The sequence below is a fragment of the Ascaphus truei genome, chromosome 6 (genome assembly GCF_040206685.1).
Source record: "Ascaphus truei isolate aAscTru1 chromosome 6, aAscTru1.hap1, whole genome shotgun sequence".
Taxonomy (NCBI): Eukaryota; Metazoa; Chordata; class Amphibia; order Anura; family Ascaphidae; genus Ascaphus; species Ascaphus truei.
Window position 1 is genome coordinate 133,832,206 of NC_134488.1, and position 72,089 is coordinate 133,904,294.

General features: G+C 45.1%; 1 protein-coding gene across 1 annotated transcript; it reads left to right on the plus strand.

Moving 5' to 3' along the window:
- Positions 1-7,803: 7,803 nt before the first annotated feature.
- On the plus strand, positions 7,804-44,923 carry LOC142496605 (phospholipase A2 inhibitor gamma subunit B-like). The gene is made up of 6 exons (XM_075603269.1): positions 7,804-7,958; positions 13,515-13,703; positions 15,517-15,634; positions 23,616-23,762; positions 35,580-35,729; positions 44,655-44,923. The coding sequence occupies exons 3-6, from the start codon at positions 15,520-15,522 to the stop codon at positions 44,771-44,773; spliced, it is 531 nt and encodes a 176-aa protein (XP_075459384.1). The 5' UTR covers positions 7,804-7,958; positions 13,515-13,703; positions 15,517-15,519; the 3' UTR covers positions 44,774-44,923.
- The last annotated feature ends 27,166 nt before the right edge of the window (positions 44,924-72,089 follow it).

A 72,089-nucleotide genomic window follows, 5' to 3' on the forward strand; every position in this document is an offset into this window, starting at 1 on the left:
CAAATTCAGGCAGTCATCCAACTTAAGGGGTGGATGTTCCCTGTGTATACAGCAGCCACCAGCCCCCAACCTCCAAGGAGAAAAAAAGAAGAAAAGAGACCATATAGTGCAGATGGTATTTAGTATTAAAAGGGATTAAAAAAATGCAGGCTTACACTTCATATGATCGAGGTAGGCAGTATTATATTATAGGTAGTAGGTGCTCATCTGGTCGCTATCCTTTTGAGTTCCTCACTATCCTCTGCTCCACCGCATTACTCTCGCATCCACGCCAGGCACTCCCATTGCGTCACTTCCGGTTATTAAGCGAACCTCCAGGTCTGATGACAGGAGTGGACCTCAGTTGTTCTTCCTCTTCAGTATGGGCTGAAACACTCTACATGTTTCGCCGTTGTTATGGCTTCATCAGGAGTGTCTGTTGGCTGCTAAACTGGGTATTAAATACTCTAAGGCCCTCCCTCTCTGTAACATTCTATTGGCCGAACAATTATGACTCACAGGCAAACAGAGATAGTGGGCGTTGATTAGGTGCATACACCTCCAATCATTAAAAAGGGGCATTATTTACATACATTTTGCCTAAATCGGCACATATAATAAAAACAACCTCTATTTATGATTCCAAAAGGAGGTACAATTTATACAAATAATAGCCTAATGTCGCATATAAAAACAGCAAAATAAATTATATAAAATTTATAAAAAATGTTAAAATGATAAAAACTCTACCTTTTAATGATCACTCTAGATCAATTGTTTTCAATATAGTGTAAATCTATATTTTTAAATCGATTACCTGTGTTTCTACTATTTGTGTTATTGAACTTACATCTTCTGTTTAGATTTTATACTTATGAAATTGAATGTCCAGATATCAACGTTTTTGTGATATATTAAAACTCAATTTAGCAATTGTTAATATAGTGTGATAACTGCTATGTTTAGTGTTTAGGTCCTCCATTTTATGAATTATTATTAAACAACCATTATATATTTTTTTAGTTTTGCCTAGCAAAGAGATTATGCACAGCGCCGTACAGGCGTGAAACGCGTAAGAGCTACCCTCCATTCCTGTCTGCACCATGGTGTTCCAATAAAGAAGTTTTTTTATGCTGAAAAAAAGAAAAACTCAAACCTAAATCTAACTTTATTTTTAACTTCATTAACGACGATAGTGGTATTTCTCAAAAAAAGGAGACAAAAGAAAACATAATTAATAATTAATATAATATCACACATAATGTATATTTATAACATCATAAGAAATCTTTATATATCAATCCTTAAAGAAACACTCCCAATTCAATATCCAGATTGAGCCCCCCTGGAGTTAGGGTTTTCAATGTGAAAATCCAATAGGTTTCTCTTTTTGTTAACTGGACATTGCGATCCCCTCCCCTCCAATGGGGTGAGACTTTTTCTATGACTGTAAATGTCAACCCTGTGGGATTTCCTTCATGGTACTTAATGAAATGTTCTGACAGGAGATGTGTATTAACCCCCCGCCTGATGTTTCCTAAGTGTTCTAAAATTTTAATTCGTACATCTCTTGAGGTTTTCCCTATGTACTGTAATCTACAGGGACATGTGATCATGTAAATTACATGATCAGTTCTACAGGTAACATGTTGTTTTATATGATATTTTTCTTTTGTCACATGGGAAGTAAATGTGAATTTCTCCATTGTCCTGTGTTTACAAGCTTTGCAAACTGTACATCCATAAAAACCTTTCACTTTCGGTAACCAATTGTTTTCTATGTTCTCTTTTATTTTAGGTAGCGAGCTGGGAGCCAAAAGATTCTTCAAGCTATTGGCCTTTCGGAATATAACTGTAGGCACTTCAGGAACTATGTTACCTAATAGTGCATCATTCCGAATAATGTGCCAATGTTGTCTTATGATGTTGGCAATTTTATATGAATCTCTGTTAAAATTTGTCAAAAAAGAAAAACTGAATTTATCCTTATTGTTTTTATTAGATGTTTTTTCAATATTCCTGTCTGTGTGTAATACATTTTCCCTATTGAGGTTTCGTGCTTTTGTCAAGGCTGTTTTTAAATTGTCCGGATTGTACTTTCTATCCAAGAATCTATTTTCCAATATCTTGGATTGTTCCTCAAAGACATTTAAATCTGTGCAGTTACGTCTTACTCTTCTAAACTAGCCATATGGCACATTGGTTAGCCAACTGGAATGGTGACAGCTAGAGGGCAGGATGTAATTGTTACTGTCAACCTCCTTAAAGAAAGTTTTAGTTTTCAAACATCCTTCTTCCACAAAAATGGTCAGGTCAAAGAAGTTCACAGACTGTCTACTAAAATTACACGTAAATTTTAAGTTAGAATCATTGTCGTTGATATAGTCAATAAATTTCAGAAGACCTGCTTCTTCACCTCTCCAAACAAAAAACACATCATCGATAAAACGCCGCCATAGGACCAAATTTGCACCCAGCTCAGGAATAGACCAGATATAGTCTTCTTCCCATATTCCCATGAATAAATTCGCATAACTGGGAGCAAATTTGGTACCCATGGCGGTTCCACGCTGCTGTAAATAAAATGTATCCTCAAACCAAAAATAATTGTTACGTAAAATAAAAAGGATACAATTAATATATTGAAAATTCTGGAAAATCAAGAAAAGAATGAGGAATGTTTTCTAGTTACTGGGGATGTTATATACATCGATAGAACATAATCAGGGATTTGAGGCAATAGATAGAGTGTTAGCCAAAGATGAAGATTTACCCAATGAACACGCTAATTTCATTTTAGATAGTATCCTTTTTATTTTACGTAACAATTATTTTTGGTTTGAGGATACATTGTATTTAGAGAGGGACACCAGTTATCATGTTGTATGGTAGTATGTCGTATGCTGTTCTCAAGTAAATACCTTAGTTATTATACATTATGGTGTGCGAGTATTTGTATGTGTCCTGCGAGGAACAATTCCTGCTCTGCTAGGAACCGTCGCAGGTGGAGGCGCTGCACCAGGTACGAGGTTACTCTTATTATTACTATAATTGCCCCAGGTTCCCCGTGGTGGAAGCTCAGCCCTCCCGTGAGCCTAACAGGTAAAGCACCACACCTGGTAACACTGTATGTTCTGCGCACCCACACTATATATGCGATTGGGTGGGGTGGAATACCCATTACACATCGATAGAACATAATCAGGGATTTGAGGCGATAGATAGGGTGTTAGCCAAAGATGAAGATTTACCCAATGAACACGCTAATTTCATTTTAGATAGTATCCTTTTTATTTTACGTAACAATTATTTTTGGCTTGAGCATACATTTTATTTACAGCAGCGTGGAACCACCATGGGTACCAAATTTGCTCCCAGTTATGCGAATTCTGCATATGGTGGTTCCACGCTGCTGTAAATAAAATGTATGCTCAAGCCAAATTTGCTCCCAGTTATGCGAATTTATTCATGGGAACATGCAATCTGGTCTATTCCTGAGCTGGGTGCAAATTTGGTCCTATGGCGGCGTTTTATCGATGATGTATTTTTTGTTTGGAGAGGTGAAGAAGCAGGTCTTCTGAAATTTATTGACTATATCAATGACAATGATTCTAACTTAAAATTTACGTATAATTTTAGTAGACAGTCTGTGAACTTCCTTGACCTGACCATTTTTGTGGAAGAAGGATGTTTGAAAACTAAAACTTTCTTTAAGGAGGTTGACAGTAACAATTACATCCTGCCCTCTAGCTGTCACAATTCCAGTTGGCTAACCAATGTGCCATATGGCCAGTTTAGAAGAGTAAGACGTAACTGCACAGATTTAAATGTCTTTGAGGAACAATCCAAGATATTGGAAAATAGATTCTTGGATAGAAAGTACAATCCGGACAATTTAAAAACAGCCTTGACAAAAGCACGAAACCTCAATAGGGAAAATTTATTACACACAGACAGGAATATTAAAAAAACATCTAATAAAAACAATAAGGATAAATTCAGTTTTTCTTTTTTGACAAATTTTAACAGAGATTCATATAAAATTGCCAACATCATAAGAAAACATTGGCACATTATTCGGAATGATGCACTATTAGGTAACATAGTTCCTGAAGTGCCTACAGTTATATTCCGAAAGGCCAATAGCTTGAAGAATCTTTTGGCTCCCAGCTCGCTACCTAAAATAAAAGAGAACATAGAAAACAATTGGTTACCGAAAGTGAAAGGTTTTTATGGATGTACAGTTTGCAAAGCTTGTAAACACAGGACAATGGAGAAATTCACATTTACTTCCCATGTGACAAAAGAAAAATATCATATAAAACAACATGTTACCTGTAGAACTGATCATGTAATTTACATGATCACATGTACCTGTAGATTACAGTACATAGGGAAAACCTCGAGAGATGTACAGTACGAATTAAAATTTTAGAACACTTAGGAAACATCAGGCGGGGGGTTAATACACATCTCTTGTCAGAACATTTCATTAAGTACCATGAAGGAAATCCCACAGGGTTGACATTTACGGTCCTAGAAAAAGTCTCACCCCATTGGAGGGGAGGGGAGGGGATCGCAATGTCCAGTTAACAAAAAGAGAAACCTATTGGATTTTCACATTGAAAACCCTAACTCCAGGGGGGCTCAATGTGGATATTGAATTGGGAGTGTTTCTTTAAGGATTGATATATAAAGATTTCTTATGATGTTATAAATATACATTAAGTGTGATATTATATTAATTATTAATTATGTTTTCTTTTATGTCTCCTTTTTTTGAGAAATACCACTATCGTCGTTAATGAAGTTAAAAATAAAGTTAGATTTAGGTTTGAGTTTTTATCATTTTAACATTTTTTATAAATTTTATATAATTTATTGGGAGGGCCTTAGAGTATTTAATACCCAGTTTAGCAGCCAACAGACACTCCTGATGAAGCCGTAACAACGGCAAAACATGTAGAGTGTTTCAGCCCATACTGAAGAGGAAGAACAACTGAGGTCCATCCGGAAGTTCGCTTAATAACCAGAAGTGACGCAACGGGAGTGCCTGGCGTGGACGCGAGAGTATTGCGGTGGAGCAGAGGATAGTGAGGAACTAAAAAGGATCGCGACCAGATGAGCACCCACTACCTATAATATAATACTGCCTACCTTGATCATATGAAGTGTAAGCCTGCATTTTTTTAATCCCTTTTAATACTAAATACCATCTGCACTATATGGTCTCTTTTCTTCTTTTTTTCTCCTTGGAGGTTGGGGGCTGGTGGCTGCTGTATACACAGGGAACATCCAACCCTTAAGTTGGATGACTGCCTGAATTTGACTGCTTTATTGTGAGTAGTCATTTTAGAGCTTTGTTTGCACAAATTTATTCACAACAGTATTACACTATGTAGTGTTTCTTTATTTCATAACTACGAGACGAGCTCCCCTGATTTGTTGGAGGATTTTCCCGTAATTGTCCGGGGCTTTTTTCGTCTGGCGCCCGGCCGGCGCCACACTTGGCTGCGTGCCAGCCGCATCTTCCCCTCCCCGCGTGCAAAATCAAGATGCTGTTCCCCTCCCCTTCCGACCCACCTTGCTGCTCCCACTGGCTTCTCCCACTGACTGCTCCTCAGCTTTGCGCAGCTTCTCCTTACCCCTGCTTCCCCTTCAGCCTTTGGGGATGCCGGGGAACCCTGGCACGTGTGACCGGCGCCACAGTGACGCGCCAGGAAAAAAACAAAACCAGCCGCCGTCTGCCCGCACAATGCCCCCACATTGCGGTGGCGGCCGCTGAAGATTCAGCTCGGCCGCCACTGTAGCAAGGGATGGTTGAGATTAAAACAGATTGTTCTTCTAAATAGGTGGTTGTCCAAGTAGATGATAAATAAAGATCAATAGCAGATGGGCTTAATTTAAAAAAAGGGGTTCCAACAAACAAATTTGTCAATTTTGTAAATCATTCCATTTGGAATAGAAATGATATAATTCACAAGTGTTTTGTATGTATTACATTGAGAGATATCTTCATAATACATGTGTTTTTAACTTTTTATAAAGTTGTGTATTATTTATTAGTAATACTTGTTAATTGATAAATATTTATGAATTGATTTGCTAATTTATAATTTTTCTTGGTACTTTTTTCATTGGGACTTCATAGTTCTTGTTCTCTTTTATAATTTTTTTGAATGTTTTATTGTTTTGAAATTGTATAGCTAGTTTTCTTACACAATTCTATATTTTTAGCACATTTATCCTGTGACTATGAAATGGAGGTTCATTTCTTTTAACAGATCATTGTCCCTATGGACACCATACACAAGATAATATTTTATTCATTTTGTAGTATTCATCACACCACCATTGTTGGTGCTATGCTGTTTGCGTTTGGTTAACATGGTGATGTTATTGGTGTGTTGTGTTCTGATGTATGGCAATTTGCAGATGATGTGGGACACCATTCACAACGAAGGGGTCTAAGGTTTATGCTTTTACTGATGTTTTTTACTCCTTGATAAAGCTCCCATAACTGTAGGTGTAAAACGCGTTGGGGGATGTTTGTATCCTTTTTTAAATGGCTCAAATAAAGTTATTAATTTATGCTGGTAAGACTGGGAGTGTGTGACAGTTATCCTGCTTCAGCCTCTGGCTCCTGCTTATTTCTCATCCCTCATTTTCTGGAGATCTGCCTGCATCAGCCAATGTGACCCTGACCCTTCTTGATTGGTCATTTAAAAACCCTGTGTGGCATGAGTGTGAACCCCAGAGATACCTCATTGGTTTATTAATAATACCAAATTGTTATGATTTTGCCTGGACACACACCCAACATGAATTTTTTTTTTTATTCAAATCTTCAGCTCATCTGGACAGTTTTTGATCCGACACTGACCGATTGGCCGATTCTCAGCTCTGGCATTTTACACCAAAAAGGTTCGCCTTGTTTATCTATCCCAGAGGCAATCAGTGGAGATACTGTATATCTGGCACACATCTTACTTGAGTAGACAAAGCCAAATGCCAGTGCTCGCAGGATCAGGGAATGTCCTGCAGGTCCCATGTAATAGCACAACTATCCCATGCTATAGCCCTCACCTTGAGAAAGACTGCATGTGCAGTTGAAGCGTTGGACTTTTTGGCTGTGAATAAATCTCCTTCTTTGCAAAGCCAGAGTGCCAGAATCTTTTTTTCTATTGTATCTATCCCAGAAGCCCAACAACTTCAGCTAGACTCATTTGGAGATGAGCTTTGCACTATCACAAGCCTCACCTTGGAGATTAACTCAATAGAATTCCTGGATTGAGAAAACAGGATTCTCCGTAATTCAAGAATTTTCTACATGACCCCACAGGCCTGGAGGCAGAAAGCATCATGTGCCAGTCTACCCGTAAGTTTAGGATTTCCTGATACCTGCTTTCATTTAGTGTGTCTGTCTATGGTGGTGACCCTTTTATTATACTTTTAATTTCTTCTGTGGAACCTACAGTATTCATTTTTAAATTAGGCAAATCAAGTAATTTTTTGACCAATTACCAACATTAAACAAATTCTATATTCGTGGCAAATGTGTATGTTGGTGAATAATTTGCCCATCTCTATAAATTACTTGTAATATCTATTTCCTGTTGCCAGTGAAGCACTTTAATTAAAATGATGGTTACTGTACCATGGGTTATGATATTGGCACAATAAGAAAATGGAGATTTATAGTAGTTATTACAGTTACTACCAGTGTGCCAGGTGCCCCATCCAATTATTTTGTTGACTTTTCCAATCCTTGCATCCTGCCACGTCAACTAACTTTGTTTCAAATGCCTTATGTAATCCTCTCTAACATGGGTATAAATATCATGACTGGCGCTTGTGTTACTCCAACCAAAAGAAGAAAGTACAGTACATTGATATCTTAAATATCCCTGTTACTGTCAGTTGAGGAATCATTCCTTAGCTCATCTGAAGATTAATGCTATCTCAGAATTACTAATAAGGTGAGTACTATATGAATATATGCTTCTCATGCAGTAATAAGGTATGGCTGATAATAGAGGTGTCTCAGCGGGTATTACCCAGTACCTCTGTCCCAGTGGAAGTCCCAAGGACAGCTGATCTGCATAACAGGTCATTCTCCCACACACAGCTGCACCAGGGGACAGAATGTTCAATCTGAATAAGGGGGGGGGGGAGGAATACCTTATTGGGGAATTGATGTATCTTCTTTTTGTGTACAAACAAACACACAACAAGAGATAGTGAGAAAGGAGATAACAGGACACACTCCTATAATAAGCAGCCTTAGAGGAATCTTTTTATACTGTATCTGATACCCACATCCTGCTTATATTTAATGCTTCACTGTTAACATACAGATGTACCCAGCTTTACCTTTGTTACTGATATCACAGAATATTATTACTATGCAGAATATCATAGGATTGAATGGCAGTGATAACGCAGAATATTACAACATATATAAGTGTAACGGGTATTCCCCCCCCAATCGCAGATCTGATGTGGGTGCAAGGAACATACGGTGTTACCATAGGTGTGGTGCATTACCTGTTGGCTCGCAGGAGGGCTGAGCTTCCGCCACGGGGAACCTGGGGCAATTATACTAGGGGTAACCACTTACTCAATTCAGCGCCTCCACCTGCGATGGCTCCCACCAGAGGGGGAGTGGTTCCTCGCAGGACAATACAATAATCACATACACGGGTATATAATAACTAAGGACTTTACTAACATGCAAACAACATATCACGGCAGTACCACAATATAACCTGTGTCCCTCTCTCGAGGAGACACCTACTGCGTCACGCAGGACGCTTCCCCAACACCAGGTGATCCCACCCAGTGTCCCGAGAATCCCCACCCAATGTCCCGCACTCTTGCAGAGAGTCAATGGGTGACTGCGCAGTCACAGTTAAGCTAAGGGCCCGGTGGTGCACTTATGTATTAGATACCTGCCGAGCACTCCGGTGCTCGGGTCAGCAATCTTCACAAAGGGTCAGACGTGTGATGAATCCGTCTGATTATCCAAGCGAACTCCGGCACGTGCGCACCGCTAGGGCGGTCCCACTCTGGAATCGTCTCTGTGGACCTCAACGTGGGTCCAACCGCTTCCACAGGAACAGCAGCAGCCGCTGTGTCCCTATCTATCTAAGTAGTACTAACGTGACAGGAACCCTAACCTAGGGCCTGTCCCTGTAGTACAGCAACCTGTAGTGGCTTGGGGGAACTCCTATGGGCCTGCAGGGGTAATGACCTGTCCCACTCCCCTAACTACCCAAGTCCCTTCAGCCTCACTACTTGCTAACTAGTCCCAGCGCCTACAGCAGCAAGCTGTAGCTCACTGGAGGCTGCAGCCAACGTGCTGCAAAACAAGGTGCCTGCCTGTCAGACCTCACAGCACTAACAGCCGTGACTCTGACAAGGCAGCACTCTATGCTAAAGGGCAGCGTCCCTATCTCGGGCCTCCCTAAGCACTTACCCACTAAACTAGTGGGGCGTTGGGGCCTACCTGGGGTGTAGGTACCTATATGGGGCAGAAGCTGCACTCGCTCCCCGCACCCTACTTCCCTACAGCTCCCTGACTCCAACTCTCTGTAACCTTCCTTTCCCCAGCTCCCACTAATGTAAGTGGCAGGGTCCCTATCCTGAGGGCTGCCCCTGGCAACACTCACCTTACTGGGGAGCTGAGCTATCTCGGACCAAGGGGTGCTGGCCTAGTACAGGGAGTCCCCGACTCCTGTACCCTACCTCCTTCCCTGGGCTGCTCCTTCCTCTGACTCATCTAACGTGCTCCAAGCCCGCCAAATGTATCTCTTTTCCCAGGGGTCTCCTAAGCCCTATTGGCTCCCTGGGGTCACATGGGGCTCGCAAAGGCTCTTGGGATATGTAGTCCCAGCTCAGAGCCTTCCCTGGTAGGATAGGGGTTCGCGGGCTTTTCCCTACCTTCACTGCGCTTGCGCAAGCTTTCCCGGGCTGCCTCGACCTTCCCTCAGCTTTCCCTGCTCTCGCGCGAGCTATCCCTGTCTCGGGGGCTGTCCCTGCGCCTACGCGTCCCTGCGCATGCGCAACAGTGTCCTCAATGGCGGCGCCCTGCTTGTCCGGCCGCCGGGACCTTAGAGACGCGATCGTGGCCTTAGCAACCGCCCGATCGCGTCCCCGGCAACCGGCCGCAGGCAGGAGAAGCCGCGCTGCTCCCTGCTCCAGCCCCCACCCTTGGAAGCAGCCGTCGGGTCTCTCGACACCCGCGACCGAGCTGCCCAAGGGGAGGGGGGTCTCCAGGAGCCACGGGAGCTCCAGGCTACACTCTCCTCCTGGTGAAACTCCAACGACCTCGCTTGGATGGCAGACATAACCTGGTACACAGTTATACAATGAAAATGCAGGGCATATGTACAACCTATCACTGGTGACTTTAGACATCAGGTTACAATACAGTTCACATACCATACCCGAGGCCAGCTGAGCGTCAGCTGTTTGCTGAGACCATTTGTGGGGTGCCCCTAACTGATCAGGTGGGGGTACCTCACTTTTGCGTCCGTGAGCCTCCCCCAGAAAAATTTCTTGAAGAGCACACTCTGGAGTGACAGTCACCGGTTCTTCGCTACTTCCTCCCCCTGGTAGAAGGAATAGCACAGTGTCCTTTAACCAGGCCTTTACCCGGCCATCCACGGCATGGATGCGGTAGACCAGGAGGCCAGGACCTTTCCCGCGGTCCACTACATGGTGAATGGAGCGTTCCTTTTTGGGCTCCAAGGAGGCAATTTTCACTAAATCCCTCTTTACACAGTCTTTGTCCCTACATACTGGCGAGGCTTCCACTGGGAAGCGTGCAAGGGGCCATGTCTCTTTCGGCAAAGTCTCTATTTCACCTGGCAGGGGGTAAAGGGTAGATACCTTACCACTGCGGTGATTCACGGTGGCCAACAGGTCCTCGGGGACGCTGTCAGTTCCCATCTCGGCTGTCTTGGGACCTGCCCCCGGCACTTCTGGGGCAGTCCACTTACTCGCTGGAAACTCGGGAGCGTGGGATCCCAGTCCTGGGACCATTTGGGCCGGAGCGTACGGGCTCACACTCAGGTCAGGAGCCGGTGGGGAATAAGGATGTTCCTCACCACTCCGCTGGCTTCCGATAGGTTCCTCTCCATCTGGAACACGATCAGGCAAGTACTGGTCCACTCTCTTCTCTGGACAGCTACCTTCCAATGAGGACACCTCCACCAGGACGCGATGCAGAGGGGAGCCCTTTTCCGTAGCTGGCTGGGCCTCAGTCCTTCCCTCTTGGTTGCAACGGGGGACTAGGGCAGCCTCGTCTGTCAGCTCCTCCACCTCCGTGGTTGAGGTAGAGTAAGTAACAGCATCTTCATCTCTGTGTTCTGCCATCTGAGATTCCTGCTTGGGATCTGGGACTGTAGACTGCAGCAGCACAGGCTTTAGAAACTGTGCTCCGCAGCTGGCACACTTGGGGCCCCAGGTCTGTTTGCTACCTGGGAAGTCACACTGGTCACAAACACATCTTATGCACCCATCATCAGCCACCACTGCCACCCGCCATTCTATTGGTAGCCTAAAGGGGTTAAAGTCCATACCACCAGATAGATTCAAATCCTTTTGTAGGCACGGGCACAGAAGAAAGGGTATTTTCCCTCCTTTTGTCCGCCATGCTCCATACATCTGCGGGTGTGTTTCTCTACAATCTGTTTCATCACCATCATCAGAAAACCCAGAGTCTATTTCATTTACGTCGGCCACAGTGCCCTCTTCCTCGGGCTGTCCTGTAACCGCCAATGGCACGGGTTGCAGAGTCGGTATCCTGCAGCAGCCACACATGCGTCCCCAGGCCAATTTACAAGAGGAGCAGTCACCGCTGTTACAGAAACATTCCCGGCACCCATCCTCATTTGCGTCTTCCAGCCGCCCTCTTATCAGGCACGCCAAAATCGCAAAGTTCATACTACCCAACGGACTCAACGATTCTATCATACACGGACACAACAAAAAGGATACGGCCCCGGCCTTCGTCGGCCACAGTCCATATGACGGCGAGCAATTTTCTTTGCCACCAGTACTTTCTTTGATGGAGACAGCAGTTACGGGTGAAGGCTCACAGTGCTTGCTCCCCCTGGTGGAATCTGAAGGAGGGGCAGCACACTCTTTCATGGAATGACTCTGGCTCTGCACAGAGTTATTCAGTTGGCGGGAGCGGGGCTTAGGGTTTCCCGCCAAGCTCGGACAGTCTGCAACATTTTTCCGCGCGGGCGGGAAATCAGCACGTGACTTCTTCATGGCGAACAAAAATAGCACAATTTAGAAAAAAAATATACCGGGCACCCCAGGTCTAAAATCTCAGCAGCGCCTCCAATTGTAACGGGTATTCCCCCCCCAATCTCACATTGGCCCGGGTAGTCTAACCAGTCCCCATTACATGTTCGTGTCTGGTGGTGCACCTGTAGGCAACAGGGCTCCTGAGTCTCCCGCTTGATGGTATTAGGGGATGTCATCCAGACAGGCAGCTGAGGTAGTGTGTGCGAGTCCAACTTACTCCATGTGCAGCGCCTCCACCTCATCAGGATCTGTGCTTCCGCAGGGAGATGGTCCTGGTGAGGAACTCCTTCTTGGTGGTGCCATCCACTGCTGAGTAACTTCACACTCACACAGTGGAGGTATATTCGAACAGGGCATCTTTATTGATGGTGGTATGGGCAAGCTGCCCCTCACAGATAACAGCTCAGCCACTCATCTCCTTGCAGCATTCCATTAGGAAGGTCCCTTCTCTAATAGATCTGCTTTCCACCTCTACTCTTAAAGAGATTCCCCAGCTTCTCTGGCTGCTATAAGCTCCTCTCTTGAGCTGCTTTGTCTCTCTCAGCTCCTCTAACTCTGCTGCGTCTGCTCACTGACTCACAGCTAGCAGGAGACACTGCAACAATGTTGCAGACCTTCACGTGCCTCTCACTGAACTGAGCAGCTCAACAACAGGAAACTGAACTTCTAACTTTAGGCAGTGCTGTGTCTTATATCACCCCCCGGAGAACCAACATGCCCTGTATCCTAAGTGGGAACACACTGCATGTTGTCACTTCCTTTGGGGACATATGACACCTCACCAGGGTGTGAGGGCAAACCTCATGATTGATGCTGGCAATCCTGCATACTTACCAGGGTTACTGCCAACATGAGAAAGAGATATGTACACCAATCTTAGACCTGGCTACATAAGCATAGCGTGGCAGAGGTTAAAATAATCCTCACTCCCCATCTGTATATGTATCAAGATCATGATGAAGAGAAAAAAAAAGTTAATTATATTTACGGGGTTTGTTTACACTATTTTACATTACAGAATATTTGAGAATGACATACGATCAATGACATTTAATGATTAGGAGTAATGTGATGGCTATTTCTGAACTGCTCAGAGCAGCCACTGGGCCAGTGAGGCTGGTGTTAGTATAACACGTACACTACATTTCCCAGTGGGTCATTTTGAACCCTTGCATGTTCTGATCCAGCTGCCTCTTCTGGTTTACTTTTTCAAGGTGATAAAAGAGATTACTATTGGGTTATCCACATTGTCAAAGAGCAGCTAAATTCCACTTGTTCAGTACCACGGATTGCCCAGCCACGCAGGCAGGAGACTATCAGAGATCAGTGTCCAACAAGGTTCTCTATCAATATGTTCTCCTTAATCCTGTATATCTTCGTGTTCTTGGCTCTAACCACTACAGGTAATACAGCTTCTTTCTACTATAACACATTTACTGCATATTAAGAGATTATATATACTGTATTTGGGCACAATTGGATCCCAATGAGAAGGCTACTTTCTGTGTTATATATATATATATATATATATATATATATATATATATATATATATACACACACACAGAATATAGCAAATGGAAATATTACTGTATGCTCATTTGCATGTTTTAGACAGACCTGCAACCCTGCCTTTCACCATAATCACCCAGCACACAGCACTTCCACTGCAACAAGGGATTCTGGGAAATGGCATGCAAATGAGCAGTGACTATGTCCCTGGGGGCTACTCGTAGAGTGTTTTCATGCCCCTGAATAATGGTAGGAAATGACCATATATGAGCAGTGAGCAGTACCAATCCCAGAAGTATGCCAATGGTAAACACTGGAAGGTGTGGGTGTACAGAGACTGAGTCTGAAGTGTAGCCTCTAGTATATACCTGGAGTCCCAGAGTGCAGCTTAGGACTGCCACAATGATAACTCAACTTATGGAGTGTTAGCGCACAGGTACCAAGACTGTGGTGTGGCAGATGGGCATACCTATGCTCATATTCATTAATAGGCTCAACTGCTTGGTACTGTGCAACACTGTCGACCAAAATAGGATGTGACCCTGGGAACCCCCTGTATAGGCTACACAACACCACAGAGGTAACTTGTATACATAACCAGTGCTCCCAACAGCAATGCAACGGTGTGGCAATATGTATGCCTATGCCCTTATTAGTGAATGGGCTCGACCGTGCGGTGCAGTGGAACAAGCTATCTCACGGCAAAACTGAACTACTCCACAACTACTGTTGGTAAAGAGAGTACACACCATTATTCCTACTCTGATAATCATGTGCAGCAGCGAAGACCAGCAGCTGACAACGTGCGCATTTCGCATGAGAAGGTTTCTCAATGCAAATGTGAGAGGGTGTGAGAGGGTGGGGGAGGGTGGGGCAGGGTGGGGGAGGGTCCCATAGAAAAAAGGTGGGTTTATATGTGGTGTCTCGCGTTCCTATTGGCTGATGAACTCACTGTGTATGCCACAATATGTGATGGTCTTGAAAGACAGAAAGCAGACCAACCAATGTATACTGGTCCTGAGTATCATATGTGGCAGTATTCCATATACTACAAAATAGCACTTATTGATGCAACAGTATTATAAACCAACCCTGCTACTGTTGCAATGTACTTATTACTCTGTGAAAGAATGACACAAGGTAATACCGAAGTGCAAGAAAGTCCTCATAGTGCAAATCAGGGGCAATAGGGGGATGTGACTACCCCCCTACTTAGTATCAGAGAGTATTGGTACTGCTCGGTACTCATATATGGTAATTTCCTACAATTTTTTAGGGGCACGACTACACTCCACGAGTAGCCCCCAGGGACATAGTCACTGCGGTTAACTTATCTCTGTAACAGGCAACTCAACCGCATTACCATCCCATTTATCCACATCCCTACTGTTCTAAGAGACTCCATTCTGTAAGGGCAAGCTGCATATCAGATCCCTTGGAAACATTGATTTAATACCACTCAATTGTTTAATTTTAATTGAATCCTAGTACCGATGTACTAGGATAGGATTCACGTGTGAGTCCATTGTCTTTGATTTTAACCCCCATTATTTTAATACTGATGATCATTAAAGATTTATTTTTAATTCATTCATCTTTTCATTCATTCAGAATAGGGAACTGAGTGCTTTATTTGGGTTTCTTGCTCTCTGCTATATTTATGATACTGTACATAGCCACATAATCAATATTTTAATCTTCCAGCTCATGGCAGCTGTTGCTATGAGTGCATCAACCGCACTGGTGGCACATGTGAAGGAAAGCCCGTGTCCTGCAAGGGGGGGGTCCCAATGCTTTGTGATGTCTGAATATACCAATATGGGTAAGTGCAAGTCTGTAACGGTGGGTGGTCCTGTGCTAATGGAACAGGAGTTGTAATTTTAGGTCATATTTTGCAGCCTTTTATCTATATAAAGGAAAGGAAATATTATTTTATTGGTTAGTACAGGAAATAATGCAGATATTATTGTGTGCGTTAGCAACATAATGCACATGTAATTCTGTGCTTACTGTATATCACACTACAACGTCACAGGGACACTTTTTTGAATGCCACCTATTTTGCATTTTAACTATTTTAATAAAGGTTATATTGTATTTCTATATTGAGTTAGAGTGCAGTTACAGACATCTCTGTCTCTCACCTCGGTGTATATCTGTACATAGAAACACAGACTGTGACCGCAGATAATAACCCACCGGCCCTGCCCCGAGTCAGCCCATGTTCCTAACCGCTGTTAAACCTCACACCCTATTTGAACATTACACATATCATATAATCTATCTAATTTATTAATCATTTAATAAAGCAATGTGCTATCCTAATATCTTCATTTTTCTCCATCAAAATCTCCCAACTGCAAAACTAGTGCAAAGAAAGGATTGTGGTGCAAAGTTTCTCTTTATTCATTAATCTGGTGCATTTTCTACCCTATTTTGCAGCCACAGACAAATAACACCCCATTCCTCCAGGTCTGGGGGGTGTAAACCTTCCTCACACATTGTGCTGATGCAGAAGTCCCTTACAGTTTATGCAGATGGAAGCAGAACGTAACAATATAATGCAGTGCATTAAACAGTGGTTTCCTTCATACAGTGTGTACCCTCCTATATGTGCTAGATATGAGGAGAAATAGAACAGGAGTCGTATTGTGGGACTCTAAATATCCCCCTTCTTAGTGCTATGACCCCCTGGGCTATTAATTCCTCTACCTAACAAGTAAGCCCTGGTACCAGCGCAGGTAGTATTAGGGTTAAATCCATTATCCTTGCTGCTGCATTAAATAACTCCCTTGAGTGACAGGGGAGGGTGGAGCTAAGGTCTGGGTACTGTCCTATCAAGGGGGCTCAAACCTAGGACACTCCCCTGGGTACAAAAGGGGCTGCAGCTCTAAATTTGGTGTGTGTTTGAAGTATGGAGCCAGGGCTCTTGTTCACCTTTCTTCCCCTTCCTCAAGGGAGTGGGATAATCTACCACACAATCCACCAGGGAGTGTGGGAGTCAGGGATAGACATTTTGAGCCTCAATCCCAGGGGGTTGGGTCCAGGGACCAAAGTAAAGAGTATGCTGTGATGTGTGCTGTTTTATACCCCTGCCTGAGGCTGCAGTTCTTCAGGGAGAGGGTGAGAGTGTTTTCCACAGGGGACTGCACTATCTACGATAGGCCCAGTAGTAATGGAGATGCTGTACCACCAAGAGAAGAACCACTGAAGCACTTAAAGCCTGTCCTGTCTATCCCCAACAACACCGGCGGATGCTCAAGGCCTTCTGTGAGCAAACAGGTAGCACCAACACCAGGTAACTGCAGTAAATCTTCCTTATGGTGGGGAACACAGGTTACATTTGGAGGCGCTGCTGAGATTCAAACTCAGGATCTCTTATTTACCATCAGGACAGGCTTTTGCAGCGAGACAAAGAGAGTTCTCTCTAATGATGCTTTGATCAGAGGGCCCATGGGTGTAGTGTCCAAAGGGGGCTCTATGGGACCTAAAGGGCCTGGCCACCCTACTAATGGAGCTTTGACATGGACCCCTCCACCTAATCTATGATCTCCTCAGGTGTAGTGTCCAAGGGGACCCTTGTCCAGCAAGGGACCACCTTCCCCGCCAGTGGAACTGCAGCCTGAGCTGTTCAATTTTATTATGAGCTACACCCTGATGTACGGTCCAGGAAGGCTATAATAAATGATTCTAGTTCATGCCAGATTGAGAGGTGCTTGAAAACCACCGTATCAAGGCCATTGCAAGAGGAATTATGGCTACTCGACCTGGGATTACTGGGGATCTCGAGACCTGGGAGGCCAGAATCGCCTGAAGGGGAAACCATCACATGAATATCCAAAATAAGTCCAGTATGTGTGGGTAGTGTCCAAGGGGGGGGCTCTTGACATTCAGGAGGCCAGAACCTCCGTTTGAGGAGCTGTAGCAATACTATAGTGGTCCCCAGCACAGGGAGCCGCTGTATTATATATACTTTATTATATAATCCACATGTGGTAGTGTCTCAAAGAGAGCTACAGTGCGAGAAAGAGCAGTTTCCTCCCAAAATGGGAGAACCACGTAGTGAGGTTTGCAGAGTTGCAAGCATTCTTTTGCAAAATGAGCTTGGCATGAAGGTAAAGCCGCTAATGCCGCGCCCTGAAATGTGCTTGGTTCGGCGTGAAAACCGATGCCGCGCCCAACTGTAGTGTGCCTGTACTGAATGTCACCACTACAGTAGGTGCATAAGACATGCGCAAGTTTGTCACCGTAGCCACTTGCTATTCAGAAGCAACCCACTGGGTGAGGCTCCTCCAAGACTGGTGGGGCATTCATCCCAGGATGTGGGTACTTGAGCCTATCCCGCCTTCCCAAATATTCTTCACACCTCTGGCATCCTCTGTGGCTTTCATGTCCGATGTCTGAGCAGACTCACTGTCACAAAGTTGGTAGCCCAGTGACTCCAGTGACACACCCAGAACATTGGTTCTGAAAGTCCCAGCTCATAATACCGTGAACAACAGTACATACTATATAAAACACTTTTAATAAAATATACTATTACATGTCCTAAGTCTCAGGGTATGGGGAATAGATTAAAAGCTGCACTTTTTTTTCTATTAGCCTATATTCCACAAACACTATAAAATAGACTTAGGACTGGACTTTTTCTATGGTTAGAGCACCTCAAAACCTCTATACTGTTTGAGTAACCTGGGCATTAACTGGGTATCCCCCTTAACCTAGAGACCCCTTATAGTTACAGGGACACTTTGCATCCCTATGCCCCTTTCCCCTTTCTGGGCTGTGCTGAAGCAGGGAACACTAGCGGTGAGTCGCTCAAGTGTTTTCAAGGGGAGATTTTGCCAGGACAATGTGCCTATATGTATCCAGGAATCACGTATGATTCTTGGGTACATTTTTGGGGTATTCAGCACCTCTGGACCCTGGCTACCTAGACACATTCTGTCCACACTTTTCACGCAACTCCCCCCACCCCCTTGAAACAAATACTCTAGCAATCCCTGCATGCTGGCATCCCTGGAAAGGTAAAAACACAAAAATTCATTGTCACTGTAACAGGGGACTTATCCCTGTTCAGGTAATGTGCCTCTAATCCAGCAGTGTGGTGGTTAACTGCTGGTAGTCAATTAACAAAACACCACCTGCCTGATTAGATGGCTTAGAAAGCCTGTCTTTTGAAACAGGAAGTGAGAATTACTTAGCTGTGACTGAGAGCTGAACTTGGGAGAGAGAGCAGAGATTGTCTTTGACTCTCACAACAGTCTTGAGCCCTGCCAGAAGAAACAGCAGAGCTGCTTACAAGACACAGGGAAAATTTCTAAACCTGTATGCTGATCAACCCTGGAGACAAGGGAGCTGAAGCAGGAACAGTGAAGATTTTCCCTCCAAACCACAAGGAACAGATAAGACTTTCATTCTTAAAAGACAGCTTATATCTGCTTATTGCATGCTATGTGTTTGGGGCTGCGAGAACTGCTTGACTAAGGGAGATGTGAATGATTGCATAGTGTTTCACTAGAAATACTCCCAAGTGAATAGAAGTTTGTTCCACCCCCCCTGTGTTTGGATAAATTTTCTGATGAAAAGGAAAAGGCACAATAAAGCCTTATTATAATTTCACATTATAAACGACTCCAAGTGTGTACTTCTGTGAACGTCCGTCTACAGTCACAAAAGTACAGGTTATTCATTAACAACAGTTAGGCTAAACAGCGGACACTTGAACCCCAACCCATGGATCAGAGGTAACCAAACGGGCTTAATCTTTATTAGTGAGACTGGTTACCCTCTCACCGTCACATATGAAACAAGTTTCCCCCAGGAGGAGCAGAGTTGTATGATGACAATCTACAATTTGTGCCACCTTGAGCAGAGAGTAGAGGATGCGGCCTATCTACAAACTTATGCAGAGTTGACTTCAGATTCAGGAGCAGACGCTCCAAGGGAACATTTGTCCCTGCACAGAGTTACCTAAGAGACTTACCTGGAGAGATGACCGCCCCAGAGGTGGTAGGCGCACTTCCGTCAGTGGTGCAAGAGCGGGACCACTGCTTGCCAACTGCTGTAAAGATTGCTGAGTTGAGCCTGTCATCCTCTCCATCTAGAGAGTCTGAGGCTGAATTGGAGGAAAGTGAAGAGGGGTGCTCCATCGTGATGCTCCAGCCAGAGTGTCATCCAAGTGCTGCCGCTGTGGTGGTGCAAATCACCAAGGGCAAGCGGGAGCTCTGTCCCGTATCTGTGATATTATCAGATACGACGGCGCTACCTATGGACCCTGATACCAATTAAGTGCTGGCAGTAATGGGCCGCGGTAGGCGTAACATAACTAATACCCCCATAGACATTGCAAAGGACTCAAAAGGTGTGATCAAATCTTCCCAGGACTGGAGAAGCTAGGCTGGGTTGGATGATGATCCTTCAGGGGGAGGAAGGGCTAAGTATACTGCTTTCTGAAGAGAGGGGTCATATCGGTCAGAGAGATCAGGAACACCCTCTAGAGCAGTTTCCATGTCTGATTTATCTGTATTAAATGTGGGGCAGGTATTGCCGAGGTGGGACACATGTTTCAAGGGTATGTTCCTCTCCAAAATTTCAGAGGGAGCACGGTTTAACCCAAAAGAAAAGAAAAAATATAGTGCACTCTGATGTGACAAATAATATTCATATACTGTATACACTTGGCTCGTATAAATTTCCTACTTTCATCAAGTAAGACATTTAAAAGCCTTTCTCCAAAGTGTTGTGGTTTGGATCTCTCTCTCTCTTGTGGTAGGTTAAGTTGTTCCGCAGGGTAAGGAAATAGCAGACATAGTGCAGATCAATTTGTTTAAAATTTATAAAAAGTAAGTACAAGCTATACTCACATACTCTAAAAGAATAAAGGGCTCAGAATAAAAATGAACGTTTAGAGATGGTGCTGAACCTTCTTGAACTCCACTTTTGAGTGGTGAGGGCGTTCCTTCACCGGTATGTCCTTGGATACTGTGGATCATTGGTAGGAGGAATGGGAGTTCTCTGTGGAAGAGATGGTAGAGGCTCTAAGAGAGAGATATAGAGACATTATACGAGGGCTAATATCATACGCAGGTCTACAAATAACGTACCAAGAAAATATCCCTCATGAGCCATTATATTGGATACTACCTGGCCAGGTCAGTTTTCGGAAATTAACTAAGATCAGCTGGGTTGAAGAATAGTAGTTCAACAGTACTACCAGTCCCATGGGTTTGATTACCCTTATGTCCCTGAACCGTTAATGAAGGAAGCAGAGGCCAATAGAGAGGAGTGGGTGAGGGATGCTGTCCTAGATTATCTGGCATACATGTGCAGTATGTCCCGGTACTATAATGAGGAAAATATATGTTACCTCATCCAAGTATGAAAGGTGGGGAAGAACATATATATGGACAGAGCGGAATACATCTCTGAGCGGGGACCAAAGAGGGTCTATTCTGTCACTGTTCCTGATGAGGAGGGAAGGTTGGTTAAGAAACCTGATTCAAAACACTACTAGTAAAGTGGGTACGGATTCTCCATATTAGGGAGGGATCCGTTTGTATTCCAGTCCTTTGAACAGTTATGCCAATTCATACAACATACAATTTTCTATAGCAAGCCCCCAAAAAACAGTACCTTTCACAAACATCCCATGCATGTCTTTACTCTGCAAAATAAATGACATTCAGTATCACTTACTTTAATCCCCCCCCCCCCTATACCATGGTATAATCCACCCTGAATGGTATGCAGGAAGGAAACGCCCTTTTCCTTTTAAACAGAGACTGCCCATGGCTGTGTAACATCAAACTGTGTTTAACATTAACTATAGCTGCATTATACTGACTGACCTCAGGACACCACATTAAAGGTTAGTAAAGTTTCAGATAAAGGAAACAAAAAAGATCGCTGGGCCCAGCAAAAAGCAAAACAGAAAGAATGGTGGTGCAAACATGCATTTATCTTCCACAATAGTACAAGCAGCCCTGTCACAATTACGCATGAATATCTGATACACAGCTTGGTAATTATGTGTCAACAATCAAAAGGGTTGCACCAAGAATCTATTCCGTTTTGGGTTATTAGACAATCTACAGATTTAGGTATTGATGTAATTTACTGAAACTCCAATAGGATTTCAATTTCAGCAAGGGATTGTTTTTAATTTTCAACTTATGTTGTTTTACTTTTTGTTTATGTGAAAATTGGGTGCGGGACAGTTTCAATTATATAATGTTTCACAATTAGAGTTTTCTAAAGGGACAGTCCCGCATCCAATCGGTGTTCTTGTTTACATGCCCATGATCTCCGGTTCCTGTAGAAGACCGCCCCTACCTATGATTATAGATGGAGTTTACGGACACCTAAGATGTGGGGCGGCTTTTGATATCCTCAATTTGTATTGGCTACGGAACGGGGGCACCATTGGTATTTAGGGATTATTGTTTGTATGTCTTTTTTACTCTGATAAAGCACACGCGAAACACGGTCTCTCCCCTTGCTGTTTTTATGTGCCGCAAATAAAGCATTTTTGTACCAGTAACAAGCAGTCCAGCTACTACTTTTTCCCTTCGCTTGTGTACTGTCTCACATACCCTGGCTTTACCCCACATTCAACCAGGGAGTATGGGAGTCAGGGATAGACATATGGGGCCTTAAGCCCTGGTGGTTGAGTCCAGGGACCAAAGTAAAGAGTATGCTGTGATGTGTGCTGTTGCTGTATTTGCTGCAATATAGAACCAAGTTACTGTTTTATACACCTGGCTGAGGATGCAGTTCTTCAGGGAGAGGGGGATAGTGCTTTCCACAGGGGACTGCACTATCTATGATAGACCCTGTGGGAATGGAGGTGCAGTACCACCAAGAGAAGAACCACTGAAGCACCTAAAGCCTGTCCTGTCTATCCCCAACAACACCGACGGATGCTCAGGGCATCTGTGAGCAAACAGGTAGCACCAACAACAGGTAACTGCAGTAAATCTTCCTTAGGGTAGAGGAGCACGGGTTACAAATAGAACCAACAACCTTATTAATTTTGTGTTACCCCCTTCCATTGAATGCATCAAGCTCCAAACTATGTCATTTTGACAAGTACCTGTATTGGAATCTTTATGAAGCAGGAATAAGGGAAAAATGTATTTAAAACAATGTAATTTGGATCAATCCTGATCATGCATCACCTAAGAATGTGGGGATATTTGTGAAGCAATTCTATGAGCTAATGGGGCAATTACCTAATGAACATTTTAATTATATGCATCAATTATATAATGTCCTGTCAACTTTCTTCTAGTGTTTCCATGTTCCCATAACCCCCTCCTTTGCCTTGGAGTCCTGCAATACATTGTATTCCCCTTCTCTAGTAACATGGTAATTTCTGTATGAACTGGAGACTTGTCTCACATTCTCACAAACAGTTCTATACGTCATATGAGTGATGTATGAGCATAGAAAGCTGTGGGACATATACAGGGGAATGTAACATGCTGCTCTGCAATATTCTTGCATTATTTCATGTAAAACAAAGAGTTCACTTCTGATGAAAGGATAAATAATTATTTTCTTCTCTTTTGAAAATGCAGCACGTAAGTAGTTGGGTTAATCTATGTTATTCTGCAGATGATTAAGCGTGAGAGAAATGCTCAAATGTAGCTGACATTTTGAGCTTCTTTTGATTTATACAGCATATGGTGGAGTTTGTAGATCATTTGTAGATAATTTTCCAATGCGGTGAGTGTGGAGTCCAGATCTCTTTGGCTATGAATATGGACATTAACCTCTCATTTCCTAAATTATTTTCACAGACAAACAAGAATATCATGCAATTAATAAGGGCTGTGCTGAAGAAAAACTGTGTGGCATTAAAACCTATTTAAATAATGGTGAAATACAAATATATGGGCACTACAATTGCTGCTCTGGGGAGAACTGCAACAAAGACAACTATAACTGTAAGTGCACTGACTATTACGAGAAATGTAATTTAAAAAAATTCAACTGAATTGAAAACCCATAAGAAAAAAGACTTTACCAAACTACTGCACTCAATATTGACTCAAAATTATTAATTCAAAATATTATACAAGAAATGTCCATTATGTATAAAATATATGTAGCATCCTCACTATTTTCCCCCATAGCCTGGCACATACTGTAAGTCTTAGTAAGAGTAGGCAGTGCTAGGGTTAATAATTCGCTGGTGACATCACATCTTCTCAGTTGTTGAGTGTAGCAATTTACAGGCACAAGTCTGGGCTTGTTGAGGTGCTAGAAGAGGGGGAGGGATAGTTTGGCTTCTCCTGCTGTATGTCTAAGTGGGTTCTGCAAAAGACAGTTAGTTGTTCCTTTCACAGGAGACCAGGCATTTACACCTTTTAGACCAGGATCATAACACTGAGCAAAACGAGTTGATGAAATAAATTGTCATGTATTCACTTAAACAGGCAAACACACTATGAGACACAAAATACATGAGAAAGACACATGTACTGGGGGTCTGGGGTAAAGAACTAGCGTTTCCTGGTAGAAATACTCAAAGAAACAAACTTTTTAGTTGACTGGGACTTGGCCCGAAATGTCTTGGAACTCAAATCGGCAGGAAGTTCCTGACGCCACCGCTCTCTTTCTTCTGGAGGTGCTGAAATCCCTTGACCGGGAGTTAGTCCTAAACATCCTGGAACTGTTTTTGGCTTGCAATCACAGCCGCGACCGCTACGTTCATTTCTCAGAACTTGGCCCCTCAAAAAGTGGGACTTAGAGAAAATTCTGCCTTGAAATTACTGAAGCCGGCTCGCTGCTATTTCACCAAGAGCATCTTTTGGTCGTTTAAAATTTGCCGCTGCTGTTCTGGTGCGTAGAATCTGCTTTCCGGATTGGCTGAGGGATTCTTATAAAATTTCAGAGTTCATTCATGAAATACTACACCCAATCCGAGCGTGGGAAATTTCCTACCAGCCAACAGAGCGATGCCAGTTTTCTGAAGCCGGGCAAGCTGATCTTCTGCATCTATCAAGGGCATGCTCCAACCTGGCACCTCAGCCACTTGGTAAGCAGAAGCCACCCCCTGGTTTAGGCTCCACTCAGTCCGGGAAGGGAAATGGTAGTCCGAGGACTTGCCATTCATCCCAGGATGTGGGTGCTCAGTCCAAACCTCCTGCCCAAATGCTCTTCACACCTCTAGCATCATCCGAGGCTTTCATGTCCGATGTCTGGGTAGTCACAGGGGCACCAAGCTAGTAGCCCAGTGACTCACCAAGAACATCGGTCCAGAAAGACCCAGCTAATAATACCGTGCATAAGCATATATGTACTTTAAACACACTGTGTAATAAAACCATACATTTATATACTTTTCCTAAGTCTTATGGCTATGGGAAATAGAATAAGAATTTGCAGTTTATTCCTACTAGCCATATTCCCCACACACTATACTAGACAGACGTTAGCCGGGTTCTGGGTGACCTGGGTATTAACTGGGCTACCCCTCTTAAATTAGGGACCCCTTTACCATTCTGGGGATACCTCACATTCCTATGCACCATTTAACTTTCTTGTCCGTGCTGAAGCAGGGAATCCTAGCGGTGAGTCGCGCAAGTGTTTTCAAGGGGAGATTTTGCCGGATCAATGTGTCTCAATGTATCCGAGAGTTTGACCTGGTACCCGGGTACATTTTAGGGGTCTCGAGCAACTCTGGAACTCAGCTAGCTAGACACATTCTGACAAGACTTTCTCTGTAAAACCCCCCTTGAAGCTCATAGCCTAGCAATCACTGCTTGCTGGGACTCCTGGAAAGGTAAAAACACATACATTCTTTATTGTTGCATAATTTTATACAATGCAATCACTGGGCTCAAGAGCTGACACTCCCAAACTCATTGATCAGAGGTAACCAAATGGGCTTAACCTTTTATTATTAAGCCTGGTTATACCCTGTCCGTCACAATTCCCTCACCTAGGAAAGTGCAGGTTCATCCCTCATCTAGGGGTGAGTTAGCTGAAAAAATGTAGACTGCCTGGGAGCCTAAAGCTCTTGTGATGAACAGTCAATGGTCATACAAAAGAAGCAAGACCTTTCCAAGTGAAGTTCAGGAAGAAGGAATATTTGTGTCTGCAGGGTGCCAGGGACTAGGAAGCCAAAAGGAGACCGATCTGGCAGTGGAGGTTGGTGGACCCAACTCCTTGTTAGTTGTGGCCTTGAAGTGGAATAGAGGCTAAAGCCTGCATGGAAGTCCTTTTTTGAAGGGGAAGGGTCAAAAAGGGAAATTGCCCTACAAGGTACATTAGGAAAAGTCTGCCTAATGATTTGCTGTGTCCTATGATATGCTGTGAGAGTCCACTGTGTATGCAAGATGTACGGTTGCATCCGGATCGGCATAGGCCAAGACAGGGGCTTCAATGAGACTTTTCTTGAGCTTGGTAAAGGCCTTCTCGCAGATTGAGGTCCATTTGTCCCCGAATGGTCTCCGCGTGGTTGTGGCTTTGTGTCAAGGTTCTTCTGGGTAGATTTTTAACAGATTGTTGAGGACTTTGGCCTTGCTAGAGTATCCCTCTATGAATCTTTGGTAGTAACCGCAAAACCCCAGGAAGGATTGTAGCACATTATTGGGTCAGGGTCAGTTCACTACTGATATAACCTTAAAGGGGTCGGTAGCCACTCCTTCCGAGGACACGATGTGGCCCACATAGTTGACCGAATTGCGGCAGAAGCGACATTTGTCCAAGGACAACTTTAGGCCATCTTTTCCCAGCCAATCCAAGACCTTCAGAAGGCGTTCTTTGTGCTCTTCTAACATCCATCCGAACACGACGATATTGTCCAGATCGACCAGACATTCCAGAGGATTCATATCCCCAATGGTCTTTTCCATCACTTGCTGGAATGTTGCAGGTGCACCACTTGGAGCATCCGGGTGAACTGGTAAAACCCTAGGGGGCAGACAAATGCTGTCTTCTCCTGGTCTTCGGAGTTCATGGGTGTCTGGTAGTACACAGACTTCAGCGCTGAACCACTGATTACCAGATAAGGCGCTGAGGATCTCCTCAATCCATGGCAGAGTATATTGATCGGGGACCATGCTGTGATTCAGGGTGCAGTGGCCCACATATAGGCACACATTCTTCTTACACAATAGGAGAGACATAGGGGGCTACAGGATTCCATTATGTTGCCTGCCGTCTCCATCTCTATCAGAACGTCCCTCAAGTCCTACACATCAATGGTGGTTATGTGTCTGGAACGCTCCCGAAATGGATTGGCATCGTTCAATCAGATCATGTGTTGAGCACTCTTGCTGCAGCCCACATCCATCTCACTTGTGGAGAACACCTCTTGGCATTCAGCCAACTTTTATCTCAAGCGCTTCTTCCATTCTGGTGGTAGGGATGATTCACCCAAGTCAAATTTCAATCTGGGAGGGGTTTCTTGGACGGTAACACAATTTATGTGAGCTAGAGATTCTACTTGCACCACAGGGTATATTTGCCCCAGCGCTTGACCGATGTCAAACCATATAGGACGAGGAGAGTATTTCTGGATGGTCATCTTGAACTGGCGAGGAACTGAAGACTTCCACTCCTTCAACTCTTGCACCGCCATGGCCCGGATATTTTGGTACAGCAGCCATGTGGCTCACTCCCGTGGTGGAATCTCTGTTAACCCCTTCTCAAGATTGAAGAAATGTCCAAATCCTTCTTGGGCAGAGATCCTATAGCACTCCTCCTTGAATACGGGGAGAATATGCAGAGATGATAGGGGTAATTCTCCTGCTTCTTATAAATAGGCCGGATCAGAGCCCGCACCACATCTGCTTTGGTCCCCAATATGATGGGGGAATTTTAATATTCCTGGGGCTCGGGACACACCAAGCTTGCCACTTCCATGGGGTGGGTTTTGTTGGTGTTGAGCTGCGGTGGCAGTTAAAGCAACGGTTGCTTTGGGTTGCATTGAAGCCAGGGTTTGGAGCCAAGCTCAGAGGCATAGTGCGTGTCTGTCATGAAGGACCCTGGGGGGGTATTGTCCAGAGGACTCTTTTTTGCACTAGACTTCTTGGAGGGAGTCGCTTTACTCTCCCCTTTGGAAGATTCCCTGGATGTCTTGTGATTGTGGAAATGCAATTGAACCTCCTGCTTCCTTATGTGGCCCAGCAACTCCAGGAAGCTGGGCGGTTTCTCGGCCCGAGGGATGCCTCGCATCATAAGAACTATAGTGTGAGATGGTAGAGATCCTTTCATAAATTGCTTAAATCGGTACTGATTCACTACTGTGGCAGAAATGACTTTCTTGGAGAGTATTCCCCATAAGGATAGTTGTAGGCACCGGACAATGTGGACAGCTCTTCTCCCTCCTTCTGCCAGAGAGCACGAAACAAGGCCAAAAGTTAATCTTCATCATCCTCAGCAGTATAGGCCTGGTTGAGGAGTACGACCAACTCATGGGTGGTGGCTTACCCCTCTGTCTTGCGGTGCATTAGCACAAGTTGGGCTGCTTGGGGCCATAGGCACTCGAATATCCGTTGCCTCTTCACGGCTTCGGAACAAGACCATTCCTCGTGCACGTGCAGGGTATGTTCCCTCCAAGTCCCAAACTCTTCTTCTCCGACTGGATTGGGTGATATCCCGGAGAAAGCTTTTAGATTATGGTAGTTGTGGGACTGCAAGAACTGCGCTAGACCCTCAACTAGTTGCTATAGTGTTCCCCCGCAGTCCAAGACTCTGGTCAACCAGTGACTACTGACGTCAGTCAGCAAAATGCGTAGAGCTTCCATTTCCTGCGCAATAATCCCCGTTCCAGAGGAGAGGAGACCGCTGTACTACGTACCTGTTTCTTCCCCCGCATTACCGGAAGCTGTCAAGCCTCAAACGGATGTGACGTCAGACGCCGCTCGAACACTGTCTGACTGCGGGAGTATTGGAGAGACGGTCCGGTCACCACTTCTCTAGCATGAGATCCACTGCTCCACTATTTTATGTGCCTATTTTACTTGTACACATTGTGAGTACATTCCTTACCTTTTATTTCGATATAAACCTTTTTGCTGGTCTGCACTATGGTCTCTTTTCTGCTGTGTTTCCTCATGAGTTAATCCAGAGTGCAAGCCCTCCTGAGTTCCTGCAACCCTGTTCCCTGATACACGCTGATTCTTCACCTACTTTTTGTAAGTAGGTAATTCATATGAGCCAGGTTTTTCGTTTTGCCCATTTTTGTGATTTTATTGCACCATTATATGTTTATTCTTTTTTTGGGGTGTTCCTGATTTATCGCTCCCTTCCTACCCTGGATCAACCGGTGACTACGGCAGTTAGACTGGAAGTTGTGGACTGACTCTGGGCTAGCTTCTTTCCTGCTGGGGATATCGGAAGGGTGTGGGATTTCAGCCCGCAAAGGGGCCTCGGGTGTTGGCCCCGGACTGAAAGCCATGATTGGTATCGGTAGGGTTGGGTATATCAACGGGCAAACAGTGGGCAGGGTTTCTGGAAAATGCAGGGCTCGGGGGCCATCATCTTCACTTAAATTTGTTGCCTGCGGTAACTACGACTTCACTCAATCAGTAGGTAGGGTCCCATTTTCAGCCTAGGGGTCGTCTCCGGCTAAACCAGGAAACCGCCTTAGGGAGGTGCATACTTGATGTTGGGTGTGGTTGCTGGGACATCCCCCTCGGCGACCAAGTGCTGTGGATACTTTTGGAACTCCACAGCCCACTGATGGACATCTTGTTTGGAGGTACAAACATAGTTTCTGAAATTTTACCTATAACTAAAGGAACTATGCGGGTAACTACGCGGGCTGCTGTACCTGTCTGCTCATAGGAGGCTTAAGCCTCCGCCTCTGGGAGCCTGGGGTGAGCTCTTTCTCCTTTGCGTGCATCGCATCCACCTATGAGGGATCCCAGCGTTGGCGGGATAACCCTTCACAGGAACCAATACACAGAAATAAGCAATACACCACATGATGTATATAACTAAGCTATACTGTACAAACACTAACACAGATAACACACACTAATAATATTCTGAAAGTATAATGCAGGGACCCCAACACTTGATGGCTCCCCCAAAGTACTGATGGTGCCATGGCACCAATTTTCCCTGGTGTCCTGTCCCAGCAATCCCACTCAAATTTGAGGTAGCGCTACCCCCTGTAGATGTAGGTGCACGTTGGTTACCTGCCTTAGTACTCCAGTATGCAGGAGCAGCTTGGCGTTGTGAGTTGGAGCAGGTCCAACGTAGCGTGGCCTCCAACAAAAATCCCCTCTCTTCTAAGGGTCCTGATCCTCACAGTGTGAGCTCCAGCTGGAGGGTCTCACACAGTGACTCAGGGTTCTGTGGCCTGGTCCCAGGCTGCAGAGCGTTGTGTGACCATCTGGTCACTGGCGTGGTAAATTATATTACTGGGATGGGTCCCTACCTGGGTCCTTCCCTGCAACACTCCTCTATAGGTGTCTCAGGGCCTAACTGGGGCCGAGGGGCAAAGTCTAGGCATAGTCCAGGAAGCACTGCTCCCTGGACACTACCTTCTCCTTTGGCTCGTCCGTTCGGACTAACTTGCAGAATTTTCACCCGCTCCTTTAGAATGTATCTATGCCATTGGTTGGATCAGCCCACGTGATTTCCCTCCCCTCGAGTATTCTGGAACTTGTAGTCCCCTTCAGGCTGTGCGGAGCCAGTCCAAGAACTCCAGTGTGCTATTCCCGCAAAGCATTCTGGGAATTGTAGTCTCTATGAACTTTTGAATCCAGTTAAAGATGGCCGTCAATCCGGTCACCACTGTGCATGCACTGCAGTCTGAAATGGCCACTGCCACCTCTCCCTACTCGTGTTGAACTCCAGCAAGCAACCAAGCAGTTTCCCCTCACCGAAGGTAATGAGGGAGACTCTGCTACAGAAGGAAGAATAGAGCAGAGATCAGAGCGGCCTGTGTGCGCAGGGTAAGCGGAACTGAGGTGGCAGAGCTTTGTGTGATGGAGGCCTCATCCAATCGGAGCATGGGAGTTGGGGGGGAACTGCACCATTAGGCAGAGGCCTCTAGGAGAGTGTTGCAGGTGCCGGAGGGGGGTGGGGGGGGGGCGTGGCTGCACACTATGGTGGTGGGTGACCAGTGGAGCATGCTGCTGATGTCGGAAAGGAGGAATTAACAGTGGGATTGGCGAGGGACATGAGGTGGAAGCAGCGAGGGGCGGGGACTGGAGAAGATACCGAGGGAAGGGACAGACACACACGGCTGACAGTTGGGGCTGAGCTCTGGCCTTGCCACAGCCTGGTGCTGGCATATCCATGTCCGGTTGCCGGGCCATAGATTTTTTTCCCCCCCTCCCTCCCTGCAGCAGGCGCTTCGCTCTGCTATTGCTGTGGCCTCCCGTGTAGGCCCCGCACCCACACCGGAATATTGTGCGGCTTGAATACACTGCATCGTGCGCAATGTGCAGGGGAGGAGATGATCTCAGATGCATGGGGGGATGTGAGATGCAAGGGGGAGGATGTGAGATGCAAGGAGGAGGATGTGAGATGCAAGGGGGGGGTGTGAGATGCAAGGGGGGGATGTGAGATGAAAGGGGGTGATGTGAGATGCAAGGGGGATGTGAGATGCAAGGGGGGATGTGAGATGAAAGGGGGTGATGTGAGATGCAAGGGGGATGTGAGATGCAAGGGGGGATGTGAGATGCAAGGGGGGGATGTGAGATGCAAGGGGGTGATGTGAGATGCAAGGGGTATGTGAGATGCAAGGGGGGATGTGAGATGCAAGGGGGGGATGTGAGATGCAAGGGGGGGATGTGAGATGCATGGGGGATGTGCACTGCAACACGGCTACGCTGGTATTTGTTGTTTGGGGCAAGGCTCAGCTCTGTGTGCAGGTCTCCCCTGCTCCTTCCCTTCCTGGTTACCATCGTCTGGGCAGCGGGTTCCCCGCTGTCCTCCTGCTCAGAAACATAGAAAGCCAAGTCCATGTTCTAGCTGGGTCTCGGCTGCTGCTTTTCTTGCACTGGTGGAGACCAGCCCGGGGCTTGCACTCCTCTAGACCACCAAGGCTCAGCTTGTGCAAGGAGGTGAGGATCCTGGTGGGGGAGGTGGACAGGCACAGGCTGCTACTTCTTCGCGAGGAGGTGGAGGTCAGCCAGTCAAACTTTGCACCTTCCATCCCGACATTTCGCGATCCGGAGGTCTCTGCAGCTTTCCACATTCAGAAAGTGTCTTGAATGTGTTTGTTTATGTGTATGAGAGCCGGAGAGAAGGGGGAGCACAGACGGAACCCCTGCAGTGGATCACACCACAGAAATTGCTAAAACAGTCCTGGCTACTTCGTTTTTCCTGAAATGTAACCTTCCCCTGCTTTATGAAACAAAAAGCGATCTTCCTAAATGTCACTTGGATTCCCCTTTTGAGGGCAAATCCTCCAGCTCTGGATTGTTGCAGCCCTCCGAGTGTGACATGTCATAGCAACTTGACATCAAGACGTCACTTAGCGTCCTGTTCTAATATATACATTCTAATAAAATAAATGTATTTCAATTAGGAGAGGCTAGTAAAATTACATTTATTTACATTACAAAAGAGGTGTCTAAGAGGGAATATGATAAATAAGTAAACATGGGAAGGATGCTGATCCAGGGATTAATCCGATTGCCAACTCTTGGAGTCAGGAAGGAATGTATTTTTCCCTTTCAGAGACATCATTGGATAATGTGTCACTGGGGATTTTTGTTTGCCTTCCTCTTGATCAATATACTGTAAGTATGGATATAGGATAAAGAATCTGTCGTCTAAATTTGACATAGGTTAAAGATGATGGACGTGTGTCTTTTTCTAACCTACTATGTATCTGTGATGGTGAGGGGGTAACCAGGCTCACTAATAAAGGTTAAGCCTTAAACAATACTCTCCCATTTAGGGTCACTAGATACACAGATACAATTATACACAGTTTTTAGACACAGCTTAACTGATAGATGGGGGACAGCGTCCTCACAGTCCAGGCAATTCTTCCTGACAGCGAAGGTCATGAAGGGGGCGTCCTCCCCAAACTGGATGCAAGGGAGCAGCGATACCCCCAGCCTCCAGGCTCTAGGAGAGAGACTGAAAAAGCAACCCTCTCTGCTCTAATACCCGTTCTACTAATTAGGAGGGCAGGTGAGGGAGAACTAGACCCATTGTAATCTATGTCCTGGAGTTTCCATCCACCGGCCTGAGTAAATGTGAAGCTGTGGAAGAGATCATTTTGCACCATTCCTGCACTTTCTGACCTAAAATCGGACAGAAAGCTGCCTAATATCCTGGGACTATATCACATATATGTGTAGTTTTAGGTTAACACTTACCATTAATTGCATCTCTGTTTTCTTTTCCGTGTGTGTGTCTTTTCTATATATATTATATATATATATATATATATATATATATATATATATATATATCAATCAAATAAAGTAGCAACAAAGTGATTAAAAGATCTAACCCTAATAGTGAATAAATTACTTATATTGTTAAGACTAAACCCTGTGTAGGTGCGTGTGTGAACAATGAAAAAAATATTAATATATTTATAAATGTTAAATGATATACATAGACACAATATATACCACAATCAATATATAGTGCAAAAAATGTGCCAAAAATAAAGTTTATCAAACCAGTCCTTTTAAACCAGCCATACTGTATGATACTAGATAATTGATGCTGGTATGGGGGTCTCCGGCTGCTCTCAAAATGGATGAACCACATCCAATGGAAACCTAGTGGAGAAAAATAAGAGAGTGCGCACACCCCATAGTGTAAAATTGTACATTTAATGGTAAAAAATGAAGGAGGGGGGGGGGGAGAAAATGCACACACAAGGATAAAAACAATGCAGGCAATTTGTGAATTATATCGCCACCATCCGGTTACTCTGCATCAGTAATCCACAATTCGAAGCTCCCTCAGGGCTGTAGGGACGATATGACTGTTGCAGGGATCCAGAGAATAAAATCCGTCTGTTAGAAGTCCCAGAGACTGCCTCCTGAATTCAAATGGCCGCAATGATATTCCGCGCTCGATGTGGCCTCCTCGTAGCGTAGCGTCGTAGTGACGTCATGACGTTCCCTGACGCGTTTCGTCACCAGACGGCGACTTTCTCAAAGGACTAATGGTAAGTGTTAACCTTAACAGAGTATCAGGGACTAAAAAGACTGGGGACAAATGAAGAAACCACTAGGTGATATCTCTGAAAGAAATAAAAAGAGGCAAAACGTGGTGACAGTACTATACGCTTGTATTAGATAACTGCTCAAAAGACATAAGCTACTTACAAAGTAGCAGATTTTTTAGGCATGTAGGATAGACAAAATCCTCTCCTCACTGCTGATCTGTATGGTGGCTTGTCCTGGATCCACGTGGAACGCCGATACTCCGCGCGATGTAGCAGATACTTCTGCAGCTGCCTCCAATCTCTTCCTCACTGTTCCCCAGGTCTTGCGAGATTGAGGGACAGACGTCTGTGTTTTCTTTTCCTTATCTATGCAATACAATTGTGTATAGTTTTAGCACCGTGGCAGCATTTACTGGTACATTTTTTAGTTATATTGTTTAAAATTGCGCACCTAGTTATTTCTATACATATATATATATATATATATATATATATATATATATATATATATATATATATATATATATATATATATATACATGTAGAGGTATCAGCACCCTTATTATCATACAGACAACCCCATAATCTCAAGAATATTATGGTGAGGAGTAAAGTATTCAGCAGTACAACTGAATGCGGGACAAAACCATGCCAGGACCCAAGATGCAAAACCTGCGCAATGCTCTACACAGCGGACACAATACAAATACCACACAAGAATCGGGAATACAAAATCAGAGGAGGGTTCACCTGTTCCTCCAGCAATGTCGTGTACCTCATCATGTGCATGAAATGCCAAGGGGGCTGCTACTACATAGGTGAGACAGGACAGGGGCTAAACAAGAGAATGAACCTGCATCGCCACAGCATCACACGCGGAATAAGAGACAGTCCTGTTGGCGAACATTTCTCTGACTCTGGCCATAAGATGAACGATCTGAGGGTTGCCATACTCAAAGGTAATCTTAAAACCCCGAAAGAGAGACGGTTGCATGAATACAAATTTATGCAACTGTTCGGGACACTTAGCAGTGGCCTAAACAGAGATCGAAATTTTATGAGTCATTACTGACACTAGCGAACTCTCTTCCCATGAGCGCTAAAGGCCATGTCTGTACATACTGTGCTATATGTATGCACACACAGCTGTCTCTCACACATACTAATACTCCTTATTTTTCCATCCATATACACCAATAGGGACCACATAGTATCCACACACACTTTTAGTTGTGCTACAAACTCTCACATTTCTACACCCACCACACCATTTATATCCCTCTCACTCCACACACACCTTGTGTAGAGCACTGTTTATACTGTGGGCTCTCCATTCATTTTTATTCACACTGATACACATACACACTCTTTCTTCACTTGCTTTCAGTTACCCTTTGACACCTCTAGCCATAAAACACATCCACACCGGGGGAAGGAGAAGCACAGATAACATTCCAAGAGACACTGTTTTTAAGTTATCCTTGCTTCATTCATTGTAACATCGCCGGAAGAAGAGATCAGTGTATCTCGAAAGCTCGCACAAATAAAAGCATTTCGTTAGCCACAGAACGGTATCATCTATTTATTTTTTGATTATATATATATATATATTATATACAGAGATCTAACGGGTTCCCTCCTTCATTCTTAGTGACACCTGATAATGGAGAATCCAATGGAAAGGAATGCCCAGCCTGCTTAAAAGTGAATAGCTCCGAGGCGTGTATCAGCGAGAAAAATATAGTGTGCAAACATGAAGAGGACAGGTGCTACACCTACTTCGGTACAGTCATTGAGCCAGGTAATTAGCACATTCCTCAAAGGAGTATTAAAAAAGTGGGTGATGAGACCTTTCCTACACCCAATGTATATAACAGTATACTGTATGATTTCACTAACATACAAGTAACTTGCTTAATAACACCTGGTACATACCTTGGAATAGGCTTTTACTACAGTAGGTGCAAAGGCTAAGGCCTCATCCAGGGTGAAGCTGAGCGGGTGCTTGGTCACGCTGGCCGCGATGAAACATATTGCTGCAATGTGTGTGGCCAGCGTGAGCGAGCGCCTGCACATGCACGGCGCTTAGCTGCTTGAAAAGGCAAGCAAATTTGATTATGCCGCTCAATGGTGCGTCATGTGAATGGTTCGACAACGAGGGCGAACCAGCTCTGTGACGTCATGCCTGCACCCCCCGACACCCCCCCCCACGCGTGCAACTAGCTGACCATAAATCACCCATGCCCGCAGAGCGCATGACGTCACCGTGCACGAGCACCAGTGCACTCGCTCCCTGCCTTCCACAGCCTAAGGTGCGTCCACGATGGCGCTGACAGCACTCATGCTTGAGAGCTTTGATGTCACCAACTCTCTAAGCATGAGCGCCGGGTGTCAGTTCTATGTTGCAAGCGTGCACGTGGGGGCATTTGTCTCCTCAAGCGCAAAGCTTTGGAGACCAGGCGTGAGCGGGGACGTCAACATAAAGACTACAAGAAGTTAAAGCGCCAAGCGCGAAGCTGCAGGTTACTCTCACGGTTATCTATATTTTGTTATATTTATATCTCTGATAGCAGGCAGGTATCACACAATATAATCACGTTTTCCCCATTAACTTTGCTGTTGGGAGTCCTAACCTCCACCCAGGTCCCTAATGTACTTAGAGCAGAGTTGTCCCTGATCTCCTGATACAGGATCTGAGCTGCAAGCTCCTCATCTCCCAGCAACTTCCACCTCCTACCAGACACCTCGAGGGAAAAACTACAGGGTTCTCTGCTTTATAGCAGCGTTGTTTTTCAGATATACTTCTCTTTAATGTTTAAGTGCACATAGGGCCATTTTGACTAAACAGTGCTATCCCATAAGTCACATTCTGGTGGCCACTTTCCTTTAATGGGACGTATATACATATATATATATATATATATATATATATATATATATATATAAAAGAGAAGACAGATTACAATCAGCGCAAATTACAAACAATTAGTGGGGTTGTAGTCAAGATTATATTAACTACCCCTGGCCAATCAGTCAAACAGGAGGTGTTATACCTTACAATCTAATCCTGCTTGAATGCTGCCAATTAGGTCTGCGGCTCCACACTTGCCGCAATGGATAATGTAGAGAAGAGATGACCTAGGCGCAAATAAGCCAGGAAAGAAACAAAGAGAAAAATATCATAGGGCAGTATGTCTGTAACTTTCAGAGTCAAGGTGGTAAGGTATACACTTACACTTAGTCAGCCAAATATAAGCCTTTAATCCACCACTGGGATTCAGGAACACTGCTACTGGTATTTCTTCGCTGTTTGCATGGGTCTCAGACTCTCCACGTATGCTGCTTGCTTCAGGGGTCACCTTTTCATCTGCAGCTGCGTGTCTCCTTAACATGGGATAGAGCTCACCGGGAGGGGGGGGGAGGGGGAAAGGGGCAATGGAACAAAGACAGTATAAAACCTTTTATTGTAAAAAACTATCTAAAAAATAACAAACAGTATCTCACTCACATGGTGTGAAATAATATCGAGCAGTTGAGAGTTTAAATTGAGTCTCTCACACTCGTAGAGTTTGGTGTCCGGTCCACTGCACTGATGCTAGCCTGGTTTACTTCCGCGTCACGTGCTCCGGCTCCAATTCTCGCGAGACTTCGACCTCCGATGACGTCACAGCGCTATCTCCACTCCGTTCTGCAGCGCGTCTCACTCTGCTCGGTTTGCAATGTCTGCAATGTCTGCAGGGTCTGCCCTATGCGTTTCTCCTCTAGGGCTTCCTCAGGGGCATAATACCATTGTATCTCCCCACCCCTGGTATATATAAGCACCTCCTGTGACTGATTGGATGCTTGCATACAATTACAATAAAGACTTCAACTCCGTGACGGGTTATAATTAAAAACGAATGGTGAACACATAATGGATAATAGACCAAATGTCCCTATTACCCAGACAGGCGATATCTATGTATATTAAAAGAAAAGAAAATTACAGAATGAATACATATAATAGTACTGGTCTATGCCTTAACCTATAGGGTCAATTAGTTGTAGTGCCATAATATCTGATTGACCTAATCTAATCAGGGGTCATGTTGAAGAGCATAAGTTTACCTCATATATGTGTGGTCCAATAAATATTAGACTAAAATTTACATACTATATATGTTACATGACAACTAGAATCGCTAGGTTGGGTAATAGAAAGCATAACAAAATTCCATACATACACAAAAACAATTAGAAGGTGAACTTAATGGAGCTAAATGCCCCTACAAATAGGACAAGTTATATATACTGTTAAAGCTAGGATATGCTTATATACAATTTCCAAATGCTGCCAAAGCTCACTATATTGGCATAGGCTATTTTTTGTTAGATAGTTTAAAGCCAACTCTTTAAGTGCCAGCAATAAAGAGAATTGCACTTAGGACTGGAGGTCATTAGTATATTATATTTGAATAGTATATTAGCAAATCATCATAATGACACATCAAACTAATTTATAGTGAAGGGACCCGAAAATTAGTTAAATCGGATAACATGAGTATTACTCAATATTAGATTTAGACTATATATACGAAGGAGAGATATTGAGTCAGGGGTTAATAGATTGGGACATACACAGATCTATATATAACTATGTAAAACAAATAGAGACTTGAATACAGATGAGGAATTTGGGGGATGTTATCTTTGATAAATAACGAACCCAAAATACATGCTGTAGGTGGGCATAAGGATACAACATTTCATATTGGAGATAATACATATTGCAATTTTCTAAACCCTATGGAAAACATTTTTAGGTCATGAGAAAGTTTAATTAATACAGTATTGAACATCGCGAACATAATACAGATTGCTTATAAGATTGGCATAATAATCATTAATTAATAGACCCTTCTAGATCTATACTATTGGTGTTCCTGATTGTTACATGGGACACAGTAAAGAGTGATTACACTATATATTCCACTATATCATAAGGAGAGACCAGGGGAAGTAATAAAAGCACAACTGAAGGAGGACACCAAATCTCACACTCCTCAGAAAAGGAAGATAGAAAGCCCACAAAAAGAGGAACGAGAGGAGGGACAAAAACCAGCATCAAAAAAGCAAACAGTGTAAGAAAGCAGCAGACTGGTATATTTAATCTAAGCGATACCCCTCTCACCCAAGAGCATATTAACATATTGCAAAGAGGCTTAGCTTTTGCCCCCACAAATAAGATCAACACATTCAATACGTATATTGATGTGAGTAAGTTTGCAAGAAACCTAACCCTCAAAAAATACTTCTTAAAACAAAACTTGACACATGAGGTTACTCAGGGTGGAATTTCCACTTGTGAGAGATTTGTTCATACAGCATGAAGAAAGAATTCCATATTCTTTCCAAGCTATTTAAAAGGAGGACACATAGATACATTTACAAAATCCGTTCAAGAAGATATTGAAAAGCTAGAGAGAGACAAGAAACCAAGAACTCTGAAAAATCTAACGAAAGGTGAATTAAAAGCAGTTGACGAGTTGTCCAAAAGACAGGACATTGTAATCAAACCGGCAGATAAAGGGGGGGGGGGGGGTGGTTATCTTAAATAGAAGAGATTACAATATAGAATCCCACAGATTATTAGGTGATAGTGAAACATATAAACTGTTACAAGGTAACCCAACAGAACAATACAAAAAAGAACTATTGGGATTATTAAATGAAGGATTAAGGGATGGGATTCTAACAAAATCAGAATGGGAATATCTAAACACTGAGTCCCCAAGAGTCCCAATCTTCTATTACTTACCAAAAGTTCATAAGAGTACCACCCACCCCCCAGGACGCCCTATAGTCTCAGGGATAAAATCCCTAACTGCTAACCTCTCGGGCTACATAGACACATTTCTAAAGAGTACAGTTAGGAATTTGAGATCCTATGTTCAGGACAGCATTCAGATAATGAACACCATACAGAATATGACATGGAGCGACAACTACTTTTTGGTCACATGTGATGTGTGCACATTGTACACGGTGATAGATCACACACAAGGATGCAATGCAGTTAAGGATACCCTTCTTTGAAATGGGGAATTAGACCCAATACAAACAAGATTCATTGTAGACTGTATTCGACATATACTCAGCCATAACTACTTTTGGTATGATGACAAGTACTATTTGCAGATCAGGGGCACTGCTATGGGCACCAGATTTGCCCCAAACTATGCCAACATTTTTATGGGCATGTGGGAAGACGAATACATCTGGTCCAACCATGAGTTTGGGGCAAGTCTGGTGTCCTGGCAGAGATACATTGCCGATATTCTATTTGTATGGGACGGGAGCCTAGAGAGACTCCAGCTATTCCTAACCACACTTAATAACAATCCCTACAACCTAAAGTTCACATATAAATATAGTCAAACGACCATCGACTTTTTGGATTTACAGCTCTATGTGTTGAATGGGGTTTTGGAAACTAAAACGTATGTTAAAGAGGTGGACTGCCATAATTTCCTGATGGGGGATAGCGGGCATCTAGATAGGTGGATAAACAACATCCCTCTGGGCCAACTACAAAGAGTAAAACGCAACTGTACTCAAGACAACGTTTTTCAGGAACAAGCACACAAACTAATGGATAAGTTTGTAGATAGAAAATACAAGAAAGAAGTGGTAAATGAGGCCTTTAACAGAGTTAAACAGATGGAGCGAAAAGACTTGTTAACTTACAAATCAAAAGAAAACAAGGAAAATAGAGGTGAGGAAGGTAAAATATCTGTGCCCTTCGTTACACAATTTACGAGTTCCTCCAAACATATTAGGAAGATATTCCAAAAGCATTGGAACATTCTCCAAAAAGACCCTATTCTGCAAGGGATTTTACCAACTAAACCCGAAATCATTTTCACCAAGGCCCCTAACCTCAAACAGAGATTAGCTCCCAGCTGTTTGAAAAAAGAATGCACTAAACCTGTAAGTATCACAAATGGCTTCTATAAGTGTCTGACGTGCAGAGGCTGTAAATTATGCCAGAATACACCAAAGTCTTATAAACAAATAATATCAGCAACAACAAATGAAGAGTTTGAAATAAAGGATTTTATTGACTGCAACTCAAGTTACATAATATACATGCTACAGTGTCCATGCAATAAACAATACATAGGGAGGACAACACGTAAATTGAAATTAAGAATTGCTGAACACGTGAAGAATATAGAAAGAGGTTTTGTTCAACACAGTGTATCAAAACACTTTAAGGAATACCATGGTCAAAACCCAAATGGTCTGCAATTTGTTGGAATAGACAAAATTCATCCCAATTGGAGGGGTGGGAACCAGGTCATAAAAATATCCAGACAAGAAACTTTCTGGATTTATACCCTAAAAACGTTAGCACCATTGGGTATGAATATTGACATTGACCTGGGGTCCTTCCTGAGAGAGTAATATTAATATCTTACTCGACATACCTCTATATTCTCTGTATCGTATTCCATCGAGTGTTCTTGTCCATATTCTATCTTCCCCTATGTAGGCCTGTAAGATGCCTCCCAAAATCTTTTGATTTGCCGTACAAACCCCAGACTGTCAGCCTCTGCCTAGATAAGGAGGATAAGCCAATTCCTCTATCTAGTTTGAGTGCTCTGAAGTAGGAAGAATGTAATTATTTTTCAATGGCCTTTGGTGTTCTTGTTTACTGTAGGTGCCGCTCTTCTTTCTTATGTTCGCGATGTTCAATACTGTATTAATTAAACTTTCTCATGACCTAAAAATGTTTTCCATAGGGTTTAGAAAATTGCAATATGTATTATCTCCAATATGAAATGTGGTATCCTTATGCCCACCTACAGCATGTATTTTGGGTTCGTTATTTATCAAAGATAACAGCCCCCAAATTCCTCATCTGTATTCAAGTCTCTATTTGTTTTACATAGTTATATATAGATCTGTGTATGTCCCAATCTATTAACCCCTGACTCAATATCTCTCCTTCGTATATATAGTCTAAATCTAATATTGAGTAATACTCATGTTATCCGATTTAACTAATTTTCGGGTCCCTTCACTATAAATTATTTTGATGTGTCATTATGATGATTTGCTAATATACTATTCAAATACAATATACTAATGACCTCAAGTCCTAAGTGCAATTCTCTTTATTGCTGGCACTTAAAGAGTTGGCTTTAAACTATCTAACAAAAAATAGCCTATGCCATTATAGTGAGGTTTGGCAGCATTTGGAAATTGTATATAAGCATATCCTAGCTTTAACAGTATATATAACTTGTCCTATTTGTAGGGGCATTTAGCTCCATTAAGTTCACCTTCTAATTGTTTTTGTGTATGTATGGAATTTTGTTATGCTTTCTATTACCCAACCTAGCGATTCTAGTTGTCATGTAACATATATAGTATGTAAATTTTAGTCTAATATTTATTGGACCACACATATATGAGGTAAACTTATGCTCTTCAACATGACCCCTGATTAGATTAGGTCAATCAGATATTATGGCACTACAACTAATTGACCCTATAGGTTAAGGCATAGACCAGTACTATTATATGTATTCATTCTGTAATTTTCTTTTCTTTTAATATACATAGATATCGCCTGTCTGGGTAATAGGGACATTTGGTCTATTATCCATTATGTGTTCACCATTCGTTTTTAATTATAACCCGTCACGGAGTTGAAGTCTTTATTGTAATTGTATGCAAGCATCCAATCAGTCACAGGAGGTGCTTATATATACCAGGGGTGGGGAGATACAATGGTATTATGCCCCTGAGGAAGCCCTAGAGGAGAAACGCGTAGGGCAGACCCTGCAGATATTGCAGACATTGCAAACCGAGCAGAGTGAGACGCGCTGCAGAACGGAGTGGAGATAGCGCTGTGACGTCATCGGAGGTCGAAGTCTCGCGAAAATTGGAGCCGGAGCACGTGACGCAGAAGTAAACCAGGCTAGCATCAGTGCAGTGGACCGGACACCAAACTCTACGAGTGTGAGAGACTCAATTTAAACTCTCAACTGCTCGATATTATTTCACACCATGTGAGTGAGATACTGTTTGTTATTTTTTAGATAGTTTTTTACAATAAAAGGTTTTATACTATCTTTGTTCCATTGTCCCTTCCCCCCCCCCCTCCCGGTGAGCTCTATCCCATGTTAAGGAGACACGCAGCTGCAGATGAAAAGGTGACCCCTGAAGCAAGCAGCATACGTGGAGAGTCTGAGACCCATGCAAACAGCGAAGAAATACCAGTAGCAGTGTTCCTGAATCCCAGTGGTGGATTAAAGGCTTATATTTGGCTGACTAAGTGTAAGTGTATACCTTACCACCTTGACTCTGAAAGTTACAGACATACTGCCCTATGATATTTTTCTCTTTGTTTCTTTCCTGGCTTATTTGCGCCTAGGTCATCTCTTCTCTCTCTCTCTCTCTCTCTCTCTCTCTCTCTATATATATATATATATATATATATATATATGCAAATATAGCTGTATGCTCATCTGCATGTCTTAGGCAGGTCTGCAACCCCGCCTTTCCCCATTATCACCCAGCATACAGCACTTCCACTGCAGCAAGGGATTCTGGGAAATGACATGCAAATGAGCACACAGTGTCACTTTTTGCCTCAATAACCATTTTTAACATGGTTCCCTATAGGCTTAAGCTTGCTGCATGGTCACAGCTTTGAGCACAGCCAGGGTTAAGGTGCATACCCAGAAAACCACCCACAGACAGCTGTTTCAACCTTGATGGGTCTCATCAGTGTGGGGTTGATTTTACTGGGATGCAAGAGAGGCTTATGGGATAGGCCAAACCATAATACTGAGTTAAGTTATGGTGAGTAAAAAAAGTGACAAAAACCCTCCACAGGAAAGCAAATATGCAAATATAGCTGTATGCTCATCTGCATGTCTTAGTATATATATATATATATATATACACACACACAAATGTAAATACAACTGTATGCTCATCTGCATGTCTTGGGCAGGTCTGCAACCCCGCCTTTCACCATTATCACCCAGCACACAGCAATTCCACTGCAGCAAGGGATTCTGGGAAATGACATGCAAATGAGCACACAGTGCCACTTTTTGCTTCAAAAACAATTTTTAATATGGTTCCCTATAGGCTTAAGCTTGCTGCATGGTCACAGCTTTGAGCACAGCCAGGGTTAAGGTGCATACATATATATATATATATATATATATATATATATATATATATATATATATATATATATATATATATATATACGTCCCATTAAAGGAAAGTAATAAAAAGTTAAAAAAAAAATAATAAATATATATTTATATATATATTTTTAATATTATTTTTATTTTTTTGTGGAAGAAGTTTATACATGTTCGTATTATCTTTTCTAAGAGAGAATAAGTAGGGGTCAGAGAGAATGATAAGACTATTGTAACAAGGGAACAATTTCAGAAACCCAAAGGCCAAAGGAAGACAAAGTTTAAAAATGGCAATTTGCTAATTTTGTCATATTGTTAGATTTTTTTTTTTTTACAAAATAACTAGTTTTCTTGTTCACCAGCACAGTTACAGGAATGAAATCAAGAGTCAAATGTACTGTAAGAATTGCAGTTAACAGACCTCTTGCATTTAACATCTTGCCATGGTTAATGCACGAAAGTATGATGCTGGGTATTCTTCATTATCTGATCTGTGAAATATGTTGTCTCTGCAGATGGAAGTGAATCACAATATTCCGAGAAAGGCTGCTTGTCTCCCTCGTTCTGTGACTTTGGCTTTGATCTAGCTGTTAGTTATCAAGTAAAATCCAGTTCTGTCTTTCAGTGCACCTAACTACAGAAAGAAGACAGATCCCCATTCTACAAAAAAACTGCAATCATTAAATAATGACAGAAAAGTAGAAACACATTTTATTTGGATTATTGATACATGCGCTGGGGATTGGAATTATTACAATGATAATAACAATAAACAATAACAATTATAAAGCAATGTATTATTATGGTCTCCTTTGTATCGGTAACACAGGAATCTTTGGCAGAACTTGAGTTACTATATCACAAAGTTAGTAAGTATCCAAAGATTGAATAAGTATAATATCATACCAAATAAATAACAACAGTCAAGTGTTTGAATGTGTGTGCTGGGCTCATTTGCTGGAGCGTTGTAAATGAATTTTGAAAGTTTAAGTGAGGTGATATATTTGTTGCATAACAAATATCATTCAAAGTTGGAGTGATTTTGTAGAACTTCTGTGATGACATTTTACAAACTCCAAAACTACAGATCACAAACTTGTGAATAACGTTAACGATTTAAAACATTTAGAAAGGTGTGAGGGAAATGCATCTTACAAGTTATCTCTGATGACCATAGAAAAGAAAGTGAAATGAGTGTTCTTGCTTATACTCCAGAAATAAGATGGAGAAGCTTTGGTAGAACTCGAGTTACAGGTGCAACTGCCGGTTGTCGACACATCTCGGACAATCTCACGGCTGTCCGTTTGTGTTTGTGACTTGATATAATCAATCTTCATTCTCTCAAACTCGCAACAAGATTTCAAGCAAACCTTTATTTACCTGTAGATCTTTACCTGAAATCTGATCTGTGTTGTGTGGTTGCAATTCACCGGGCGCCCGGCCAGATGGCAAAGTGAATGTCTTTGCATACAGTATAGTGGATTGTCAATGTCTGAAACCAGGTGTCTTGTATGCCAGATAAAAGCGTGGACATTACAGTAATCCATCGTTAAATGACCTTGGTCATTAACCTTAACACGTTATCAAATGTAGGCATTTCCCATTATATTCCAAAAGAGAATGTTTTGTACATTATCTTACATTGCTTTGACTGCTCACTGTTTGCATGGACATTCATGATGTCAACTCCTCATAATTGAACCAAATGCAGTTTCGCATACATGATATTTTTGGCAATTAATGATGGAACATATAAAAAGGCTAATTTATCAGAGTTATATGGCTATATCATTGACAAGTATGAATATTCATATTTTCGCCTAACCCTTGGGGGTTGAAGAATTCTATACGGAATAGTTTGTCAATGATTGCTTTATTAGAACACACACGCATGCTGTCAGCAAAATAGGTTGTTGGTCACTGCTCCCATCTTTTGCTGGTATGTTTAATTATGGCAACTTCAAAAAGAGAAAAAACGGGACCATGAGATTGAATAATCTTACTATCAGGGTCTCCTAGACCTCCTGCTTAGCCATAGTTCTTCTTTGTCCACCGGGTATGCTGCTACCTTCTGTGTGCTCTCGGGTTCCTCTGTCTGTCTGTCTTCTTGTTGCTCCTGTCTCTGTCCTTTATAGCTTCTGCTTCCTGTTTGTTCCCTTGTCTTTGTTTTGAGTCAGACTCCTATGCACATGTCTCTGATCCTGATCTGTTCCTGTACTAATCCTGTATTTGATTCTGTTCATAGTAAAGGCCCTTGCTGGTAATCTGGCTTGTCCCTGTTTGTTCCCTGGTCTCAGTCCCTGCTCCCCGTTCTCAGTCCCTGCTTCCAGACCTGTTCCTGCTCCCCTGTTCTGTTCCTGTGTCCTTGTTGCCGAACTCTGCTTGTTACCTGACTGCGCTGTCTGCCGCCTGCCTTGGACCCCTGCTTGTCACCCGACTGCGCTGTCTGCCGCCTGCCTCGGACCTTCTGATTGTGACCTCTACTACGCTCCTGCTGTTCCGGCCACCGAGATCCTACCCGCCACAGGAGTCCCCCGTCACACTTACTTTCCGAGCCTGCAATGAACCACCACCGTTTGATTCTCGCGTGAAAATAAACATTTAATTCTTTATAAACAATTTTTGATGTGTCACGATTTTACTCTTTACCTGTAAATGCAATACACTTACAGTAGTAATGTATATAAAGTACCAAGGTCATTTCAATAATACTGTATATAAATATTTAGAGAGAGAGGACTGTGCCTAGTATATCTGGAAATATTCACTAGTATGGTGTATAGTTATGATGTTACATGTACATGAAACACCTCTAGTGTGTTAAAGAATAACCATAATATAATGTTGATTACTGGCACATCTAAAGTGCCCTCAATCAATAAAATACTATAATGTATTACAATGCATAAACCAAAAATAAAAATAATGAATATTAATATAAAAACACAATAAATGTTTAAAAATCAAATGAATTAAATATGTCCATGTAAAATGATCAGATACCAAACCAATAGTGTGATCTGTAAAGTCTGACAATGATTTGTCCAGATGCTGACAGCCTTCTTCTTGGGAACAACAACCTCCCTTAACAGACCTAACAGGAAACAAAAGAAGAAGAGAAAAAGATTGGGCGCTTTTTAATCTTCTTTTTTTCTGTTATCTATATGTAGCCCCCTGTAAACAGCATGGGCTACTAAGTCTTCCTACTACTGTGGTAAGCCCTGTTAGAGTCAGGCCCCAGTAGTAATCATGGGTTTTCCCCCCTTGCAAGCCCTGGCTGCTTGATTGATGCAAGCCTGTCTCTGCTGCCAGCCTGTGCAGAGGGGAGGTATTGCTGATGTCATGAGGGGCGGGGCTGACCAAACTTAGTTGCGGTTCCTGAGTGCTCTGGGTCATTTATTTATTTATTATTTTATTTATAAAATATTTTACCAGGTAGTAATACATTGAGAGTTATCTCTCGTTTTCAAGTATGTCCTGGGCACAGAGTAAGACAAATAATACATGGTTACAAATACAGTTACATAAATGAACAGGGTATACATTATATACAAGACATTGCATGCACAGTTAAAGAAAATATATATTATGGGCGTATGAAACAGTTACAGACCAGGTTAAAATGTGAGACAGCCTTAGATTTGAAAGAACTTAAACTGGTGGTGGATGTGAGAGTCTCTGGTAGGTTGTTCCCGTTTTGGGGTGCACGGTAGGAGAAGGAGGAACACCCGGATACTTTGTTGAGCCTTGGGACCATGAACAGTCTTTTGGAGTCTGATCTCAGGTGATGAGTGCTGCAAGTGGTAGGAGTGAGGAGCTTGTTCAGATAGGTGGGTAGCTTGCCCATGAAGAATTTAAAGGCAAGACAGGAAAGGTGAACTTTGCACCTAGACTCTAGTGCTGACCAATCTAGTTCTTTGAGCATTTTGCAATGATGTGTGTTGTAGTTGCATTGGAGAACAAAACGACATATTGAATTGTAGAGGGTGTCAAGTTTGCTAAGGTGGTTTGAGGTGCCGAGCCATATACTTTGTCTCCATAGTCAATAATTGGCATTAGCATCTGCTCTGCGATACGTTTTCTGACCAGGAGACTTAGGGAGGATTTGTTCCTGTAAAGTACCCCTAGTTTGGCATAGGTCTTGGTTGTCAGGGTATCAATGTGCATCCCAAATGTTAAGTGGGAGTCAAACCATAAGCACAGGTATTTAAAACTAGTAACAGGAGTTAGGGTGGTGTTAGCGTTTGTTCTGATCTGGAGCTCAGTCGCTGGAAGCTTTAAAAATTATGTCGACTCCCTGAGTTCAGAGAGGAGAGAGTTATGCTCTGGCCTGTGCAGAGGGGAGGTCTTGTTGATGTCATGAGGGGTGAGGCTTACCAAACTTAGTTGCAGTTCCTGAGTGCTCTGGGTCATTCTGTCGACTCCCCGAGTTCAGAGAGGAGAGAGTTATGCTCTGGAGTCTGAGAGTGTTGGAGTGTCTGGCTGGACAGTCACATAGTCAGAGAGAGAGTGTTTGCTAGGTCTTGGAGGAGTAGGGGCCTTGTGACCTATAGGTGGACCGATGCCTCTCACCCTGCTTAGGGGGTGAGGGAAGAGCTAGCCCCACCCATAGCGCCCTGGGTTGCGAGTAGAGGCAGGGAGCAGAGACACCCTTCAGACCATCCTGTGGAGAACGATCTGTTGGGAGAGGAGAAGGGGGCATAGTGTGTACCTTGTACCTGTGTTGCTGTGAACTGTTGCTGCTACTTATTGCCCTGCCGAGAGTGAGTACAATAAAGATTCTGTTGCTTTTAACACTTGCGCTGTGTGATTCTGGAGCATTCACCCAGGGGGTTCTTCTATAAGGGTCTCTTCCCATATCCCTGGGAATTATAGGAGATGGAGGCGCTGCACCACTAAGAAATCATGGAGGCCAACACCTCAGAAGCCTGGTCCTGTCTCCCCCATAACATTGCGGAAAGCTCAGGCCCTCCTGTTCCTTACAGGTATGCACCACCACAACCATGTAATCTGCCCTCACACATCCTAGATAAATCAGTTAAGTCTAGGGGGGGGGGAATAAGCGTTACAGATGGAGGCGCTGCTGAGAGATATGCCAGGACAGGACAGGCTTACAGCGAAGCGTAACCAGCAGAGTGAGATACACTCTCCGTGCAGCTGCTGGAGAAGGAAGGGTGTAATTGCACAAACCGGGGGTAATCAGGGGAGCGTAGCCTCTCGCACAGTACGCCCTGGGCGCCCTTAGGAGGTAGCGTTACGGGGGGTGAGTAGCTATAGCTGCCCTAGTCCCTTGAGGCAGATAGCATGAGGCAACTGGGGGGTGTTAGCCTGGTAACCAATCCAGGGACCATGGCCCAGGGCCCACGCTATGAGTGGCCAAAAGTAGAAGACGCCCGTACCGATGGAGTTAGCTATCACCCACACAGACGCACCACAGAGCACTTGAACGTAGACATCTAGAACAGTGCATGGAGGAGAGGAGTATCGCTAAGCCTGGGGTAGAAGCCACCTCATGTAAGTGAGTCACAGTATGAGTACGCAGAGCACCCATTTGGAGGAAAGTCAGCATTCACATTTGGAGGAAAGTCAGCGTTCACATTTGGAGGAAAGTCAGTGTCTAGGTACGAGATACCCGTTAGACATTGAGAGTAGGGTACATGCACTTTTGGAGGAGTATCCAAGATGGCGGCCATCCCTAAATGTGCTCCGCGGAGCAGGAGAGGCGAGCTAAAATGGCGGTTCCCGCCAAGCTTGGAGCGAGCACGTGAGTTGTGCACAGAGACTATAAGTGAGATGTGGCGGGAAATGTGCAAGAGTCTGGCGCCAAACCCAGATTCCTTGCAAGAGGAGCGGAGCGGCGCGAAATCCAAGAGCCCACCCACCTGTGCCGTGACTGGTCCGAAAGCCAGGCCACATCACCTTGAAGGAGAGATAGCCCCGCCTCTGGATTCCACCAGAGGGAGGAGGCCCAAGGAGAGCCAATCAGGAGAGTCCTCCCCAGCGAAGGGAGGGACCGGAAGCCAGAGCGAAGAGCTTCACTTCTGTCTGGCATTCGAGGAGCGAGGAGCTGTAACACTGAGCTGTTCCAGCACTGAGCGAATCATGTCAGAGATGAACACTACAGTAGTTCAAGTACCAGGCGGCCTGCTGGTAATCCAGATCGCGGATCAAGAATACCTGCGGTGCCTGTGCGCCCACTGCGGGGTACCCGGCGAGGTACCGAGCACCAAAGCACGATGCTCCCTGTGTGGGACATACTACTTGTGGCCCACGGAGCCGGAACCGATGACCGATACCCCACGGGGTGCCTCTCCGGGAACAATATCGGAGGTGGCGGAGAGCAGCGATAGAACGGCCCTGGTTCCCTGTTACAAGCGGGCGGGAAGAACCCCGGCCCAACCGGCTGTCGAGCCAAAAGAACCGTCCAAGGAGAAGAGCGTGACCGCAGTGGAAGTACCGGAGCATGCCAGCTTCGTACCTATACCCATTGGTTGTATTGCAGAAGACCCCGGTGGCTCCCGAGCGGAGGAGCCGATCATAATTTCATCCGAGGAAGAGGTTGCCGTACCATCGGTGGCGATGCGCCTACCGGCGAACCACCCACACGGCATCAAGTAGGAGCAGCCGAGCGCTGGTGCAGCCGGAGGCCCGAAGCAGTCCCACGGCCGTGGTGACTCCCAGTGCGGAGGAGATGGTGATCGATACGACCCTCGAGGAGCCTGATCTCATCAAAAAGCAGCGGAGCGGTAAGGAGACTCCACCACCCCCTTATTCCCTCCAATAGAAGACCGCAACCATGGCGGACGAGGAGATGCTTGAGGCCTACTCGTTCGGCCGTGTACCGGATGCTCCGCCAACGCCCCTGCCGGTCCTCAACACACTTCCGGTGCGTGACCACGGAGCGGATGGTGATTCTGCGGGCACAACTGATGACATCATTTCCGGTTCCACCGGAAAGAGAAGGCCGAGAGCACTGTTTTCCTCACGAAGCATCAATACGGCCATTGCCCTGGCCACCCTACAGAGCCGAGGTCCATCGAGAGAAGCGAGAAGCATGGCGGAGAGAGAGTCAAAGAAAACATCCATTGGTCGCGGGATTGCCCGCTTGCTGGACATTGAGTTGGACGTTGCCCCAGCCCATAGCTCCAATGCCCTGGCCACTGCCCCGGCCCCATCACGAGTGGTGCCACCGGGACCTACCAGGGATAAATTATGTAAATTCCCCACCTACTCCAAGGACTTGCGGGATTGGGAACTAAGTGATGAGGGATCTGATGGGGAGGTACCATATTCAAGTGTAATACCTGTGCCTAACCCTGTACCGTTACGTCCTACAGCTATAGGGAGAGCCCGTGGGTCACACACTCCAGCAGAGGCTGGGCCTTCCAGACCAGTGGTTCATAAGATGAATCCTACAATGTACATAAATGCCAAGAGAAGGAGAGATTGCTCGCGATCTACTGATGCGGGTACGTCCGGTGTATCGTCTCAGGTAGAGTCACAGGTAGAACGAACAAGTCATTCCACAGAGTACGAGCACCATGACAAGTGGTGGGCACCCTTATTCACCGGTTACCACGAGTGGATGGACCGTACACGGTTCCTGCTCATAAAGAATAATGTTGTTGATCATTGGTGGGCGGCTTGTTCTTTCACTCAACAGGAGGTGGAGGATGAATTGGAGCATAGGTACAGAGAGATAGAGCAAAAGCTCATTGTACCAAGAGGCCCCAGTATTTTGTATGACGAAGTAGCTCCGGAAGAGCCTGTGTTTTGGGTACTGCCAAGCAGGGTGGGTCGCAGAACTCTCACTAAGTTGAGTAGGGCTGACAGAGCCATAGTGGCTAGATACAGACAGTCACACGGATATGAATACCCTTATGTGCCTGAGCCTATCATGAACGAGATTGAAGAGAACCGAGACAGTTGGTTAAGGGAAGCCGTCCAGGAATACTTACGAACGAAGTTTGGTAAGGCGGGCTACCACAATGAAGACAAAATTAGTGAACTAGTGCGCATATGGAGCATAGGTAGATGTATCTACAGTATATGCATGGTGTAAGTTATAGACCAGAACATGGGTCAGTCCAGTCCTTTGCGGTAACGGTCACTGATCACAATGGCAGGAAAATACGAAAGCCAGGTCCTAAGCATTATTATTAGGTTCTCCATGTTGGGAGTAACTGGATTCAGTTGCGTGATAATTACTACCTCAAAGATGTTATGACCATGTGTGTGTATAACCTGTGTTTGTTCCCCAGGTTGTTCACTGCATGATGGTACTGACAAACCTAGATCCAAGTGGGGACCATTGGATTCCACCATAGGGAGAGTGTAGCCCCCTGTAAACAGCACAGGCTACTAAGTCTTCCTGCTACTGTGGTAAGCCCTGTTAGAGTCAGGCCCCAGTAGTAATCATGGGTTTTCCCCCCTTGTATACACAACAAGATATATTGCCGCTCTCCACCAGTAATGTATAATATAAAAAATAGGGTGCATACAGAATAGATAGATACATATAGAGGGGGGAGGGCACAGAGAGGGTAGCCTAAAAAGAACCTATTTGCACTCGCTATTTTAAATAAATGGTTAGGAACAATTGAATCCTTGGGAGAAGCCCATACACCATCTAAAAAAAACATATTAAAACATTTTATTAAACAACTATGCAAAGACATATACCAAATAATGGGTTAAAAATTGATCAGGGGGTAGATGGGGACAGAGGGTGATACACTAGGTGCCTTCTATGTGTGCTGTGTAGTAATGCCATACAGGTAGTCCTATGGCACAGTGGTTGAGTCAGATGGATATGATACTATATCTATACCCTTACTGGGATGTGTATGCTTCCCTATTGCTCACATGAAACAGGGGAGGCATGTAATGTTTACTACCGCTCCTACACACACTGCACAGAAAAACTCGTGACCTGTTATAAGATGCAGATATTCTGCAAACCTACCAGCTCTTAGTTATGTAGTGACTACTGTCATGTGATGTTATAATTTGACTGGTAGGCACATATTCTGCTAAAGCATGTACTCTGTGTCTATCATGGAGCAGAGAAGTACCAACTCATGCAGGTGTAGGCTGCTTGCTGCGCCAAACAGCGCTTGCTATAAACAACCCAGTATTAGTGTAAACCTTGAATAGGTTTCGATCGCAGAGTTGCGGTCCAGTAAGCATCATATCCATCTGACTCAACCACTGGTGCCATAGGACTACCTGTATGGCATTACTACACAGCACACATAAGAGGCACCTATTATTTGGTATATGTCTTGCATAGTTGTTTAATAAAATGTTTTAATATGTTTTTTTAAATGGTGTATGGGCTTCTCCCAAGGATTCAATTGTTCCTAACTATTTATTTGAAATAGCGAGTGCAAATAGGTTCTTTTTGGGCTACGCTCTCTGTGCCCTCCCCCTCTATATGTTTTCCCCCCTTGCAAGCCCTGCCTGCTTGATTGATGCAAGCCTGTCTCTGCTGCAGGCCTGTGCAGAGGGGAGGTCTTGTTGATGTCATGAGGGGCGGGGCTGACCAAACTTAGTTGCAGTTCCTGAGTGCTCTGGGTCATTCTGTCGACTCCCTGAGTTCAGAGAGGAGAGAGTTATGCTCTGGAGTCTGAGAGTGTTGGAGTGTCTGTCTGGACAGTCAGATAGTCAGAGAGAGAGTGTTGGCTAGGTTCCGGAGGAGTAGAGGCCTAGTGACCTATAGGTGGACCGATGCCTCTCACCCTGCTTAGGGGATGAGGGAAGAGCTAGCCCCACCCGTAGCGCCCTGGGTTGCGGGTAGAGGCAGGGAGCAGAGACACCCTTCAGACCATCCTGTGGAGAACGATCTGTGGGAGAGGAGAAGGAGGCATAGCGTGTACCTTGTACCTGTGTTGCTGTGAACTGTTGCTGCTACTTATTGCCCTGCCGAGAGTGAGTACAATAAAGACTCTGTTGCTTTTAACACTTGCGCTGTGTGTTTCTGGTGCATTCCCCCCAGGACCCAGTGGGTTCTTCTATAAGGGTCTTTTCCCATATCCCTGGGAATTATAGGAGATGGAGGCACTGCACCACTAAGAAATCATGGAGGCCAACACCTCATAATCCTGGTCCTGTCTCCCCCATAACATCACAGGAAGCTCAGGCCCTCCTGTTCCTCACAGGTATGCACCACCACAACCATGTAATCTGCCCTCACGCATCCTTGATACATCAGTTGAGTCTAGGGAGGGGGGGAGAATAAGGGTTACATATATGTAATGGGTATTCCCTCTGGTCTGACCCACCCAATCTCATATTGGCCCCTGTGGTCTATCCAGCCCTCATTACATGTTCGTGTCTGGTGGTGCACCTGTAGGCAACAGGGCTCCTGAGTCTCCTACATTATGGTATTAGGGGATGTCACGCCAGACAGGCAGCTGAGGTAATGTGCTTGAGTCCTACCTATATAATGTGCAGCGCCTCCACCTCATCAGGATCTATGCATCCGCAGGGAGAGGGTCCTGCAGACCATTGTTATGCATGGCTACATATACTATAATTCTAAGTTGGATTCCGTTTTCCGTTCATTTGTATGTCAGAAGCATCGAAATCTCACAAACGGCACCACGTAGCACCACAAAACATTCACTGTACATTCTGCTGCGACTTTTTAGGTCAACACAACTATTTTGAGCTTCCAATGTTACTCACCTCCCAAGTTATGGACATTCTAAGTTTCACTCTGCTGGACAGCAGTAAAAGCAGGGGCGGGGGGCGTGGCTACTAAGGGAAGGGGCGTGTCTTTGCCTGAATGGAGGTGTCAGTCATTCTCACTCCGCTGATCAGTCCCATTGGTTCCGCCTGGCCGCCCGCACACACTGCTGCCGGGCTCTCCCCACCCCTCCTTCCCTCCCTCCCCTCTCCTATGAGCGCGCTGCAGTCCTCGCTGCCTCAAGCTCCCTGCTGTCTGAGAGCTATGAGGGGGAGGGGGGTGAGGGGGATCCGTGGTATCGGCAGTACAGGCTGCAGCTTCTGTAATCTTAGCATGTGAGCTATGAGAGGGGGAAAGGGGGAGAGGCTGCTTCTGCTTCTTCTGTATGTGTGTGTGTGTGTGTGTGTGTGTGTGTGTGTGTGTGTGTGTGTGTGTGTGTGTGTGTGTGTGTGTGTGTGTGTGTGTGTGTGTGTGTGTGTGTGTGTGTGTTTGACAGTGTGACAATGTGACAATGTGTGTGACAGTGTGGAGTGTGTGTGTGACAGTGTGAGTGACAGTGTGTGTGTGACTGTGTGTGACTGTGTGTGTGTTTCAGAGTGTGAGAGTGTCACAATGTGTGTGCCGTGGGTGATGAGTGATGTGTGTGTGACGTGTGTGTGTGTGACGTGCACGCGTGTGACGTGCGTGCGACATGTGTGTGTGACGTGTGTGCGTGTGACATGTGCGCGTGACGTGCGCGCATGTGACGTGTGTGTGACGTGTGTGTGGCCTGCATGTGACGTCCGTGTGTGTGACGTGTGTGTGTGTGTGTGAGTGTGTGACGTGTGTTTGACATGTGGTGTGTGTGACATGTGGTGTGTGTGGACGTATGTGTGTGTGTGGATGTGTGTGTGTGTGTGGACGTGTGTGTGGTGTGTGGTGTGTGTGTGGTGTGTGTGGTGTGTGGTGTGTGTGTGTGGTGTGTGTAGTGTGGTGTGTGTAGTGTGGTGTGTGTGGTGTGTGTGTGTGGTGTGTGGTGTGTGTGTGGTGTGGTGTGTGTGTGGTGTGTGTGGTGTGGTGTGTGTGTTGTGTGTGTGGTGTGTGTGTGGTGTGTGTGTGGTAGAGTGGAGAGTAGAGGGAGAGAGGAGGGGGAGAGAGGAGCGGGGAGAGAGCGACATTTATTTGTAGGGTTGATGTGAGATGCGGGGAAGAGGGTGATGTGAGATACAGGGCGGGCGATGTGAGATACAGGGGGGCTGATGTTTAAAACCAAATCATTACAAAATATATACACATTCTTTATTCAAAAGTATGAGTAGTTATTATTTATTACCCCTACTGCTTTACACATCTATTTTGTGATTTACCCCTGTCGAACATAAGTCCTCCAGATAGGGGTTCCTCGAACTTTTACGAAATACTTAATGGGTTCCTGCAAACAAAAAAGGTTGTGAATCACTGTGTGTGTGTGATGTGCCAGATAGCGGGGGGAGATGTACCAGCGGGGGGGGGGAGATGTGTGCCACCAGCGAGGGGAGACGTACCAATGGGGGTGAAGGGGGTGGAAGGCAGGCGGTAGGGGGGTTGGGGCGGGGAGATGTGCTGGCAGCGATGGGACATGCCACAGAAGCGCGGGGAGATGTGTCGCCAGCGGGGTTGGGGGGGGGGGTGGGGACATGTTCCGGCAGCGGGGGGAGACACACACAGACAGACACACACACACACAGACAAATCTCACCCCGCACTATATTCAGCAGTGCGGGAGGGGGGGCCGGGGAGATTTTCCGGCAGCGGGGGGAGGGGGGGGCGCTGACATGTGTTCAATATTACATTCTTTGGGCGAAGCCGGGTACAAAAGTTAGTATATATATATATATTATTGAAGCTCGGTTAACACGGTACTGATACCTCTACATGTGTGTATATATATATATATATATATATATATATATATATATATATATGTGTTACGCGAGCTTCAATAATCAAAAAATAAATAGATGATACCGTTAGTCTCAGAACGGTATCATCTATTTATTTTTTGATTATATATATATATATATATATATATATATATATATATATATACAGTATTATTGAAATGACCTTAGTACTTTAAGTACAGTACTGGCTGGCATCATGACACATACAGTACACATACTGTACATACAGTATGGGTTTCCACAGTGACACATGTGTGGTTCAACCGTACATATACTGAACGTGAAGTTTTGTACATATTGTACAATACAGTACTAAACATCTGTGTGATATCGGATCAGACACACATGAACATGAACAAGTGACAGGTTGAACCACTGGTGCTGAAGCAGGGATAAAGCTTGGGGGCTCCTGTGGACTGCAGTTGAGAACCTGTGCTTTAATGTTCATCAAGTTCTCTCTTCCCATGTCTGCTGTTCAGCTGCAGAATCATCTCTTAAAGCGTAAATGAGGAGTTAAGGGTCAAGTGAATAAAGCCATCGAAGGCAGCGGGCATGTGTGGACTATCACTATCAAATTAGGTTTTTAAGACACAATAACCCATGATCGCCGACTTGAGTTTCTGGTCGGTTTGCAGACAATGCTAAATTTCCCTTTCTGACCACTTTCAGCCCACATTTAACCCAGGTTAAAACGTGGATAACTCGCAAAAAAAGAAATTGTTGGAATCTCACGGCAGAGACAGGCTCAGCTTAGGAGGCTGAGCGGAGAGCCGGAGAAACCAACAAGCGATATCTGTATGTGTATAACATCCTGTGAATATCAGTAATTGTGCCAAGAAGCAAGGAAATACATGCAAGGCACATTGACTAATGAGACTGTATGAGGATGAGTAAAATGCATAGTGCAGTAATAGATGACACACCTACGGAAACCAATTGTCTAAAGGGATCTGAACGAGACCAAATATTAAACCATGTATGTAGGTCAATGCAATGGTGCATGGTCAAATAAACCTAAGGTAGCTTATCCATCACGACATCTGAGTGACCTTGCATGGATGGTGAACCATCATAGAAGATGTATGAATATAATGAAAGCATGCTCTCATAGTCTGGCTGTGACGGTAGCGGGTAACCAGGCTGACAAATAAAGGTTAAGCCCATTATGGTTACCCCTGATCCGTGCATAAGGGTTCAAGAGAGTTAGCTCTTGGACCCAGTAACAATGTACTGTTTTTACATGCTGTATGAAATAAAAGTTTTTTGAGATTTTACCTTTCTGGCCATGCAGGGACAGCTAGGGGGTGAGTTTAAAGGGGGATTTTGCAGAGGAATTGTTTTCAGAATGTACTTAGGTTGTTGGGGTCCAGAGTTGTCAGTGTCATGGGAGACCAGAAATGTACACCTTTTTACCAGGATCATACACTGAGCAAAACAGGTAAAGTGAAATAAATTGTGATTTATTCGCATAAATAGGCATAAACACAATGGAACAAACTAATTAAGAAAATGCACAAATACTTGGGAACTGGGGCAATAAAAATAGACTTCCCAAGCTGCTGTGCACCCTAAAACAGAGTTTTTCCTTGACTGGGACTTACAGATGCAGCGGCCATTATTTGAACATTTCACGCGTTGTATACCTCGGAAAATCCATGTCATGGCGCGTGATTTCTTCCAACCTTATCATTTTGACTCGCGATTTTATCGAGTGCAGAAAATGGCATTTTAGTGTTCTGGTTTTTAAACACCTGAAATTGACACAGTAGCACAGTACTGAACACATTACAAGATACGCGAAGAATTGAACCCAAAGAAACAGAATCCATAAAATTCAAACAAAGCAACCGCGATGATTGGCCGTGTGAATGCCGTGTGGAGTACAGCAGTGCACACGAAAACGGCTCCGTGAAATGTTCGAATAACAGCTGCAGCATCTGTAGCTCCAAACTTCCTGGAACTAAAATTGGCTTGAAATCCCAGCCATGACCGCTACGTTAGTTATTGAGGGCTTGGTCCCAAAAAGCTGGAAAATATTTTGTCTTTGTTTTTCTGAAGCCTGTGCTCTGCTATTCGCACAGAGGCATCTTTTGGTCGTTTTGACTTTCCCGCTTGACTTCTGGTGCTTAGAATATCACAAACTGATTGCCTGAGGGATTCTTATAGTATTTTAGCACTCATTCACAAAATACTACAGCAAATCACAGCATGGGAACTTTCTTACCAGCCAATCAGAGCGATGCTGGTCCTGGGAAACCGGGCAAGCTGGGATTCTGAATCAGCTAAGGGCATGCACAAGATTGCCACCTTTGCAACTTGCTATTCAGATACCACCTGCTTGGTTAAGCTCGTCCAAGTCTTGTGGGGAAAATGGTAGTCCAAAGTATTGCCATTCATGCCAGGACGTGGGTACTTGAGCCTAGCCCGCCTGCTCAAATGTTCTTCACACCTCTGGCATCCTCTGTAGCTTTCATGTCCAATGTCTGAGTAGACTTACTGGCACCAAGTTGGTAGCCCAGTGGCTCACTCAGAACATTGCAGTAGAGAAGGTGGAAGTAAAGACCCCAATGTGATGCTTCCCTGAGTAAAGCCCATATACACGTACATATGAGAATCAATCTCAGCACATGAAAAAGTCCCAGGCAGTCCAATTAAGCATTAGAGGACATGTCACACGGTGCCAGTGAGAAACACTGGATTCACATTAAAGCCCTTTATATACTCATAAAAAGCTCCCACGTAGCCTGCAGTTTTACTAGCCCAATCTTTAAGGCAAATAATGTTAGCTCTGCAATATCACAGCATAGTGGAATATTACCATGGTGTAGTGAGTGATTGAACAGACGATTTACTCAGTCCGTTGTTCTGTGGATCCTCATAGACCGTCAGCGTGCTCCTGCCAAAGGCAGAGCAATGTAGAAGTACAGTAAAGTTGTGAGGCCGTGAATCTCCCGACACTCCACTTTAGGAGCACACCAGAACTCCTTTGTGACCTTGGCATTAACTGGGTATCCCCCTTAACATAGGCACCCCTCATAGTTCCCGGGACACTTTGCATCCCTATGCCCCATTTACCTTTCTGGGCTGTGCTAAAGCAGGGAACCCTAGTTGTGAGTCGCGCAAGCATTTTCAAGGGGAGATATTGCCTGGACAATGTGCCTATATGTATCCAGAAATCGGGTCGCTCAGAACCAGTATAAAGGTTCTGGGGGGCTCCAACCATAGATAAGGTTGTGAGGGGATTTTTAAAGTCCTGTCCTAGTCTATTGTATAGTGTGTGGGGAATATAAGCTAGTAGAAAATGAATTGCAGCTTTCTATTCTATTCCCCATACCCAGAGACGTAGGACATGTAAAAGTATATTTTATTAACATTGTGTTTTAATATAAGATGTACTGGTGTGCATGGTATTATGAGCTGGGACTTTCAGAACCATTGTTCTGAGTGAGCCACTGGGCTACCAACTGGCGCCAGTGAGTCTTCTCTGACATGGAAGCAACTTAGGATGCCTCAGGTGTAAGACTATTTGGTAAGTATGTCTTTTCTTATGTAGTTTGTGTTCCACTGTGTGTATGCCTTTTCATGCGAATAAATGTAAAATGTATTTCACTTTACCACTTTGCTCAACGAATGATCCTGGTAAAAAGGTGTAAATGCCTGGTCTCCCGTGACAGAAGAAGAATTTCGGCATCGACTGGTCCATGAGATCCTGGTCCCAGCTCGTGAGTTTAGCTGAACAATTCATCTATGGCCGTTGCTACAGTTTTCAATCATCGTGAATGATCTAGCGACCTTTGTGAGTTGAAATTTTTACCTCGTTTCTATTAAAACCTTATTTTTATGGATTTACGCTATGGAGCCTACGCTTTCATTTTTTGTTTTGTAGATTCACGAGGGAGGTGGTTGATGCTGTGGAGAGCTGCTTGGAGTCTCCAGCATTTTTATTTAATTTTTTATTACATTTTTTCCGTGGCATACATATATAATTTTCCTCTTGTTTTTCCCCTATCCAGGTATCCCTAATTCCTATCCCCAACTTTTCCTCTTGTTTATATTGTGTGTTTATTTGTTTATTTGTTCGTCCACTGTATTGTTTTTATGTTGTTTGTTCATTTTGCCTTTCTCTATTGCATAATTCATTTATAGTGAAAGAACAATACCAGCGCAAACATCTCAAGACAAGGATTTTATTAAATATAAAAAACTGATAGTAAAACATATATAAGTGCTAAATAATAATGAGTGATACATTGTTACTGGTCCCCCATAGACATCACAGGGTAAGTATTGGTCTCAGTTGGAGAATCGCCAAGTTTTAAAGAAGGGGTGAGTATCCAAACGTGAATGGATGGTGAAGCAGGTAGGGAAGGAACTCGCTCCTGCCTGCAGCAGTACATACAGTCCAGTTTGGAGTGAGTAAGGAGAATAAGCTCGGCTCGAAGTGGCTCACGCTCCTGATCTCAGCAGTAGATAGGCACCCACAGCACAGCAGAGGCAGATCGGCTGCGGTAGGGAATGCTCCCAGTCTTCAAAATTAAACACTGCACATCTCTGTCAGACACATATAAGTGGGTGAGTGAAGGCAAAATCACCTTCGCTAGTACAGTACCTATGGTAGATATGCTCGAGAGCGATGGTGCTGCTTCAATAATGCTTACAGCATATTTGGGGATTGTAAGGATATAAAGGCAAATAAGAGGCTTGGATGTGACCAAATAGAATAAATCTGTTGCTTCTACATCAAGCAATGATTGAGAGTGAGAATGTGTGTTATTTAAACCCAAAAGGAAGGTTGATTGGGCAGGGAACAGGTGTGCAAGGTTGAGATGCGGAACACCTTATTGGTGAATTCAACATGATTAATTACAATTCAGGTGTGTTTTACAGAGGGTGGGTTGACACAATCCCGCCCCACACAACAAATTGTTATTGACACAGATTTATAGTATACAGTATAATGTTTATAAAATGCTAGCTAGCATACATTATTAATGAAATTACAGTATGTGATCCTCTGGGAATTTTACTTGAGGAGATATGAAATATAAGAAAAACATGATAGATTAATATATACAGTACTCAGATTAATTTGAGATGTATTCATGTCTGAATAGACAGTTTATAGATTCCAATGTTATCAAATTCAACCTCATTGGGGCCAAGAAGGAGGGGAACCAGGGTTGGTCGCTGGAAATAATTAAAAAAAATATATAAACACATTAATAAAAGCAAAGACACACCGCCATATTGACACTCCTATCTACTGGGATAGATTGAATACCCTTATATTGGAGAAGGGATGGATTCTGTCTGTGGTATGATTGTAAGTGTCTGGAGACACTTTTGTTTTCACATCCAATTTTGATATTATGCACATACTCTAAAATGATCTCCTCAAGTGTCTCTTGGTTCTACCTAATTAGAGGAGACCACAGGGACACTTGAGGAGCTAAATAACATGTGTGGTGGTACAGGTTATGCAATCTTTGATACCATATGTAGCCCGGTTTCCTACTGAATACAGTATAACTACCAATGCTGTATAACCTGTTGGCTCGCAGGGCCTAAGCCTCTGCCACGGAGAGCCTGGGGCAATGTATTTGTATAACTTATCTCTTACCAGATGCAGCACCTCCACCTGTGATGGCTCCCAGGAGAGCGGGAGTTGTTCCTCGCAGGACAATAATACAATACTACTCACACAGCATATAAAAGGAACATTAGCTTTACAAGCGGTAACCATAACCATGCATGTATCATACCTATCAGTGTTACTCTTTACTGAGATACAATACTAACGCGTCTCGCAGGACGTGACCCTTCACCGTGTACCCACACCGTGTCCAATAATGTAAACCCCAAAGTGAGTATATGTGTGTGACTGCGCAGCCACTATATGAACAATGTTATAGTTGGTGCACTTTAATGGATGTTACCTGCCGAGCGCTCCTGCGCTCGAGCCCACAAACAGTCTTCACAAAGGATCCGACGACCAGGGGCTGTCTTCCGGGGCGATCACACCCGGCGGCTGATGATACTTCTGACGAGGTCTGGTCCCAAACCTCTGGGATGATACAGTGACAGTCTCTGTGTCCCTAACTCCACACACTAATGTGACAGGTTCCTATTCTAGGGCCTGTCCCTGTATTAACTATACTTGACCGTGACTTGACCGTGACTTAGGGCCTATATGGGCCTAGGGGTATTCGGGCCTAGTGTAGAGGCTACTTGCCTCTCTACACAATGAACTCCTACCTCTTCCCCTTCCCGGTCTTCTCTGACCAGTGTGCTACCCTGCGCAACCTCCTATATATTCCTGCCAAGATCCTCTTGCTATATTGGCTCCCTAGCATCACCTGTTCTGGCTGAGGCTCATGGGAGTTGTAGTCCCCTGCTCTAAACCTCCTCTGGTTGGTCCGTGCTTCGCTCGCTACCGCAACCACTTGCTGCGTATGCGCAAACTCTCTTCTGTTGCCGTTGCCTACGGGACTCACTGCGCATGAGCGAGTACCAAAATGGCGGCGCCCTGAACCCTCGGGCCGCCGCGGAGCCTCCGGTGCACCGGAGCGCTCCCTGCACTCTCTGCAACCTTCCCTTACTCTCCCATTGCAGCGGAGATAAGGGTGAACCTGGGGGACCTGGCTACACATATAATTTAGATGAACCTGTGCAGAAAAAGGTTTGGCGATATTTATGTAGATATTTACAGGCTAAACACTTGCCGCATGTAAAGTTGTCCAATAGTTTTGTGGGTAACCATGTCAATGTTGGAGATTTTGTAATCTTAATCCCTATGTCACTAGGAGCAAGGGAATTATTGAGGTTCATAGGTTTCCTAATAATACCCACGGCCTATGTGAAAGTTTGGAGGTCAAGATGGGGTCGTTAGCTAAAATATTCCAATGTTTTTGGATGATATGTTTGTTGGGAGAACCCTGGCAATTATACTTGGTGATGAAAGGAACAATTATTGAACCTGTATTTTTTTTATTAGAAGTAGATCTAACCTTAGCTGTTAGTAGTGGATTTCTATCCATACTGTAGCTCTGGCACCATGCCATGCATTGGTTATTGAATCTGCTTGATATCCTCTAGATAAGAATTTATTAAAGAGTTCATTGGCTTGTTTTTCAATATTAATATACATCTGGGACAATTTATAAGATTAAGACAAAATAGTTTCAGAGATATAGACTTTGAATGACAAGCCAAGGAACTCTTTAATATATTCTTAGCTATGGGTTATCAAGCAAATCTAATCAATGCATGGTACCGTGCCAGCCCATTGTTTCGAGAAACACACCTAATAAAGCAAGAAGCTGCGACTCTGGAGACAGTGCCTATCACATCATCACTGTGAGTGATCCATGCTTCCCGATTAGACCCCAAGATCAGGACACAACGAATCGGGTATTATCTTTTACTCCTTTTAAAATAAAATTCCATCATCTGTTTTACTCCAGTCTTGTAATACCAAGCGTGTAGAATGATCTTTCCGTGACTGAACTGAACTACTTAAGCCTTTCATTACTGCATTGAGCAAAGCACCAGAGTGCCACTTTCTCTTCGGCACATTGCGCTCCTATGGAGGAATCATATGATCGCAACGTCACTAAAGTAAACAGAAGAGGATGGGGTCTCCTCTTCCATGCCATGTTTGATCAGATTGTGTTCAGCGATCAACAGAAGCATAGAACACAATCTCACTTTGAAACCCAACATAAAGCCCAAAACGTACTGTAGCTACAATGTCATGGTGCCCCTGATTGCAAAAGCTGGTGATATGGAGGATATTTCATGGGGCAATCAAAGATTTAAAAACATATATTAAAATTAAAACACAATAACGTTATATTTATTTCTCCCACTGGGACTGAAAGAGCTTCACACATTTAAACGTTAAAAAAAATTAAATAAAAAATGCTTTCAAGTCATGTGCTTTATTAAACTTACATTTTTCAAGTCGCCTTTGCATCTTCTTGTATTAGCCAAATGTTACTTAATGTCTGGGTCTGGGCTGCTTTCAGCTGCAACACATTTATCCCATATGTCAGCAGTGCTATAGATTGTATGACAGCCATCGCCATTTTCCAGTTTCCAGTCATGAGCTTGGGGTCCAAAGTGGCCACAACACCAAAGTTCTCGCAAAAATGATGTGGGATAAACTGGGCCATACATAGTTAGTCCCCTATGCCAATGCACTTACAGGGCCCCACATGGCAGGACTTCTGCATTGGTACCATACATTTGAATGCCTGCATGCAGACACTCCTTGTAGCGAGACTCCACAATGTCAAGTTCATAGACATTGTAAGCACCAACATCACAGTAATAGGGGCCCTGTAGCCCTGGAAAGACATTCTCAGCCCAGCCATATGGGTCCCCTTTTAAAACCAAGAACATTAACCAATAGACGACTACAGATGCAGCAAAACTTAGTCTCCAGAGGCGCGGTTGAAAATGCCTAAAGATGGTTGATCTGTGGGTTGTCCATGCATCTGGATCTGACTCCCTAAAGTGTTAATCTTCTGGTGCTAAAGCAGCCATGGTCGTGTGATCACAACTTACCCTGATTCCGGAGAGTCTTCTTAGCTACATGTGTATACTAATTGTCCTGTGAAATATATGAGCCTATTGCCTCATTAAAGGAAAAACAAAGGGTGGATGGGGGAGTGGGGGAATAGGCTCTTGCTACTATCCTGAGAACGGTGCCAGGGGTTTATGGAACTAAATGACACATAGAATACTTGCATAAGCAAGCGAAAGAACCCCTTTAGAACAAGCACTCGTAAAGTGAAAAAGTATGTGTAAATAACTAAACCTTTATTAATAGCTTATGGGTAACAGTGAACACAAAACTCTTAAAATACAAATTAAACAACTAACTCCCAGTCCTTAAACCGAGGCTGGTTTGACATGTGAATCTAGGGAATGGTAATTGCCTGGAAAAAGCAGAATGGATGTTTAGCTAATGCCTCAGTGTGGTATATTGCTGTAAAAATGGTTATATATCTATCACGGACAGACCTGACCAGACATATGAATTCGTACCTACACTGACTGAATTGATTCAAAGAGTATATTGGTGTTAATACATAAGAGTACTTAATGTATATGAATCAACCGAGATATATATAAAAATCCCTAGAAACGGCGCGTAAGTATAACATGGGTTAAAAAGGCTACTATGTAGCTAGAAATAGGCTGAGGATTGGATGCGTATTGTAATGAAAATATCAGCATGTCATTTACACATTGTCTGTTTATAATCAAATACCTCAGCGTGCACAGGAGTTCTCACAGAGGTAAATCTTAACTAGTGAGAGACTTCCCACGGGCTTCCGTGGAAACGGCACAGTATAGTGAGACGAAGTTGTATAAGTAGTTATTAATATAAAGTGCAATTGTTCATATGCCCACAGTGTGCAATAATATAATTAGCAGATCAGATCTAAATACTCAGATGTATATGTTGTAGCACTAAAAAAATTCCCACCCGGTGTGGTGTATTCATGAACACCACCGGACATTAAGTTATCCGGGTGAGGAAGAGGTTAAACTTGGTATAACGCTGGAGAGCTATGTGTACCTTCCCCCCGGTGTGGTGTATTTGTGAATACCACCGGACCTTTAATTAGCCGGGTAAGGAAGGGGTTAATATAGGTGTAGCCCTTTTTGTGGACCGGCCTGACCCACCCAATCTCACATTGGCCCCTCGTGGTCTAACCGGTTCCTTTCCCTGCAACACACCTGCTCTAAGGGACTACTGGTACTGAATCACACCTGTGGCTCCAGGAGATCTGAGCCTCCGCTAGCTGGGAGCCTGGGGAAACCCTTACCATTACCTGGTGCAGCGCCTCCACTTACCCAGGATCCCCGTTAAGAAAGATAGCCCTGGGTAAGAAATACAATAACACACATAACGATAGAAAGAATACTAACACTTTACTGAGAACATAGCAAATACTATAACACATTACATAACATCATAACATAACCTGATGCTCTATCCGCATCACCTCAGCCCAATGTCTGGTGTTCCCACCCAGTGTCCTGTGATCCCCCACACCCAATGTCCCGTACTCCTACGGAGGTCGTGGGTGACTGCGCAGTCACTATATGAATAGGCCTGTTGGTGCACTTATAATACTGAAGTACCTTCCGAGCACTCCGATGCTCGGGACCGCAACACACTTCTCAAAGGGTCAGACGTCCGTCTGATCCTTTCCAGGTACTTCTGCCGTGGACCCCAACGAGGGTCCCACCGCTTCCCGGGAACTCAACCGTCTCTCGGTAACACCACCGTCGCACGGGAACAGCAACCGCCGCTATCCCTTTCTATCACTAACTACTTCTAGAGTGACAGCAACCCTAACCTAGGGCCTGTCCCTGAGGAACCGCAACCTGGGGTGGCTTGGGGGAAAACTCCTAGGGCCTGTGGAACAATAACCTGCCCCCTCCCCTAGCTACCCAGTCCTATCTGTATCTACTAACTCACTAGATACTCCTAACGCACCTGCAGCCGACACACAGCTCACACTGTCAGCCTGCAGGTATTCACACACGCCGCACACACTGCGCCCAGCACATGCAGCGACAACACACGGAATGATACACACCATTCACTGGAACCCGCAGCAAATCCACTGCTTGCACGCTGTGCCTATTTGCCAGTGCCCACAGCCCTATCCGCTGTGGCACTGCCAAACTGCACCTTCCGCACCTAAGGGTCACCTCCCTAGCTAGGGCCGTCCCTCTTCAGTTACCCCCTGCCCTTACCAGGAATTGGTGCCTGCCTGGGGATCTAGGGAGAACCCTTACCTGGTACAGGAGCCACGCGCTCCCTGCACCCTTCCTACTCCTTCCTTCTCCTCTGCCTGACTCTCTGTTGCAAAACCTGGGAAATGTATCTCTTTTCCCGGGCTGAGCTTCCTCCAGCCCTATTGGCCGCAATAGAACACCTGACCTCTGTCTCCCTAAGCCTCCTGGGAGTTGTAGTCCCCAGGGGCTGCCTAAAGCATTGGGGCCGCGTGCGCACTTGCCCTGCGCATGCGCGAACCCCTAATGGCCACCTCAATCTCCCTCTACACTTCCCTACTCTCGCGCGATCTCTCCCTATCCCTGGAGTCCTATCGCGCGCTTGCCGCCTCCTGCGCATGCGCGAACTAACGCGCAATGGCGGCGCACTCTCCTCCAGCCGCCGAGCCGGTGGCAACGCGATCGCGGCCCTAGCGATGGCCCGATCGCGTCCCCGGCAACCGGCCTGCGCCGCGATACCCAGCGCTGCTCCCTGCTCTGGCCCCCACCCTCGCGAAGTGCCGGCGGGTCCGTCGCAGCCTCCGGCGGCACCCGCTACCACACGGCACTCGCAGAGAGGGGCCAGGGAGGGAAAAACAACCTCAGGGCTACATTCTCCCCCTCGCAAAATCCCAACGCTCTCGCTTGGGTAGCAACCATACATATTGTTACACAATGAAAAATGCATAGTAAACAGTACATCACATACAATAGGCATTTGTTCACCGGTACCCAACATACCCGCATGGATACCCGAGGCCAGCTGAGTCTCAGAGTGGAGTGCCCCTAACAGACTGGGTGAGGGTATCCCACCTTGACTCCTGTTAGTCTTTTGGAACTCTAGACCTGTTTCTTCTGTCAAAACACCGCCTCCCCCTCGCGAAAAAAATAGTAAGGGGTCCTGGGTATTGACCCTTTCCGGATCCTCCGGTCTCGTCTCACGGGAGACAGGGAGGTTCAGTCTCTTGCCTCGATCCACCACATGGCGAACATAGCGCTCCATCGCGCACCTGGGAGAGGCCACAACTACCAGAGTGGTCTTAACAGAGTCTTTGTCCGCTCCAACAATCCCTTTAACGGTGACTTCTTCCGCGGACAGCACCACTTCTTCGGGTAGGCCCGTTTGGAGACTCCTCTCACAGGAGTATGTGTCGCTCCGGTCCGCTACACCGGATCCCTGGATAAGGTCGAGTTCATTCCATGATCTGCAGAGATCTTCTGGGGGAGACACCTCCACCAGGACGAGATGACGGGGTGAGCCCATCGCCCGGGTGACCCTACCTTTGGAGTCACCAGGCTCCACGATCACCGGGGAGCTCACACCCGACACCCCTGGGCCAGTCAACTTACCCCTGTTGGTGTTGGCAGGTACTGATCCCAAGCCTGGGACCGCTGGTACCTCGGTGGTAGGACGGACTGGCCGTTGCAGGGCACACGGGCCCATATCATGGTCTGCATCAGTTGAGGTGATTGGCTCAGTGACCTCACTGGAGTGGTCCGCCGGCAGGCGCATCACCACGTTCGGTTGGTCGCTAGAATCACCACACATGGGCGGGGGTATAAACACCTTACCCTGGCCTTCCGGGATCTGTGGTTCTGGTCTCGGTGGTCCCTGCTCGGGAACCGGGTCTGGAACCGACATCTGGGGTTCCGGCATCTGGAGCTCCGCCTTCAGCGGCTCCGGTTCAGCGTCTGGGAAGTTCATTTGGGCACACGGGCCCTCCACCACCTCCATCGCTGAAGTAGAAGCAGTAGTAGCGGCTTCACCCACCTCGGTAGCACCATCAGGCGCCTCTTTCTCCGCAGGTTCCGCCACCCGAGGTTCCTGCTCCTCCATTTGAACGTCCCCTTTGAGGGGGTCTGCAACAGTGGTCTGGACACACGGGTCCCCGGAGGCCTCTGTAATTAAGACAAACTGAGGACAAGTATCATTTACTGTAGGAGGGAGGTCCGGCTCCTCCTCTTCTTCCTCGGCTGGTTCCGCCGCCTGGGGCAGGATAGGCTTAAGGAACCAGGCCCCGCAACACTCGCATTGAGGCTCCCACGCCAGTGCCTCCCTCCGGTTACAGCCACATTTGAGGCCAAAACACTGGGTAAACGTTTCTCCGTCCACTTCAGTTGACCTGAACCCTAGCTGTAACTGGGACGGTTCGACTCCCTCTTTAAGGGCTTCACTCAGGCAGGGGCACATTAGCATCGTGACCTCCATTCCTGGCAATCTCCAGGGCTCATACACATCAGGGTGTAACCCCTGGCAGTCTCTCTCATCCTCGGGGAGGGAACACTCCATTTCTGCAACAAAGTCCTCTGCCGCTGGCGGTTTGGGTTGCAGGAACTGCGCCGCACAGTCAGGGCACTCGGACCCTCGGGTCAGTTCACCCACAGGACACTCACATTCATGCAGACGGACGTGCACGCATTCTTCCCCATCTACCACGGTCATCGTGAGGGCTATGGCTAACTCAGGGGACCCATCCGTCCAGCCACCCGTCACTTTCCAGTACTTTAACGCACACGGGCACACCACCATTGGCAAGACTAATTGGGGGGCCCGTATGATCCTATACAGCCAAGGGTGTTTTTCTTGGCATCCCTTGCTTTCCTGAGGGGGAACAGAAATTTCTGATTTCTGCTCAAGACACTCCCTCCCCCTGGTGGACTCTAGAGGAGGGGCAGCACAGTCTTTTGGGGAATGTTGCAAACTCGGTACTGAGTCACTCACAGTGTGGGGGCGGGGCTCGGGTTTTCCCGCCAGTCCTGGATAACTGTTGGCAACATTTTCCCGCGCGGCCGGGAACTTAGCACGTGGCTTCCTCCGCCTTGAGGGCTTCCCCATGGCGAAACAAAAATAGGACACAATTTAGAAAAACATGTACAGGGCACCCCAGGTCTGATCTCTCAGCAGCGCCTCCAAATGTAGCCCTTTTTGTGGACCGGCCTGACCCACCCAATCTCACATTGGCCCCTCGTGGTCTAACCGGTTCCTTTCCCTGCAACACACCTGCTCTAAGGGACTACTGGTACTGAATCACACCTGTGGCTCCAGGAGATCTGAGCCTCCGCTAGCTGGGAGCCTGGGGAAACCCTTACCATTACCTGGTGCAGCGCCTCCCCTTACCCAGGATCCCCGTTAAGAAAGATAGCCCTGGGTAAGACATACAATAACACACATAACGATAGAAAGAATACTAACACTTTACTGAGAACATAGCAAATACTATAACACATTACATAACATCATAACATAACCTGATGCTCTATCCGCATCACCTCAGCCCAATGTCTGGTGTTCCCACCCAGTGTCCTGTGATCCCCCACACCCAATGTCCCGTACTCCTACGGAGGTCGTGGGTGACTGCGCAGTCACTATATGAATAGGCCTGTTGGTGCACTCCGATGCTCGGGACCGCAACACACTTCTCAAAGGGTCAGACGTTCGTCTGATCCTTTCCAGGTACTTCTGCCGTGGACCCCAACGAGGGTCCCACCGCTTCCCGGGAACTCAACCGTCTCTCGGTAATACCACCGTCGCAACGGGAACAGCAACCGCCGCTATCCCTTTCTATCACTAACTACTTCTAGAGTGACAGCAACCCTAACCTAGGGCCTGTCCCTGAGGAACCGCAACCTGGGGTGGCTTGGGGGAAAACTCCTAGGGCCTGTGGAACAATAACCTGCCCCTCCCCTAGCTACCCAGTCCTATCTGTATCTACTAACTCACTAGATACTCCTAACGCACCTGCAGCCGACACACAGCTCACACTGTCAGCCTGCAGGTATTCACACATGCCGCACACACTGCGCCCAGCACATGCAGCGACACACACACACGGAATGATACACACCATTCACTGGAACCCGCAGCAAATCCACTGCTTGCACGCTGTGCCTATTTGCCAGTGCCCACAGCCCTATCCGCTGTGGCACTGCCAAACTGCACCTTCCGCACCTAAGGGTCACCTCCCTAGCTAGGGCCGTCCCTCTTCAGTTACCCCCTGCCCTTACCGGGAATTGGTGCCTGCCTGGGGATCTAGGGAGAACCCTTACCTGGTACAGGAGCCACGCGCTCCCTGCACCCTTCCTACTCCTTCCTTCTCCTCTGCCTGACTCTCTGTTGCAAAACCCGGGAAATGTATCTCTTTTCCCGGGCTGAGCTTCCTCCAGCCCTATTGGCCGCAATAGAACACCTGACCTCTGTCTCCCTAAGCCTCCTGGGAGTTGTAGTCCCCAGGGGCTGCCTAAAGCATTGGGGCCGCGTGCGCACTTGCCCTGCGCATGCGCGAACCCCTAATGGCCGCCTCAATCTCCCTCTACACTTCCCTACTCTCGCGCGATCTCTCCCTATCCCTGGAGTCCTATCGCGCGCTTGCCGCCTCCTGCGCATGCGCGAACTAACGCGCAATGGCGGCGCACTCTCCTCCAGCCGCCGAGCCGGTGGCAACGCGATCGCGGCCCTAGCGACGGCCCGATCGCGTCCCCAGCAACCGGCCTGCGCCGCGATACCCAGCGCTGCTCCCTGCTCTTGCCGCCACCCTCGCAAA

Coding starts and splice junctions, on each gene's coding strand:
- LOC142496605 (XM_075603269.1), top strand. CDS start 15,520: ATGGCAGCTGTTGCTATGAGTGCATCAACCGCACTGGTGGCACATGTG. Junction 23,763..35,579: donor CAACAAAGACAACTATAACT/GTAAGTGCACTG, acceptor CTTCATTCTTAG/TGACACCTGATAATGGAGAA. Junction 35,730..44,654: donor CGGTACAGTCATTGAGCCAG/GTAATTAGCACA, acceptor TTGTCTCTGCAG/ATGGAAGTGAATCACAATAT.